We start from the raw sequence: 71,651 nt of genomic DNA on the forward strand, positions 1-71,651 counted from the left end.
GAATAAGAGGAGTGCGAGGAATGATACGCCCACCCCACCCAAGGCCTACGGAGCGACAACAGCCTATTTCCCTCCAAGTGGGTTTCGCTTAAACAAATGATATCCGGGCCATATTTCTTGATCATTTTAAATACTAAGGATCGCTTAACTTTGTTGTTGATGCCCCGGACATTCCACGCCAGCATTTTTAAGGGAGGCATGTCGGCCAAGTTATCAACAGGGGCACAACACTCCTAGCAACCGCCCGTCCACCCAGCGCTCCGCTCACGTAATCATGTCGTCCGCAGGCCCCGGACCCCAAGCCGAACCCCAGAAAACAGTGCAACCCCACCACACCCTCTGAATAACAAGTATATAGGCTTCGTACATTCAAAACACATAACAGAAAAACTGCTGAGAGGCCAACAGCGGCCCCCAAACATCCCCCCACCCCGTATACCTCCCCGAACTGTGGCATACCCATATCCCTAACCAAACTTTAGCCCTGGAGATCCCAAAGCCTACGGCAACACTGTACCAGGCGTACAGATCAAAACAACCCCAATACCAAAACCTTTATGCGTTTATATGTTTATAACACTTCTCAGCAAAGTCCAGAACCACTAAACGAGAGGAAGCTCCCTGGACTTATACTTGCGGAATGTGGGCCCATAGAGGAGGGCGACCCGATGTCAGTCTGGAGCCAGCTGGCGGACCCCCGGAGCATATCTGTCCAACCAGGAAGCCGCCTCCCTGGGCGAGCTGAAGAATTTGGTCTCCCCGTCCGCCACCACACGCAACCTGGAGGGAAACAGCATCGAGTAGGATAGATTCAGGTCACGAAGGCGTCGCTTAATGGGAAGAAACTGGGCCCGGTCTTTTTGAACGTCCGCTGCAAAGTCCGGAAATGCCGACACCCAGATTCCATTCCGGATCAGGGGGCCCTTCACGCGTCCCAGGCGCAGGACAGAGTCCCGGTCCTTGTAGTGCAGGAATTTTGCTATAAAAGTTCGTGGTGGGGCGCCTGGGGGTAAAGGCCGGAAGGGCACGCGGTGAGCCCGCTCCACTGCAAACTGAGAGGTAAAGGATTCAGCACCGTATACCTCTTTTAGCCAGGACTCCAAGAAATCTTCGTGGTGTGCCCCCTCTTCCTTTTCGGGGAGGCCAACGAACCTCACGTTATTTCTGCGGAGTCTGCCCTCCATGTCCAGGAGTTTGGTTTGCATTGTTGTGACTTGTTGTGTAACTGCAGACACCGATCGTTGCAAAGGGCCGCTGAGGTCTTCCAAGTTGGAGACCCTTGTCTCCGTTTCGCCCACCCTCTCCCGCACTCGTTGGACGTCCTGTCGCAGCAGTGACGAATCACACTGCACCCTCTCCATCTTGTCTGACAGACGCTGTTCACTGGCCGCTATGGCCTCCAGGACCTGCTGGATGGAAGGAGCAGATGGCTGTGTATTCGCCCCTGAGTCGGCCCCGGCCGAGGGATCCATTCTGGCGGGGGGAGAGCTTAGGAGATGACTGCGTCGACTGGGTTGCAGGCTGTCGAGCAAACTTCTCCAGTTTAGCCGCGGCCGCACTCTGGCCGCCCCTCACCATCGTATCAAGGCCTAGCAATACTCAGAGTCCCGATATTCAGTGTCAAGATGTATAGCAGTGGGTGGTAAATGCAGTATCCGCAGCACGCCAGGCACTGGGATAGCCAGCTGTTATATTGAAGGGAGAAGGGGGATCAGAGGAGTCCAGTGGTATAAATAAATATGTCCAGTGTAAGGTATTCTAACAGCATAAGCAATAGGCAGGGCAGCTGGGACCAGTACTAATCCTCCAGCCCAGTACAATCTTCTCCCAACCTGCACTCTGCTGTGAGGAGAGACACAGGGAGCTGTAAGTGAAATAAAATGGCCGCCCAGCACACAGACTTCCCCTTCTTCCCTCCCTGCACCAGCCTTCAGGGGAGCAGGATCATTTATGTGTGGAGCCCTGGGGGTGCAGAAGTGGGGTGCCGCGTTCCTCCGGTGCCACTGGCCGCTGTGGCCGCCTCGGGTGCGCGATCGTGTGCGCGCGCGCACGCGCCCGGCGGAGCTCCAAAATTGAGGCCGGGGACTGAATTGTGACCTAGGCCCGGAGTCCGGGCGGCCGCTGGCGCGAGCCGGGGACACTCACACGGGTCCACAACGGTGCCTGCCGCCTCCCCAGTGTCGCCAGACAGGAGAGGAGTCCAGAGAAGACCACAAAAAGGAGCCCCAGGATCGATACAGGATTAATATCCAGGGAGCTCCTCGATCCTGCTGCCTAGTCCCTTGCCGCCGTGGCCACGCCCCCAAGAAAGAGGGTTTAAGTGCGGTTTCTTCCGCATTAAGCTTACCTGGGTTTGGTATTCAGGATTGTCATTGCCATTTCACCGGAGTGATGGCAGTATGATGGTTTTCCTTCAATAGTAAGAGCCATTATTATTCTGTACTGGGACGCTCTCCTGACTACGGCGAGGTCAAGAAACAAGTGGTACAAATCGTTGTTTTCTCTCTGACAGTTCTTCAACACAGTGGTTGGCTCCTGAACTTGCCAGAATCACTGTGGATCCCAATGACACGGATGTCGGAGTTGGGAATAAGGTTAGGTACAGAACTGTTGAGAGTTTGGTTTTTCCAGTGGAACGAGATCTGAGGATCCAGAGTCGGATCAAATTTGCAACAGTGTAAATCCATCAATACGTTGATGAAGAAGTTTGTTACAGCCTACGAGGCCATTCGGTGAGCAGGTTAAATGCCAGAGTGGTTTTAGCGGGACCAGTTGGACATGTGGTCCGGGTCTAACCTGCACATGCACCGGAAAGTAATCCTATGTTCCAGAACCAGAATATCTCTCCTGTGGTGGCTGCACAGTTCTCACCTCCTAGAGGGACGAAGGTTCGGGATCCAGGATTAGATCCTGGTGTCCATGGATACAAGTCTCCGAGGCTGGGGAGCAGTCTTTCCAGGGGAAGAATTTTCCAGGGAAAAAGGTCAAGCCGGGAAGCTTGTCTGCAATAAGCATTCTGGAATTAAGGGCTATTTACAATGGCTGTCTGCAAGCGGAACAGCTTCTTCGCGATCTGCCCGTCTTAATTCAGTCGGACAACTTAGCAGCGGCGTAAGTAAACCGCTAGGGCGGAACGAAGAACAAAGCAGCAATGGCAGAAGCAACAAGAGTTTTCCGCTGGGCGGAAAGGCATGTACGCGATCTACTAACGGTCTTAATTCCGGGTGTAGACAACTGGGAATCAGACTTCCTCAGCAGACACGATCTCCATCCAGGAGAGTGGGGTCTTCATCAAGTGGTTTTCACAAAAGTGACAAGTCTTTGGGGAATTCCTCAAATAGACATGATGGCGTCTCGCCTCAACAAGAAGCTTCAGAGATATGGTCCCAGGTCATGGGACCCTCAAGCAATAGCAATGGACGCCCTGGTGACACCGTGGGTGTTTTCAGTCGGTCTATGTGTTCCCTCCATTTCCACTGTTTCCGAAGGGATAAAGATCATAAGAAGAACAAAGGTTCAGGCGATCTTCATTGTTCCGGAGGGGCCAAGGAGGGCTTGCTATCCAGATCTTCAAGAATTACTCATCGAAGATCCCTGGCCTCTTCCTCTACGAGAGGACCTGTTACAGCAAGGGCCGTGCGTGTATCAAGACTTACCGCGGCTGCGTTTGACGGCATGGCGATTGAATGCCATATCCTAGCCCGAAAGGGTTTTCCCAGTGGAGTCATTCCCACACTGCTTCAGGCTAAAAAAGAAGTAACGGCGATGCTTTCCCACCGTATTTGGAGGAAATATATGTGTTGGTGTGAATCCAGGATAGCTCCAACGAAAATATTTCAGATGGGGCGGTTGCGCCTGCGCCATTTTTTGCAAGCAGGTGTGGATGCGGATCTAAAGTTTGGCTCCATTAGTGTACATATTTCGGCCTTATTTCTTTTCTTTCAGAAAGAACTGGCCTCCCTTCCAGAAGTTCAGACCTTCGTGAAGGGCGTGCTGCACATCCAACCTCCCTTTGTGCCCCCTGTGGCACCGTGAGATCTTACGTGTTGTTGCAATTCCTTCAATCTCATTGGTTTGAACCATTGTGTAAGGTTAAGTGAAATTCCTTACTTGGAAAAGTGGTCATGCTGTTGGCCTTGGCATCTGCAAGGCGGGTGTCTGAATTGGTGGCTTTGTCTCACAAAAGCCCCTATTTAACCTTCCATGCAGATAGAGCGGAGTTGAGAACTCGTCAGCAATTTCTGCCAAAAGTGGTTTCTTCGTTTCACGTAAACCAGCCTATTGTGGTGCCAGTGGCTACTGACGCCTTGGCGGAATCGAAGTTTCTCGATGTGGTCAGAGCTTTGACAATCTATGTCGCCAAAACGGCTCAGGTTAGGAAAACAGAGGCTCTGTTGTCCTGTGGGCTCCCAACAAGATTGGGGCTCCTGCTTCCAAGTAGACTATTGCACGCTGGATCTGTAATATGATTCAGCAGGCTCATTCTACGGCGGGATTGCCGTTACCGATATCGGTGAAAGCCCATTCTACCAGAAAGGTGGGCTCATCCTGGGCGGCTGCCGAGGGGTCTCGGCTTTACAGTTTTGCCGAGCTGCTATTTGGTCGGGATCAAAAACCTTCGCGAAGTTTACAAGTTTGATACCCTGGCTGAGGAGGACCTCTTGTTTGGTCAATCGGTGCTGCAGAGTCATCCGCACTCTCCCGCCCGTTCTAGAGCTTTGGTATAAACCCCATGGTTCTTGAGGCATCCCCAGCATCCTCTAGGACGTATGAGAAAATAGGATTTTGATACCTACCAATAAATCCTTTTTTCTTAGTCCGTAGAGGATGCTAGGCGCCCGTCCCAGTGCGTACTGTATCTGCAGTCATTTGGTATGTTTACACACATGGTGTGTTGTGTTTAAGTCAGCCCGTTGCTGACGATATTCAGGCCATATCATGCGTTATGCTGTTACTGGTTGTGTTTACACACATAGGTTGTGTTACGTTTTATGTCAGCGTATTGCTGCATATTATTCATGCCGTCGGCTGGTATTCTATTGAATGCCACGTTCTGCGGCATACTGGAGGTGTGAGCTGGTAAAATGCTCACCGTGGTTTAACAATAAATTCTTTCCTCGAAATGTCCGTCTCCCTGGGCACAGTTCCTATAACTGGAGTCTGGAGGAGGGCATAGAGGGAGGAGCCAGTTCACACCCCTTTTAAAGTCTTAAAGTGCCCATGTCTCCTGCGGATCCCGTCTATACCCCATGGTTCTTGAAGCATCCCCAGCATCCTGTACGGACTAAGAGAAAAGGATTTACCGGTAGGTATCAAAATCCTATTTTCTTACCTTTTTGTTCCATTCCTGCGACACTTTATACCGACATCACTCTTCATGTTACCCCTCTGTTCTCCCAGGTCCCACCCTCGGGGATTCCGTGTTTCAGTTACCGGACGTCTGTTATCGGTCACATCACTTGTCCAGATCCGGAGCAAAACGTTCTTTTCCTTCAACCTTCAAGATACAAAAAAGTCTGTTCCCGTCATCGTTCAGGTGAGTGTGTCACCCTGCAGGGGAAAGGACCGGCTTGTAGGCCCCTTCTGTCTGGATCACCCTGCAGGGGGAGGGGCAGGCTCATAGCCCAATTCTGTCTGTGTAACTGTGTCACCCTGCAGGGGGAGGGACAGACATTCATCTCTTTCCAATGCGTGTCGCTGTTTTAATTATTACATTTTCGCAGGTTCCATCTAAGCTCTCATGGTACCACGCTCTCCATGTTGGTGACACGTACGAAGTGACCTCTCTCTCTGTGTCCTCTCTGCATGGCTCCTCTCAGCACATTTTCGCTGTGACCTCCTCTTCCCACCTTCTTTTTCGTTCTCCACTTTCCTCACCTGCCTCTGACCCAACGAGTGAGGGGTCAGAAGACCTGACGGCTCCCAGTGAGGAATACGTGGACTTCAGACTACCCCAGGAGACAGACAGACAGAGACACCACAAGGAGTCCAAGACTTTAACCTACCAGGTGAGGAGACCGGGTGATCGCTATCATTGTCCACAGTAAGGGGAGCCAGGCAACATCTCCGTAACACCTAGTGCAGATCTCGGGACACTATACAGATTACGTGGGCAGGCTTGACGGGAGAGAACAGCAGGTAGGGGCACCACGACAAAGACTAGTAGGTAGGTATGTGACGGGACTACCTAGCAGATAAGTGCATTGTGGGACAGACTAGCAGGTAGGTGCATAAGACCGACAGTACAAACACGTTCTCCAGTCGTGTCCTGGTCAGATAACTTCCACCATGCTCGCTGTCCTTCTTCTCCCCTAGGGGGTGATAACGCGCCTCCGGGACGCTCATGCCGGTCTCTATGAGCTGGATGGGGCAGTGGTCCTGTGCACAGCGTACACACAGCTACGGAACGGTGGGAGAGGAATGAGGACGGGAGCCAGAGTGGAGGTGAGAGCTGGGGTCCCAGGGTTACGTTCCCGCCTGCTGTCCTTTCATGGGGACTTGGCACCGCTCACTTTCTATCTCTCGCAGGTATTTGATGCTCACCTTCAGCAGTCTCCCAGCCCTCTCTTTCCCACGCTTGTGGTCTCATGCTGTCTGAGAAGTAGGGTCACGATCCGCCACTTCTCACGTCTCAGCACTCCATGTTCTTCTGTTTCTGGAACCAGTAATGTTCATCTCCACCTTCTCTTCCACTACCGGCTGAGGCTTCCGGAGTATCTGTGGGTGTGCGATACCGTGGAGAAGGTTCATGAGAAGTAAGCTCCGGTGGTGGTGGTGGTGTGTGGGGAGAGGGGACGTTCTGGATTGGGGGGATAATATCAGGAAGGATACATATGAGGGATCCTATAAAGGTGGAGAAGGTTCTCTTGGATAGAGCACGGGAAAGGCAAAGGGGGAGGTGTATCAAACCTTCAAGAGGGATAAAGTACCGGCCAATCAGCTCCTATCTACCATGCCACTGGCTGTGGTTAAAAAATGACAGAAACTGATTGGCTGGTACTTTATCTCTCTCCAAGGCTTAGTAAATAGACTCCTTAGTGTGGATGGTGTAGACCGCTATACGTGTAGTAGTCAGTATGGAGGTGCCAAAACATGTTACAGACCTATTTTTACTGGTCCTTTAGGCTGTGTCCTCGTCTCGTCAGACGGCGCTGTCTTGGACAGTCCCTAGGTTCTGGTGCTCAGGGCCTCACAGAGAATCTCTTGCACCCTACGCTCTCCTCCTTTACAAATGGGAGGCGTGAGAGGGACCTGCAGGAAGAGATGCTAGCAGACACTCATGACTGTCCTCTGCGGGAGGTAAGAGACCTGGGGGGGGGGGGTAATGGGTAACGTGTGGTGTCCATGATCTAATGACGATGTCACTTTTTTCCTCCTCTTCCTCAGTACTCTCCCCTCTCTCCTCCCTGGTGTCTCCCTCATCTCTGTCATATCCCCTCTCTAGTCTCTACCTCACAGTATCTCCAGAGCGAGGAATCTAATCACAGTCTCCACTGGTCCCATTACTCTCTGCGGTCTGAAGACCTGTCCTCCCCTCATGTGAGTCCCGGCGTATTAACCCTGGTGTTATTTGAGTGGGGTCCTGTGTAACGTTGTCCGTCTTCTGGACATATGTTGGTTTCTAAAGCTCTTTCTATAGCGCGCAGCTTCCATGTCGCTACTGGCCCTTCAGTAGTAGGTGATCATTGGCCTGTAGTTATAGATACTGACCAGCACTGTACTGCCTGCAGTAGCACACGCAAAGGTGAAGGAGGAACGTGTTGTCTATATGTAACATGTCTCTGCCACAGGTCCTCCTTGGTGTGCTTCATGTTTCCTCCTCAGGATCACTCCAATTAAAGGACCAGTTGTCTACTCTGACCTGCCTGATCCTGCCATGCCCACCTATCGCCTGGTTAGGTGAGTTACTATTCACTACTGTTCAGGATTCATTATCAATGGTAATGAGCAGCCATCCCTCCTGTTCCCCCCGGGTAATGAGCAGCCAGCCCTCCTGTTCCCCCCGGGTAATGAGCAGCCAGCCCTCCTGTTCCCCCCAGGTAATGAGCAGCCAGCCCTCCTGTTCCCCCCGGGTAATGAGCAGCCAGCCCTCCTGTTCCCCCCTGGTAATAAGCAGCCAGCCCTCCTGTTCCCCCCGGGTAATGAGCGTCCAGCCCTCCTGTTCCCCCCTGGTAATGAGCAGCCAGCCCTCCTGTTCCCCCCTGGTAATAAGCAGCCAGCCCTCCTGTTCCCCCCCGGGTAATGAGCGACCAGCCCTCCTGTTCCCCCCTGGTAATAAGCAGCCAGCCCTCCTGTTCTCCCCTGGTAATGAGCAGCCAACCCTCCTGTTCCCCCCTGGTAATAAGCAGCCAGCCCTCCTGTTCCCCCCTGGTAATGAGCAGCCAGCCCTCCTGTTCCCCCCTGGTAATGAGCAGCCAGCCCTCCTGTTCCCCCCTGGTAATGAGCAGCCAGCCCTCCTGTTCCCCCCCTGGTAATGAGCAGCCAGCCCTCCCGTTCCCCCTTGTAATGAGCAGCCAGCTCTCCTGTTCCCCTCTGGTAATGAGCAACCAGCCCTCCTGGTCCCCTCTGGTAATGAGCAACCAGCCCTCCTGTTCCCCCCCTGGTAATGAGCAGCCAGCCCTCCTGGTCCCCTTGGTAATGAGCAGCCAGCCCTCCTGTTCCCTCTCCCCCCCTGGTAATGAGCTACCAGCCCTCCTGGTCCCCTTCGTATTGAGTAGCCAGCCCTCCTATCCCCCCCCCACCTCCGGGTGCCCGCGCTGTACTGGTTGATAATTTAGCTCCCCTAGAAACAATCCTTCCTAATATTTCTCTCCTAGGCTGCGTCCTAGAGGTGCGCCAGTATCAGCTGGTGACGGAAAGCATCCGGAACAAGGAGACCAGAGAGGATCCTCACAGCAAGTAACTGCCTCTCCTCTCTCTAGAACTCCCTTCTCTCTGTACTGCCACTCATACTCATCCGCCCTCTCTTCTCCTGTCTCTCCACCAGGACTTACGCTGTATTTCTCACCCGGGATGCCCGAGTTCTTCACTCGTCTAATAGCTGCCCCTCCTGCCCTGTCCCGGGGTCCAACCTGCCCACGCCTAGTAAGGTGCCACGGTTGGAAGAGTCTTGGGCACAGCGCCACCTACTGATTGACAGTCTGGAGGGCAGGCTGATCGTTCCTGGACATGACAAGGGGATACAGTTCCAGGCTAGGGCGTCATGGGTGGATCTCCAGGAGCTTTCCACAGAGGAAGGGGAGAGCGAGCCAGGGAGGGCGGCTGAAAGTAAGGGAGGTGAACAGGTTTCTAAGGTACGGACGTGGGTCCCTTAGTCCTGATTACACTCTCGGTGGCTGTGTGCATCCTACTCTGTATTCCTCCATCTACAGGTTGTCCTGCAGTTCCCTTCTTCCTCTGTGCGGTGGTTTCATTTCCTCCAACCCAACAGGATGTATCGTATCACTGCGACGGGAGAGCCGGTGAGACCCCACTGCCCATCACTGGAATTACTGTACTCAGTCTCCTGCCTACTTACACCCTACAGGGGGAGGGACAGGCTCATAGCTCCCTTCTGTCTGTGTCACCCTGCAGGGGGAGGGGCAGGCTCATAGCTCCCTTCTGTCTGTGTCACCCTGCAGGGGGAGGGGCAGGCTCATAGCTCCCTTCTGTCTGTGTCACCCTGCAGGGGGAGGGACAGGCTCATAGCTCCCTTCTGTCTGTGTCACCCTGCAGGGGGAAGGACAGGCTCATAGCTCCCTTCTGTCTGTGTCACCCTGCGGGGGGAGGGACAGGCTCATAGCTCCCTTCTGTCTGTGTCACCCTGCAGGGGGAGGGACAGGCTCATAGCTCCCTTCTGTCTGTGTCACCCTGCAGGAGGAGGGACCGGCTCATAGCTCCCTTCTGTCTGTGTCACCCTGCAGGGGGAGGGACAGGCTCATAGCTCCCTTCTGTCTGTGTCACCCTGCGGGGGGAGGGACAGGCTCATAGCTCCCTTCTGTCTGTGTCACTGTGTCACCCTGCAGGGGGAGGGACAGGCTCATAGCTCCCTTCTGTCTGTGTCACTGTGTTTCCCTGCAGGGGGAGGGACCGGCTCATAGCTCCCTTCTGTCTGTGTCACTGTGTCACCCTGCAGGGGGAGGGACAGGCTCATAGCTCCCTTCTGTCTGTGTCACCCTGCAGGGGGAGGGACAGGCTCATAGCTCCCTTCTGTCTGTGTCACTGTGTCACCCTGCAGGGGGAGGGACCGGCTCATAGCTCCCTTCTGTCTGTGTCACCCTGCAGGGGGAGGGACAGGCTCATAGCTCCCTTCTGTCTGTGTCACCCTGCAGGGGGAGGGACAGGCTCATAGCTCCCTTCTGTCTGTGTCACTGTGTCACCCTGCAGGGGGAGGGACAGGCTCATAGCTCCCTTCTGTCTGTGTCACCCTGCAGGGGGAGGGACAGGCTCATAGCTCCCTTCTGTCTGTGTCACTATGTCACCCTGCAGGGGGAGGGACAGGCTCATAGCTCCCTTCTGTCTGTGTCACCCTGCAGGGGGAGGGGCAGGCTCATATCTCCCTTCTGTCTGTGTCACTATGTCACCCTGCAGGGGGAGGGACAGGCTCATAGCTCCCTTCTGTCTGTGTCACTATGTCACCCTGCAGGGGGAGGGGCAGGCTCATAGCTCCCTTCTGTCTGTGTCACTGTGTCACCCTGCAGGGGGAGGGGCAGGCTCATACCTCCCTTCTGTGTCACCCTGCAGGGGGATGGGCAAGCTCATGGCTCCCTTCTGTCTGTGTCACCCTGCAGGGGGAGGGACAGGCTCATCACTCCCTTCTGACTGTGTCACCCTGCAGGGGGAGGAGCAGGCTCATAGCTCCCTTCTGTCTGTGTCACTATGTCACCCTGCAGGGGGAGGGGCAGGCTCATAGCTCCCTTCTGTCTGTGTCACCCTGCAGGGAAATGGACAGGCTCATACCTCCCTTCTGTCAGTGTCAACCTGCAGGTGGAGGGGCAGGCTCATAGCTCCCTTCTGTATGTGTCACTGTGTCACCCTGCAGGGAGAGGGACAGGCTCATAACACCCTTTTGTCTGTGTCACCCTGCAGGCGGAGGGACAGGCTCATAGCTCCCTTCTGTACGTGTCACTGTCACCCTGCAGGGGGAGGGGCAGGCTCATAGCTCCCTTTGACAACATCCATAATATAGAATTTATATATTTTAGGACTCTGGGATTTTTGATCTCTGCTCCCCGGAAATGCCGCCCGGTCCTCGCTGCCTTAAAGTCCGCAGTGCCTGGACACTAGAAGATGTGGAGGTAACGAATTAGTTGTATTATTAACAAGCTGAGCCTTCTGCATTGTATGTACACTCTGATCTATCCATCGTGTCTGTTCAGGCCCCCAAGCATCTACGGTGCCAAGCCGAAGGTCTCTCTATAGGAGACGCGTTGAAGGGCAGGTCAGTGACCCCGACGTCAGTGTAACTGCCACAAGACATCCTGAAATGACTGGCGTGTCACTCACAAGTATTGTGTTTTTCCCCAGCTCCTGTGGCTCCCTGTTGTCTGTGACTGGAGTTGTATCCAGTCGCTGCATGTGCCACACACAGAGCACACGTGTACAGCCATCCAGAACGCGCGCTCCTGGTAAGCACAGCGCCTCTTCTCACTCCGTATTCCCAGGAAGACCCTGACGCCCTGTGTTCCTCCTCAGATAGCTTCCTGCCACACGGCGTCTCCCTCAAAGTCAACCTGACGCAGCCAGACAGCCAATCATCTGCATCTGTTTACCTGGATCTGTTCCGGGGGCCCTACCCTCTGGGGCTGCTACCAGGGGCCACCGTATTCATGCATGGACTCGAGAGGAGAGTGTCCAGGTATTCTCTCCAGTTTCCTAGGTTCTGGGACCTGGTGCCATTAGACATCTGGCTTGTGGTCCCTGAAGGGCAGTAGCGAGGCTGTTCCCTGCAAGGATGGTGGCAGCTGGGGCTGGACAGTAATGGGGAAGCTGCTGACCTTTTCATACACATTTATTCTTCTATCTCCTCAAGGTCTGGCCGGGCCTATCTCCGAAGCGTGCCCACCACCTATGTGAGCGTCCTGAGCTCCCCGGCGTTGGACAGGTGAGTGAGCGGTATTCGCAGTCCACTCTTTTACTCTGGTTACTAATGCTGTGTCCATCCTCCTCTGTTCCTCCTGTGATCAGTGAGAATATTTCCGTGCCCCCACACGTCCTGTTCAGGAACCTGCCCGGTCCACCGACCCCACAACGTGCGGTCTGCTCGGTGACCTGCGTCTTCAGTTTGGCTCTGTGCTGGGATTGCTCCATGTGCGGGAGCACCTTCCTACAGGTAGTTGTGCAGTTCTGGGGCTCCTGAAGTTTCCTGCGGTCACCCGGCTAAGTCTCCTCTCCCATCTCTAGGCTGCCTGCGACCGCTCCCCCTCTTGCACCTCTTCATCCGGGGTCTTCAGAGCCAAAGCCTGGTGAGTAGCCAGCTGTAGACACGTGAGGCATTGTAATAGGGCACACCCTGCCATCCTTGCTGCATCGAAACGTGTACCCCATGACCCCCACCAGGTGGCCGTTGTGCAGCAAACCAGGTGCACAGCACGAAACACTAGGCGACAGTCGACTCCTTTGTGTCTTTGTCCGGGATGTAATGAAGTCCGAGGTGAGGTTTCGGCGATGTAGCCGCTTCATTTAAAGCAGAAATTTGTTTTAAGGCAAAACAAACCTGGTTTTGCTTTTAAAATAAACACACTGCTTTAAATACAGCGGCTACATTCCCAAAATCTCACCTCTGCTCATATCTTGCAAGGTTACTACATTAGGGCCAATACAGTTTCACTCAAGTTGGGTGTAAGATCCGCTTTGAAGGTGCTGGGTCTCTTGATTTCACTTCTCCGTGTGTAGGTGACTGGTGTATTCTCACCTGTTAAGACTTATCTAATTGATTTAGGGGGAGATGTATCAAACCTTCGAGAGATAGCGAAGTTGCCTGTAGCAACCAGTTTCTAGCTGTCATCTATCTAGAACAGTCTATGAAATGACCAAAGATGATTATTTCTCAAGTGGAACCTTGGTACCTAGTGCCTGCTGCAGAGATTTATACAGGGAAGCGATAAGGTGGAGGACCAGGAGTACAAGGGCTGAGATAATGCTTATTCTTCTCATCTGTCATTGCCTCAGTGTGAAAGCGGAGGATGGATCAGGGGAAGTCCAGGTCTACCTCCAGGACGAGGCAGTCTTGCTCATGCTTGGCGTTTCTCATGACCTCTGGGAAGCATTGCAGGCGCGGGTTCTCTCCCGGGGGAAGGTGACAGTCAAGATCCGGGGGAGAAGTGAGATGCCGGTAAGTGCACCCCGGGGCTTCTTTTGGGCAATCATAAAGAGCGCAGCAAGAAGTTAGTCTGATAACACCAGCGCGCTTTCCACCACAGAGTGAAGAGAAAAGTGAAGACCCTCTCGTAGACTATCTGACGTTCCTAATGTCCCGGCCAGGAGTCTCTCGACCCTTAATTCTGACATTCAGAACGCATGCGGGAGATCGCCCCTCAGGTGATATTTAAGAAGAAAATAATACCAGTTAAATGATTGACCAAATCCCACTTCTGGCACCAATGTAATTTTTATTACTCAGCACCTACCTCTCATACCAGCTGGTGTTAATACAGTAGCTAAAATCTACAGTCTATATTACCTTCTACAACTCTTTTCAAGTCTAGTAAGTTGTAAATTTCTGCATTGAATGTGTATATACTCGTACCTATGTATTTGTGGTGACTTGCATAGTACATTAACCATATACAAAGGAACTATTTATTGTTTCAAAGACCTTGCATATTATGAAATTAGTTTCTATCCCCCAGAAGTGCTAACAATTTAACATTCTGATCTGTTTTCCTGTAATGTGACTTGCCTGATTATGGCTATCTTAAGATATTGTTTAATATTACACCAGTGGTTTCCAAACTTTTTTGAATCACGGCACCCTAGAGTATCAGAATTTTTTTCACGGCACCCCTAGGCCAAAAATTTCTTATTGAGAAATTTAGAAACAAATATTAAATTAAGTAGATTGTGTTTATATGTCATCTTTAGGCTCAACTGTGTGGTGAGGGACAAGATTTGCTACTGTTTGTCCCCATATTTTATGACTGACAGCTACTAGCACTAGTTTTGCCTATTATATTGACCATAAATAATTTGAATTGGTCCTGGACCACCAATCCAAGGCACCCCTGCAAGTGTCCCGAGGCACCCCAGGGAGCCACGGCACACAGTTTGGGAACCACTGTATTACACCCTGTTCTTTACTCCTATAGATATTAACACTTTGTCTCCTCCTACCAGCATCGCCACAGCTAACGCACTTCAGACGGGGCGAGCGAGATTATGTCACACACGTTCCTTCGTCCCCTATGGTTACCTGTATACAGCTGCAGGAGGTGGAACCTCGTGTACTATGTCACATGTTCAGAGACCGCAGTCAATCAAATCTCGGTTAAATTATGGTGTAATCATTTTATTAAGTTTCATATATTGACATTAAAACAGTTTTTGTTAATATTTGGCCGTGCCTCTTCATCTCTAAACAAAGTGCAGATAATTGATTTAGGGGAGGAGTAACGGTATTGTTACCTTTTGTAAAAGTTGCTCACTTCCACCTACCATATTTATGTCAACAAGTAAGTGGACTGATGTGTAAACAAAGCAGGTTCAACAACCACTGGTGTTGGTATGAGCAAGAGCAAACTGTCCAGTTAGAAATTAATCTGCAAGATGACCACTTGCGTGGTGCATCTTTCATATAGGGTACATCTGGCTGGGTCTGCAGGTAGACCTGTATATGGAAGAACTACGACCACTGCTCAGATTTGCACAAATGGGAATAAACTGAGATTCCACTCTCTTGGAGGGAAGGGTAAATACCGCCGGCTTACTCTGAGACCTGTTCATGTTGCCATTCACTGAGTAACTGCTGCACCAGTCTGCTGCATTTACAGGCCTGGGGATCGAACTAGGCACTATTCTGGCAATATCTGTCTAATTGTCTGATACAGTGGCAAGTATCGCAGCTAGTTCGGCGTGAACACCAAAACTAGCAATAGTAGCAGCGTCTGCTTTTTTTTTTCTGGTCCACTGGGGTCAGCATATGACTAATAGGCCCGTCACACTGGGTGATTTGTGTGATTTGGACGATGATCGATATGAACGTTGTATGATATTGTCCAAATTGGCTTGCTATGTTTAACGATGAAAAACCAATGAAGAACGACCGCGGGTACGCGCATCGTTCATCGCTGGTGCCGCCACACTAAATGATATGAACGATATATCGTTTATTTCTAAACGAGATCGTTCATAAATATCGCCCAGTGTGTAGGGCCTATTAGATAATTGCAACAGACCTTAATCTGTACAGATGGTCTTACAAAGGCCAAGCGAGTTCTTCTGTGACCATAGCCCAGGGGGGGTACAATTTCTCATTCCCAGTGGATCTCAAAACACATGTTTTGGGTGGAGATGGCTTCCATGTTTGGATGCACCCTGAATCGTAAATGTCTGGCTGACTCTAACCTTCAGTGATTTGGGTATGGAAGGTTCATAAATCCAGTTACCACCAGTAGGAGAATTACTCGCGCTCTTATGGAATAAAAAAAAAAACAACAACAGGAGATCTTTATTTATAAAACCATACAAACAGCGGACAACTCTCACAGTTGACCCACACTCCCCAACGTATGTAACCTGACCCTCCCCAACCTTCACACAGCGATGATAAATAACAGTTTACAAAAATATATATAAAGAGAAAATAAACATCCATCAGGTATATCGACTGTGTCCCTTTCATCCTTCAAAATGGCAGGTACATTTAGCAGCTATGTTTTTGTAGCACACGATGATGACGCTAGACTGAGTAAAGAGTTCTAGAAGATCTACATCAGTTCCCCGAGTTCATCCCTTGACTTAGAACATGAGGAGGTGAAACGCGTCAGCAGTACAGCCCCCCCTCTACCCCACACACACACACACTACCTCAAAGCAGTACTACGTGGGCGCTTCAGTCATTCCGTCAAATGAGTCATTGTGGAAAGATTATGAATAAGGCAGCTTGGGATTGTCAATGATGAGCCAAAGATTGGGTAAATTTCAGCTACATCCAACTGCCCCTCTGGCCTCCTCGCCCCCCACTGTACATTCCCCCCCCTCTTCCATCATTATCGACAAATCCAGGTCTGCGTCGTAGTTGGTTGCATCTGGCGAGCAGCCTGTGCAGGACTGGAGACGACAACAAAAGAAAATGTTAGAAACCGTACCTAGTGACAAGACAGCAGCATCATCTCTGAAATACATTTTACCCAAGCGACATGAAATCTTGGGTTAATCAATACAACTGTATGGTGTTTGCCTTATAATTTATAATACAGTGCAGTGTCAGCTTACTGCCTATAGGGGTTGCTATTGACCATGAAGACAGACCCAGTCACAGACTTTTAATACGTTTAAACAGATAAAAAAAAAAAGAAAGAAATAGAAGTCAGAGTTAGGAAATGACGGAGACGGAGCTGCTCCGCATTCAAATAAGCAGGTATATACTCACGGCAATATTGATGACATTGGGTATTTGACCTCTCCTGACCCACTGATGCACCTCCCCCAACTCCTTCATCTGCTCCTCACTGAACCTGGGCTGGTTCCTCTGTAGTTGTCGGAGCTTCTCCCGGTCCTCCTGAAGGACACTCTCCATGTTTCTGTGAGGACCAGTCAGATGAGCCTTAAATAAGATGGAACTACACGGATGCCCCATATACAAAAACATTTAAGACCTAGTGGTCTAACCTTGAAGGGATTTGGTAGGACATCATGACATCGTGGTCAGCGTTGGCCATCAGCAACCAAAGTGGGTCCTGCATGACGTATCTGATCACCTCCCTCTCTGCCTTCTTGACCCTTAAGTCTGTCTCCGAAGAATCAATGCTCCCAAAATATTTGCTGGTGTTGCTGCTCTCGCTGCTCCCTAGAGGGGATTGGAATGGATATTATTTTAGTGATGTTCTTGAAAGTGTTAAATTGTTGACCTTTTGCCAATTTCTGCATTTTTATGGAATGAAAATGAATTTATTCAAGAATTCTTACCACTGATCTATACAAAAATAATAAACCACATTCCCAGGTTACAGAGATACTTTGATTGAAATGCTCTTTGATCTTCATGATGAAGCTTATTTATAAATGCATTAACCAACTGTGGCCCACTGTGCAGATAGGTGTATCGATCATGAAATTAATTAAAACACCTTCAATTATTATCACATCAGCAGCTAAACTGCGGGATATACTCCAGCTCGTAACTGTGCTCAACATAATATACTCACTAGTGCCACAAGCAGAAGTGCTGCCTCCGTTGGAGCCCATGGACCCGGAAGCAGCAGATCCGGTGCCAGAACAGGAGTCTTCATGAAGCAGAAGATCGAGAAGATCACTGGAGCTGGAGAGAGCATCGTTGTGTGACGATGACTCCTGCTGATCACCCTGAGATGCGAAAAGAGAGGTCATTGGTCAGGAGAGATGGACTTTAAGCAAAGAAAGTGGTGGGGTAAATTTACCAGGCAGGAGGACAGATAAAGCAATGGAGATTTGAGGTAAGCAGAGATTATACTCACCATGCAGTTGTCAGGCTGTCTGTCTTCTTCTCCACTCCCTGGTCCGGCATTAGGTCCTCCAACAGTAACATTTCCTAGGGTCACTCCGTTTCCTCCCTTTACCTCTTCTTCCAAGTCCCATTCCCCTCCTTCTCCTCCTCCTCCTGGTGCGACACCGGGCTGCGGTAACTCCTCAAGCTGCAGCAAGTCTAATTGTAGGGGGGAGCTACACCTTGATGGGAAGAGGCGTTGGGGAGGGGAGGATGATCGGGAAGGTGGAGGACAAGTCGTGATGGGTGCGGGAGATGCAGGAGTTGGAGCCTTTGTGACAGGAGATGGAGCTTCAGCAGTAGAAGAGAAGGAGGGAAAGCCAGATACTCCAGGATAAAAAGGTGGTGCCACTGTGGGAGGTTGGAAGAGATAGTTGGGGAGCACCAATGCCACTATGGGCGTGACGAGAGGATATCTAGAGAGTGAAGGGGTAGCTTCTGCACCAGGAGCCTGGGGTGGCTGGGGAGGAAACATAGGGAGAGGATAACCAGGCATGGCTGTCGGAGGAGGGGGAAGGAGAGGAGCCTCAGGATGGTGAGATGTCGGCATGGAGCTGGGCGGTAGAGGTTTGCCTTGCTTTGGGCGCTTAGCTTTTGATTTTCGACTTTTTCCTCGTCGTCCCCCTATATTTGAACCTTCCCTGGATGAGGACAGGAGGTTGCTAGCAGTAGTATGATGGTATTGGTGGGAGGGTGAGGACTTACCACCTGCCAGGGAAGAAATAGAGGAAACAATTAGGAAGAAAAAGTGAGCAGACATCTAAAAGTTCCAACAAACACATCAACGGAAGAAAAGCAAATGCATCAAAATCACAACAAAGTAACAAAGAGCTGACCTCTGAGGCCTCGCAGTTTCTGCTCTTCCCATACACCGGCAGGTAGAGGGTCAAAAACCCTGAGCTGGCTGAGATTGTGCACTCGGGTGAGAAAGGCCTGCTCCTCTCGCTGAGTGTGGGCCGACAGAACCTCTTTGGTGAGACCCAGCGGACATAATGGTGGTGTGGGTGCGGCCGGGCACGGCATCTCCTCCAGAGGCACCATTTCAGCTGCAATCAATCAGAGGGGATAAAAGGAAAAATGGTGATATGTTAGTTCAAAAAAATCAAAGCAAAAAGGTGCAACAAATCAAGTAAGACACAACAGCTAAAAATCTATTTGGAGACATAGAAGATTACAAATAGAAGCTTCACTAATGTCCATATCTGTTTAACGATATAGTCACCCTAAGTATTTACCCGACTCTGGTGGCTTTTTGTCTCCGACGTGGACTATAGTGCTGCTGAAGCTTCCTTGGCTGGTGATGGAGACTACACTCTCGGCCTTGCTGAGCGGTAGAGGCGGCAGAGGGGCGAGAGTAGAGGAGCCCACCGTAGCGGGCATGGGAGGCGGAGGTATGTGCTGCTGCTGGGATAAACCGCTTGCGGGACCTGTGAAGAGATATAATCTGTAAGGCCAACCCTTTGAGACCTTCCTCGATTCCTATTATCCATATCCACTATATGTCCAATGTGCCTTCCGAGACTCACCTTCCTTGTTACTTTCCTCTGTCCTCTGCTTCTCCTCCTCGGAGGTGGATGAGGTGTAGGAAGAGGAGCCGTACTTCCTTTTCACAGTGCTGGGAATGTTGCAACTTTCCAGGTATCTGGAGAGGAGACCAAGGGAGCGAGTGTGTGAGGGAGAGAGGAAAAGACATTCGGCATAGATAAAAAGGAGGTGACTAAAGGTAAGAAGAGAGGAATCGGGGATCGGCTGGAGGCCACCTCTCACCGGATGATGCTGTCCAGGCAGTTGATCTGCTGGTAAGAATAGTTTGAGTTCTCTTTTCGTGCCAGCTCCTCCGGGGCACAGGGAGTACGGGGGGTCACAGTATCAGGAAGAGTGTTGCATACAGCAGCCGAAGGAGCCGACCGGGGAGGAGCAAGGGCTGCAAGGAGAGGTCACATCAGATTACACCCTGCACCAAGACAAACGTTTCTATGTCTCGGGGCGAGGAGGTGACATACCTTGAAGATGTCCTCTTTTATGCTGACGTATCACCCTGGACCCCAGGAACTGCTGCTGGCCCTGATTCTTTACCATATTCACATTCTGGCAGAACTCCTGAAATGTCATCTGCTGGAATGGGACAGATATTTATTACCTTTCTCTGTGTGACCCAGCAGGAGAGGGGAGGGACAGTCTTATAGCTCCCTACCGTCTGTCTCACTGTGTCACCCTGCGGGGGGAGGGACAGGCTCATAGCTCCCTACCGTCTGTCTCACTGTGTCACCCTCCAGGGGGAGGGGCAGGCTCATAGCTCCCTTCTGTCTGTGTCACTGTGTCACCCTGCAGAGGGAGGGGCAGGCTCATAGCTCCCTTCTGTCTGTGGCACCCTACAGGGGCGTGGGGGGGGGGGGGGCAGGCTCATAGCTCCCTTCTGTCTGTGTCACCCTGCAGGGGGAGGGACAGGCTCATAGCTCTCTTCTGACTGTGTCACCCTGCAGGGGGAGGGACAGGCTCATAGCTCCCTTCTGTCTGTGTCACTGTGTCACCCTGCAGAGGGAGGGGCAGGCTCATAGCTCCCTTCTGTCTGTGGCACCCTACAGGGGCGTGGGGGGGCAGGCTCATAGCTCCCTTCTGTCTGTGTCACCCTGCAGGGGGAGGGACAGGCTCATAGCTCTCTTCTGACTGTGTCACCCTGCAGGGGGAGGGACAGGCTCATAGCTCCCTTCTGTCTGTGTCACCCTGCAGGGGGAGGGACAGGCTCATAGCTCCCTTCTGTCTGTGTCACCCTGCAGGAGGAGGGACCGGCTCATAGCTCCCTTCTGTCTGTGTCACCCTGCAGGGGGAGGGACAGGCTCATAGCTCCCTTCTGTCTGTGTCACCCTGCGGGGGGAGGGACAGGCTCATAGCTCCCTTCTGTCTGTGTCACTGTGTCACCCTGCAGGGGGAGGGACAGGCTCATAGCTCCCTTCTGTCTGTGTCACTGTGTTTCCCTGCAGGGGGAGGGACCGGCTCATAGCTCCCTTCTGTCTGTGTCACTGTGTCACCCTGCAGGGGGAGGGACAGGCTCATAGCTCCCTTCTGTCTGTGTCACCCTGCAGGGGGAGGGGCAGGCTCATATCTCCCTTCTGTCTGTGTCACTATGTCACCCTGCAGGGGGAGGGACAGGCTCATAGCTCCCTTCTGTCTGTGTCACTATGTCACCCTGCAGGGGGAGGGGCAGGCTCATAGCTCCCTTCTGTCTGTGTCACTGTGTCACCCTGCAGAGGGAGGGGCAGGCTCATAGCTCCCTTCTGTCTGTGGCACCCTACAGGGGCGTGGGGGGGGGGGGCAGGCTCATAGCTCCCTTCTGTCTGTGTCACCCTGCAGGGGGAGGGACAGGCTCATAGCTCTCTTCTGACTGTGTCACCCTGCAGGGGGAGGGACAGGCTCATAGCTCCCTTCTGTCTGTGTCACTGTGTCACCCTGCAGAGGGAGGGGCAGGCTCATAGCTCCCTTCTGTCTGTGGCACCCTACAGGGGCGTGGGGGGGCAGGCTCATAGCTCCCTTCTGTCTGTGTCACCCTGCAGGGGGAGGGACAGGCTCATAGCTCTCTTCTGACTGTGTCACCCTGCAGGGGGAGGGACAGGCTCATAGCTCTCTTCTGACTGTGTCACCCTGCAGGGGGAGGGACAGGCTCATAGCTCCTCCTCTGTCTGTACAGTGACACAAATAGAAGGGGAACCATAAGTCTCTCCCCAGTCATAGACACGGGGTGGGAGGGTCAGGATAGTCTAATTGGTCCTACTTACAGGTTTGGGATCTGCCGCCTCCTCGGTGATCATGGCGTTGCTGTCGCTAGATGACGCGTTGCAGTGGAACGGCTCCTGTGATATGTTGCTACAGCCGCTGCCGTTGCCCCCGGAGGCTGTGCTGTGTACCGGCTGTAAGATACAGGTGGAATGAGAGAACAGAAACAACCGGCTACTCGCTGGGCACACAGTAACACGGGTCTATGGCCGGGGGCGGACACAGAGGCACAGACCAGTCCGTACCTGCATCAGGATCCGATGAATCTGCTCCGACAGCTCCTGAATGTCGGGGTCCAGAGTTTTAAGCTCCGCTCCTTTCGGGGCCGTAAACACATCTTCATTACGAGGACTTCTGTGGAACAGAGCAATCGTAAGACATTACCCTAAGATGGGCCAATCTCTAAATCTCACTTACATGAAGGGGGGGAGGGGGGTGACTTACGTGCGGACTTTGTGTCGCCCGAGTATGAAGGACACCTTTCTACTCCACGGATTCACAAAACTGCTCCAGCTGGTATCGATGGTCACATACGCCCCGGAGCGGGTGCACAGGCGGATGGGAGAGTGGTCAAACGGTTGGCCAGCCTGCTGGAGAACTGAGGAGGGGGAAGAACGACGACACATTACAAAATTGATGACTGAGGAGGGGAAGAACGACGACACATTACAACATTGCCGGTAGATAAGGTCCAATGCATTCACCCAGTGAATGATATTTTTATTTATAGATGACACTCATATTGCATCATTCACAGCAGCCCCTGCCCCGTTGGATCTAACAGTCTGAATTCCCTACCAGACACACACACACACACACACGCAGACACAGCGCTTAGTACCCTTGATGGAGGCATCTGGTTGGCTGCGAGTGGCACAGACGGAATCCATTGACAACCCTTATAGAACGTTATTATATTTACTGTTATTGTACTGGCAGCCATCACACAGGACCCGGAATACCCAGTATTTACCTTTCTTGTGTATTGCCAGCATTAGCGGCCGGTCCTCGGGATGGATGAAGAAGAGGACGGGCATTCCGATGAGATCCTGCGGCAGGTACCCGAGTAGGGGAACAGCTCTGCAGGAGAAGAGGAAATGTGTGAGAGGTATCGGAACATTTGTCCTTACAGTGACAGGCAGACGGAAGGACAGATGGACGGACGGACATACAGCGGACTCACCTGTCATCCACCTCTTGGAACATACAGCTCGGAGTATGCTTGGTAGTGAAAATCCTCTTATCTGGGGGGATTCGAGGTGCTGATGAAAAAGGAGGGGTCACCTGTCAGACAGATAGACGATACAAAGCCACCGCCACCTCCCCCTGTCAGAGGTGAATTCCCCTTACACCATAGGCAAATGCCTGTACTGGCTATCCGGCAACACAGACCACAATAATAACCCTCTACTGCTTACCGTAACCCCCCTCCCCCACACTATCTCTCCCATGTGATATTATCACACGGTGCCGAATTCCCCTTACACCCTAGGCAGATGCCCGTTCTGCCTATCCGACAACACATACCACTGCAATAACCCTCTACTGCTTACCGTACCCCACACAGACACACACACACACACACACACACACACACACTCACACTCTCTCTCTCTCTCTATCTCTCTCCCATGTGATAATATTACACGGTGCCGGATTCCCCTTACACCCTAGGCAGATGCCCGTTCTGCCTATCCGGCAACACGGACCACAATAATAACCCTCTATTGCTTACCGTACCCCCCACACACACACACACACACTATTTCTCCCATGTGATATCACACGGTGCCGAATTCCCCTTGCACCCTAGGCAGATGCCCGTTCTGCCTATCCGGCAACACGGACCACAATAATAACCCTCTATTACTTACCGTACCCCCACACACACACACACTCTATCTCTCTCCCATGTGATAATATTACACGGTGCCGGATTCCCCTTACACCCTAGGCAGATGCCCGTTCTGCCTGTCCGGCTACACAGACCACTGCAATAACCCTCTACTGCTTACCGTACAGTCCCACCACCATCTATTACCCCAGCCTCCATTTTTTATTCTCTTACCCTCGTATCCAGAGTGTATTTTCTCTGCAATAAGCAGACAGCACGGCTGCCCCTCTGCGTTGTCCGAATCTCGCACCTTCATCAGGTACGGGGTGAGGCGGAACGGGTGATAGTGCAGATTCGTATCCCGCTCTCGGCCCCCACTGAAAACACACACCTGCAATAAGACCAGAGCCGGGGAGACACAGCAACAAAAGGGGGCAACACGGGGCGTAGCTAGGAAGGAGAGGTGTGGGGGAGTACTGGTGGAGAAGTGTGGAGTGCAGGAGGGGGTGGGGGGGGGGGATTGTGTGATGACAAACCGGGGACATTGGGGTATTGGAGAGAATTCTGTCACGTGTTTTCGCCAGGACTGGGCGCTGTGTAACTCCAATCTGCAGAGAGCCGTGTGCACATTCAGTGGCATGACATGTCTGTTAACATATACACGCATGGCAGTGATCGTGTGCCTTGGGGGCTGAGGGTGGCAATCAAACAGTCCAGGTTTTAAGGATATCCATACTTTAGCATACACGGTTTAATCACAGTAACTGAGACACTAATTAAGTCACCTATTCTCAAGTATAGCTATTCTTAAAACCTGCGGCGGGCTGTAATGGAGTCCGAGACCGCCGTAGGTGCGGGATGTCGGCTGAACGCGGGCGTTTTTTTAAAGGGGGAAACACATAATAAGGCAAAACCATGCCTTGCAAGCGATTGACGCTTTAAAAAAACATCTGCGTTCATCCGGCATCCCGCGCGCTAAGCGAACTCGGACTCGTTTACATTCCGCCTCTGGACTGTTAGTGCGCCTTAAGGACCTCAAGAATCCAACTGAATCTGCCCACACTTACATACTCTACCCTTCACACATCTCATCTCTAAACGCTCTCCCTCTCTCACCCCCGCTTCCCTCGACCTCTGACCTGAGTCTCGTCTCTCATGACCACCTCTCTCACCCATCTACAAGGCTTCTCCTCCGCTGAAGCCCACTTGTGAAATTCCCTACCACGCCCACTAAGGCTCTCCCAAACCCTTCACGTTACTAAACACTCCCTGGAGACCAGGGACGGATCTAGACTTTTCTTTAGCGGGGGCGGTTTACTGTTTAATCTTGACTCCTCCCTCTACAGTCCAACTCCTCCCATCTGCAATCCTAACTCCTCCTCCTCTCAATTCTGACTGAACTTTTTGAGTGAGACTGAGATAGAGCTTTGTGATTGTTCTATGTACATGTGACTGTGCTATGGGGTAATTGTATTTATTAGCCCTAGTACCCACACACCAGCAAGTGAGGGGCAAATGCTCTGTAACCCTTGCTCTCCTGGCTCCTCTGTGCTGCTGTGGTATAAGCTGCAGCACATCGTTCTGCCTCAGGCTCTCCCCAGAGAGCTCTCTTCTGCTCAAAAGTGGGCGTAGCTATGACTGTGTTAGGGGGGGCCGTCGCCCCCTTCGCCCCCCCCCCCCCCTAGATCCGGCCCTGCTGGAGACCCATCTCTCTATTACAGCCCACACTAGGGTGACCCCATAGCTGTTTTATTATCCACTGTGAGTCACTCTCGCTCCTGGTGCCACCTGAGTCCTCTTCCAATCAGCTGTCTCATAACCATTGTCCCCACTACCCGATGTTTTCATGCCTGCATTTAAGGGTCTATTCATGAAGCAGTGATAAGAGCGGAGAAGTGAGCCAGTGGAGAGGTTGCCCATGGCAACCAATCAGCATTGAAGTAACATTTATAATTTGCATACTATAAAATTATACAAAGCAGCTGATTGGTTGCCATGGGCAACTTGTCCACTTTTTTCACTGCTTCATGAATAGACCCCTTACTGTGTTGGGCAGATGTAGTAACCCTGGAGAAGTGATAAGTGCAAGGTGATAACGCATCAGCCAATCAGCTCCTAACTGTCATTTTTCAAACCCATAATGATTGGCTGGTGCGTTCTCACCTTCCACTTATCACTGCTTTATCACTTCTCCAGGCTTAATACATCTGCACCTGAGTGCTCATTCTGCAGCGTGAGTACACCATGCACGTAGAGGGAACACATGTAATTAACGCCAGCCATGCGGAAAGCCTGCCAGAGAAAGGGTTACACACAGCGAATCTGCAGAGTGGGGGTGTTGTGTGGGTGACTGACGCAAGACGTGTCAGTATGCTAATTAAAGGGGGCTTTGTGTTACAGCTGTGTGAGCAGAGAATTAATGAGGGAGGTGAGAGGACAAGGACTTCCGAAATTTGGGATTAGCCCCCTCCCTCATTCAGTGTGTGTAATCCAGGCCCTGCTATCTCTGTACATGTGTTACATAACGCAGTCAGGGGTAGAAAATCCACCCTATATAACTCAGTCTGTCCTCTCTGTGTGTGTATATACAGTGTGATAGATCGGTCTGTCCTCTCTGTGTGTATATACAGTGTGATAGATAGATCTGTCCTCTCTGTATGTATATACACAGTGTGATAGATCAGTCTGTCCTCTCTGTGTGTGTATATACAGTGTGATAGATCGGTCTGTCCTCTCTGTGTGTATATACAGTGTGATAGATCAGTCTGTCCTCTCTGTGTATACACACAGTGTGATAGATCGGTCTGTCCCCTCTGTGTGTGTATATACAGTGTGATAGATCGGTCTGTCCCCTCTGTGTGTGTATATACAGTGTGATAGATCGGTCTGTCCTCTCTGTGTGTGTATATACAGTGTGATAGATCGGTCTGTCCCCTCTGTGTGTGTATATACAGTGTGATAGATCGGTCTGTCCTCTCTGTGTGTGTGTATATACAGTGTGATAGATCGGTCTGTCCTCTCTGTGTGTATATACAGTGTGATAGATCGGTCTGTCCTCTCTGTGTGTATATACAGTGTGATAGATCGGTCTGTCCTCTCTGTGTGTATATACAGTGTGATAGATCGGTCTGTGCTCTCTGTGTGTATATATATATATACAGTGTGATAGATCAGTCTGTCGTGTGTGTGTGTGTGTGTGTGTGTGTGTGTGTGTGTGTGTGTGTGTGTGTGTGTGTGTGATAGATCAGTCTGTCCTCTTGGTGTGTATATACAGTGTGATAGATCGGTCTGTCCTCTCTGTGTGTGTGTATACAGTGTGATAGATCGGTCTGTCCCCTCTGTGTGTGTATATACAGTGTGATAGATCGGTCTGTCCTCTCTGTGTGTGTATATACAGTGTGATAGATCGGTCTGTCCTCTCTGTGTGTGTATATACAGTGTGATAGATCGGTCTGTCGTGTGTGTGTGTGTGTGTGTGTGTGTGTGTGTGTGTGTGTGTGTGTGTGTATATACAGTGTGATAGATCAGTCTGTCCTCTCTGTGTGTGTGTATACAGTGTGATAGATCGGTCTGTCCTCTCTGTGTGTATACAGTGTGATAGATCGGTCTGTCCTGTGTGTGTGTGTGTGTGTGTGTGTGTGTGTGTGTGTGTGTGTGTGTGCGCGCGCGTGTGTGTGTGTGTGTGTGTGTGTGTGTGTGTGTATATACAGTGTGATAGATCAGTCTGTCCTCTTGGTGTGTATATACAGTGTGATAGATCGGTCTGTCCTCTCTATATAAAGGAGGCAGTACATCTCTCCTGTATGTATGAAATAATAATAGATTATTTTTACCTGCCCCTACTTTACAATACCCACCTGATCCGGCAGAAAACAGATTTCTCCTGAGTGTAGTCCATTGATGCGTTATCTGTAGGGAGAAAAAAACACAAGAGTGTAAAGTGGAGGGACAGGCTCATAGCTCCCTTCACTGTGTCACCCTGCAGGGGGAGGGACAGGCTCATACCTCCCTTCTGTGTCACCCTGCAGGGGGAGGGGCAGGCTCATAGCTCCCTTCTGTCTGTGTCACTGTGTCACCCTGCAGGGGGAGGGACAGACTGATAGCTCCCTTCTGTCTGTGTCACTGTGTCACCCTGCAGAGGGAGGGACAGACTCATAGCTCCCTTCTGTCTGTGTCACTGTGTCACCCTACAGGGGGAGGGGCAGGCTCATCACTCCCTTCTGTCTGTGTCACCCTACAGGGGGAGGGGCAGGCTCATAGCTCCCTTATGTCTGTGTCACCCTGCAGGGGGAGGGACAGGATTATAGCTCCCTTCTGTCTGTGTTACTGTGTCACCCTGCACTTCTGTGAACTCACTTCTGTACATGTCTCCCTGAATGGGGGTTATAGCTGCTTTCGTCTGTCTTACCTCCAGAGGTGCAGCTGCTCCAAGATGGGAGATGATAAGGAGCTGTAGAACCATAGAAGACACTGACATCTTGTGGGGCCAGAAACTCTGCAAAGGTTGCACCCTTGAAGACATCCCTTTTGCAATGAAGGATGTGAGAGGCCTGGTCGGAGATGTACACAATGCGGCCGGTGATGAAAGAGACAGCCACGGAGAAGGTGTCCTAGAGACAGAAAAGCTTTGGTTACAGGAGCTGGAATACAATTCACATAACTCTCAGAAGTGTACCAGAACGTTTATCAGTCACTTGACAACCACCGAGCATCACAACCAATGAGACTGGACTTCGTAGTGATGTCACTTACAGGGTTCTTCAGGGTGTACTCCGAAGTGACGCTCTCCACCTCGTCGATGGTGAAGCTGGACATGTCCAAACTGCACGGCTGGGACTCATCAATAGTCCATTGCTGGTAGTATTCCTGGTTGGCTGAGAGTACGTGATAAAGTGTCAGTAAGAGGGAGATAACCGGGCACACGAAATGAAAGAACTGCTACTTGTGTATGCCCAACGTCAGTAAGCTGCTAGCAAGCCTTGCAAAAACATCATCCACAGTGTTCTATGGCAGGGCCCGCTATCTCCCACTCACAACCATAGCCAGTGCTCACCTCGGACTTGTTTGACACAGGAGAGCGCGTACTGGAGGGTGGCCAGGGTCCCCGATTTGCCTTTCCCTCTCTTCTGCGACGGGAGACGTATTTTCAGCTCTTTCAGGGCCTTCATCAGCTCTTTCTGATTCTTCTCCCGGGCAGACTGTTCACTGCTACAGGAGGAAGGGCAGAAAGCAGACTGTGAGAGGGGCGGACAGAGAGATAGGGGGTGGCGAGTGAAGTTCAAACCGGAGAGGTGCAAGATGGCGTTTGTAAGGGGGGGGGGGGGGGGGTGGAACAGGGCTGAGGATGGATGGATATATATCATTATAGACTTACCTGCAGCCGCTGGTGGAAGGGTTGTCCTGCTCGGAACTGGCGCTCAGGAGACTATACGCAATGGAACTGCTGGGAGGGGACGGACTGTGAGAGTTTGTGCTGTGGGTAGAGAGAAAACTTTGTAAGTATTATTTTGCGCTATTACCGTGCCCCCGTAGGCTGTCCTCGTCTCACCAACTCACCTTTTGCTGCTCTCAGTGGTTTCCAACATGGCCGAATCCTTCCCGTTGCCGCTTGTGCTGCTGTGCGAACTCCGGCTCTGCCGCGACTCGTTCCCATTGGATTCATTGCCGCTAGACCCGTGGCTGTTGGTGTCCGTCTCATCCTGCTGGGTTCCCTCCATCTCCCGAGAGGCCCGGTTTCTCCTCACCCTCTCCCCGAGAGGGGGAGGAGGCTCGCAGGGCCCGGTCATCCCCTCCATCTCGGCCAGTCAGTGGCGTGAAGGACCAGAGAACAGATGTAGAATGGAGACGGCCTGGAGTCAAATGAGAAGAAGACGAAAATAGTGACTAAAAGGAGGAAACATCAGAAAAGAGCGAGAAAAGGGACATTATGCAATTCTATCCTATTAACTTACTGCTGTCATTGGCATGAACTGGAGAGTCGGAGGCCAAATGCCTGGGGGGTAGCTACATGGGACTGAGCGGGATCAAGCTAACACTGCGGGTGGCATTGCCCCCCTTGGTTTAGCACTGCGGTTTGACAGCTGCCAATATACTGTAGCCAATTTACTGCTGTCATTGGCATGAACTGGAGAGTCGGAGGCCAAATGCCTGGGGAGTAGCTACCTACAGATACATGGGACTGAGCGGGATTAAGCTAACACTGCGGGTAACATTGCCCCCCTTGGTTTAGTAGTGTAGTTTGACAGCTGCCAATATACTGTAGCCAGAGCTGGATTAATGAATGATTAATATGCAGCTGCAGACCAACTTGCAAAGAAAGGACTTTCAATCGGGGAAAATAAGTAAAAAATGTCAACAAGAAAATATTTCTGTCAGAAAGTACCAGCCAATCAGCTCCTAACTGCCATGTCTCAGACTGGGTTTGAAAAATGAGAGATAGGAGCTGATTGGCTGATATGTTATCTCCGTCCACTTTATCTCTTTCCAAAGCTTATTACATAAACCACCTATTTCAGGCATCTTGCCCAGACTTGCCCAGCTGCTCTGAAGAGAGGTCATGGGTCACAGATACTGGGGTGCCTCACAGTCCCCTATAAAAAATTAAGGTTTTGAACTAGAAAAATAACACCTACAACATATTTCATTAAAATGTCAGTGACCCTACTCCTTTAAAAAAACGATTGCAAGCTCTTATGTCGTAAAGTTTTTTTTCAAGGGATACTGCTGTAAACTGCAATGTTTTCTATGAAGCAGGGGGCGGTTATGTCACACGGGAAATGAAGCGGATGGTTCAAGTTATTCAATACTGCCTAATAATATGTATGTTATGCATCAAACGCAGACAAGAACTTGGCGTGAATGTAGACCCGGTCGTTGCGCTGCGGGACATTATGCTCCGGCATGCAGCAACAGCTATGGCTGTGGTTCCCAGGCTTCCAGGCTTCCACTCTAAAGGCATCATGGTTGGTGTCTTGAGGGAGCGGACCCAGAGGTAATTAATGCCTGGCCCTGTAGGGAACCATTAGGAAAATAGCCAGCGTTACTGTGTGCTTAGGGCATAGGTTCTCAAACTCGGTCCTCAGGACCCCACACAATGCATGTTTTGCAGGTCTCCTCACAGAATCACAAGTGAAATAATTAGCTCCACCTTTGGACCATTTAAAATGTGTCAGTGAGTAATTAATACACCTGTGCACCTGCTGGGTTACCTGCAAAACATGCACTGTGTGCGCCCCCGAGGACCGAGTTTGAGAACCTCTGGCTTAGGGCCTAATTCAGACCTGATCACTGATGTGCGTTTTCGCATTCCAGAGATGCTACCGGTATCTCAGCCCAGCGATCAACTCTGCCCGATTGACAGGCAGGGGCGGGAGGGGGCGGGATGGTGGCATTTGCCCACCGTTTTGGGGGCGCGGTCCGGGCAACACAGGCGTGCCCGGACCGTGCGAAGGTGGGGGCTGCGACGGCTGAGTGACGTCACACGCAGCCGCTGCGACCCTGACAACGATGGGTAGCTCCCTGCCAGCGCAGGAGCTGCGCTGGCAGGGAGCTACTCCTTAGGTACAAAAGCATCGCCGTACAGACTGTACAGAACATTTCCTCAGCAAAAAAATGGACAGCTGTTAAAATAGTGATGATAATAATAATAATAAAAAAGCATAAATAAAATAAATGTAAAAAATAAAATAAAATAGTCCCATAGTTCTCTCAGCCGCGGATAATGTCAGCTTTATGACAGGATACTGAATATAGGGTAGCTGGCATGGAGGCTCGCCTGGTACAGTATGTACTTATTAGTAATGAGAGGCAGAATGTCACACCAGGGTGAGTAATAGTCCCGGCACAGCGTTAGGAGAGGGTCAGGCCACTTCCTCGTGTCCTGGATTCACTCATGTTCCCAAGAGGACCACATGAACCAGTTTAATAATAGGAATAACACATTCATCATGTACTAATCACCAGACACAGAGCGCTGTCTCTCTCTGTGGGAATGGGGAGCGCTTGTTACCACTACAGTACTGTGGAAGCCATCATCTGATTTACATGGGGCATACAAACATCTATTAGTCTCCAACAGCCAATCAGCCGCCAGTAAGTCACCAACAGCGTGTCACCAGCCGGCCGGCCACCAATAGCGTGTCACCAGCCAGCCGGCCACCAATAGCGTGCCACTAGCCAGCCGATCATCAATAGCGTGCCACCAGCCAGCCGATCATCAATAGCGTGCCACCACCCACCCACCAATGGCATGTCACCAGCCAGCCGGCCGGCCACCAATAGCACGCCAACAGCCTGACAATTCTCTACAGCATGCCACCAACGGCCGGTCATCAATAGCGTGCCAACAGCCAGCCATCTACCTCATAGCATGTCACCAGCCTGATGGTCCCCAACAGCATCCCACCGAGTCACCAATAGCATGCCACCTGCCACCTAGTCACCAATAGCATGCCACCGGCCAGCCACCAATAGCATGCATCCAACCTGACGGTCCCTTACAGCATGCCACCTGCCAGCCAGTCACTAATAGCATGCCACCAGCCTTCCATTCACCAATAGCATGCCACCTGCCTGATGGTCCCTGACAGCATACCGCCTGCCAGTCTGAAGGTCCACAGTAGCCACTCTCTAGCCCAAATTGCTGTGTACTAAATATATAAAGTGATTAGATTGAATGAATGAATGAATGAATGAATGAATGAATGAATGAATGAATGAATGTTGGAAATCAGTTGTATGGCTACATTATGTGAAGCTATGATCTGAGTGCCACATAGGATGCACAGTAATCTCTCACCATCAGCCTATACACCATCAGCCTATAGGATGCACAGTAATCTCTCACCATCAGCCTATAGGATACACAGTAATCTCTCACCATCACTTTATAGCAAGCAAATTAATCCCTCTACATCATCCTATAGGATGCACCGGAATCTTTTTTTCTCATCATCAACCAATAGGATGCACAGTAATCTCTCTCCATCAGCCTACAGAATGCACATAAATCAGTTTATAGCATGCAAATGAATCCCTCTCCATTAGTCTATAGGGTGCACAGTAATCTCTTTCTCTTCATCAACCTATAGGAAGTGCAGTAATCTCTCCATCAACCTATAGGATGCACAGTAATCTCTCTCTCCATCAACCAGGCTATAATATGATAATATGCACAGTAATCTCTCTTCATCAGCCTATAGAATGCACAGTAATCTCTCCAACAGACTATAGGATGTATAGTAATCTCTCCATCATCCTATAGGATGCACAGTAATCTCTATCTTCATCTCCTTTCTCTCATCATCAACCAATAAGATTATCAGTAATCTCTCTCCATCAATCTACAGGATGCACAGTAATCTCTCTCCATCAGTCTATAGGATACACCATAATTTCTCTCCATCAGCCTATAGGATGCACAGTAATCTCTCTCCATCAGCCTCTAGGATGCACAGTAATCTCTCTCCAACAACCTATAGGATGTACAGTAATCTCTCCATCAGCCTATAGGATGCACAGTAATCTCTCTCCATCAGCATCTAGGATGCACAGTAATTTCTCTCCATCAGCCTAAAGGATGCACAGTAATTTCTTTCTCTCATCATCAACCTATAGGATACACAGTAATCTCTCTCCATCATCCTATAGGTTGCACAGTAATTTTTTCTCCATCAGCCTAAAGGATGCACAGTAATCTCTCTCCATCAGTCTATAGGATGCACAGTAATCTCTCTCCATCAGTCTATAGGATGCACAGTAATCTCTCTCCATCAGTCTATAGGTTGCACAGTAATTTTTTCTCCATCAGCCTAAAGGATGCACAGTAATCTCTCTCCATCAGTCTATAGGATGCACAGTAATCTCTCTCCATCAGTCTATAGGATGCACAGTAATCTCTCTCCATCAGTCTATAGGTTGCACAGTAATATTTTCTCCATCAGCCTAAAGGATGCACAGTAATCTCTCTCCATCAGTCTATAGGATGCACAGTAATCTCTCTCTATCAGTCTATAGGATGCACAGTAATCTCTCTCCATCAGTCTATAGGATGCACAGTAATCTCTCTCCATCAGTCTATAGGATGCGCCGTCATTTCTCTCCATCAGCCTATAGGATGCACAGTAATCTCTCTCTCCATCAGCCTATAATATGATAATATGCACAGTAATCTCTCTTCATCAGCCTATAGGATGCACAGTAATCTCTCCATCAACCAATAGAATGCACAGTAATCTCTCCAACAGACTATAGGATGCATAGTAATCTCTCCATCAACCTATAGGATGCACAGTAATCTCTATCTTCATTTCCTTTCTCTCATCATCAACCAATAAAATGAACAGTAATCTCTCTCCATCAATCTACAGGATGCACAGTAATCTCTCTCCATCGTCCTATAGGATGCATATTAATCTCTCCATCAGTCTAAAGGATGCACAGTAATTTCTCTCTCTCATCATCAACCTATAGGATGCACAGTAATCTCTCTCCATCATCCTATAGGTTGCACAGTAATCTCTCTCCATCATCCTATAGGTTGCACAGTAATTTTTTTCTCCATCAGCCTAAAGGATGCACAGTAATCTCTCTCCATCAGTCTATAGGATGCACAGTAATCTCTCTCATCATCATCCGATAGGATGCACAGTAATCTCTCTCCATCAGTCTATAGGATGCACAGTAATCTCTCTCATCATCATCCGATAGGATGCACAGTAATCTCTCTCCATCATCCTATAGGATGCACAGAAATGTCTCTCCATCAGCCTAAAGGATGAACAGTCCTCTCTGTCTCTCCGTCAACCTATAGGATGCACAGTAATCTCCTCCATCAGCCTATAGGATGCACAGTAATCTCTGTGTGTACATTTATAGGATGCACAGTTCTGTTTGTAGATGACAAAAACCAAAATTTACCCCATAAAGCAAGCACAAAGGGTCTGAGTCGCACAATAGAATCCACCTTGGTGATGTCAGGCATTTTGACTTCCACCAAAGTGCATTGGTTTGATATATAGGATGGGTTTTTCCTGGAGTACCAGCCAGTAGGAGGAGCTGTAGAATGTAAGTGGTGCGAAGTCTCCATTTCATTCTGCAGAGAAAGGGTTTTATAACACACCTATACACAGATATCCCCTCTGTACAGCACAGGAGGAGGTACAGGTCTGTCTCTGAGGCACATATACACAGATATCCCCTGTACAGCACAGGAGGAGGCACAGGTCTGTCTCTGAGGCACATATACACAGATATCCCCTCTGTACAGCACAGGAGGAGGTACAGGTCTGTCTCTGAGGCACCTATACACAGAAATCCCCTCTGTACAGCACAGGAGGAGGCACAGGTCTGTCTCTGAGGCACCTATACACAGATAGCCCCTCTGTACAGCACAGGAGGAGGCACAGGTCTGTCTCCGAGGCACCTATACACAGATAGCCCCTCTGTACAGCACAGGAGGAGGCACAGGTCTGTCTCTGAGGCACCTATACACAGATATCCCCTCTGTACAGCACAGGAGGAGGTACAGGTCTGTCTCTGAGGCACCTATACACAGATAGCCCCTCTGTACAGCACAGGAGGAGACACAGGTCTGTCTCTGAGGCACCTATACACAGATATCCCCTCTGTACAGCACAGGAGGAGGTACAGGTCTGTCTCTGAGGCACCTATACACAGATATCCCCTCTGTACAGCACAGGAGGAGGTACAGGTCTGTCTCTGAGGCACCTATACACAGATAGCCCCTCTGTACAGCACAGGAGGAGGCACAGGTCTGTCTCTGAGGCACCTATACACAGATATCCCCTCTGTACAGCACAGGAGGAGGTACAGGTCTGTCTCTGAGGCACCTATACACAGATAGCCCCTCTGTACAGCACAGGAGGAGGCACAGGTCTGTCTCTGAGGCACCTATACACAGATATCCCCTCTGTACAGCACAGGAGGAGGCACAGGTCTGTCTCTGAGGCACCTATACACAGATATCCCCACTGTACAGCACAGGAGGAGGCACAAGTCTGTCTCTGAGGCACCTATACACAGATAGCCCCTCTGTACAGCACAGGAGGAGGTACAGGTCTGTCTCTGAGGCACCTATACACAGATATCCCCTCTGTACAGCACAGGAGGAGGCACAAGTCTGTCTCTGAGGCACCTATACACAGATATCCCCTCTGTACAGCACAGGAGGAGGCACAAGTCTGTCTCTGAGGCACCTATACACAGATATCCCCTCTGTACAGCACAGGAAGAGGCACAAGTCTGTCTCTGAGGCAACTATACACAGATATCCCCTCTGTACAGCACAGGAGGAGGCACAGGTCTCTCAGTCTCTGGGGCACCTATACACATATACCCCCCTCTATACAGCACAGGGGGGGGGGCACAGGTCTCTCAGTCTCTGAGAGCACCTATACACAGATATCCCCTCTGAACAGCACAGTTGGAGGCACACGTCTGTCTCTGGGGCACCTATACACATATACCCCCCTCTGTACAGCTCATGGGGAGGCACAAGTCTCTCAGTCTCTGGGGCACCAATACACAGATACCTCCTCTGTACAGCACAGGAGGAGGCATAGGTCTCTCAGTCTTTGGGGCACTTCTACACAGATACCCCCCTCTGTAACAGCACAGGTCTCTCTCAGTCTCTGGCGCACCTATACATATACTCCTTCTGTACAGCACAGTTGGAGGCACAGGTTTGTCTCTGGGGCACCTATACACATATACTCCCTCTGTACAGCACAGGAGGAGGCACAGGTCTCTCAGTCTCTGGGGCACCTATACACATATACACCCCTCTGTACAGAACAGGAGGAGGCACAGGTCTCTTACTCTCTGTGTCACCTATACACAGATACCTCCTCTGTACAGCACAGGAGGAGGCACAGGTCTCTCTCAGTCTCTGGGGCACCTATACACATATACACCCCTCTGTACAGAACAGGAGGAGGCACAGGTCTCTTACTCTCTGTTTCACCTATACACAGATACCTCCTCTGTACAGCACAGGAGGAGGCACAGGTCTCTCAGTCTCTGGGGCACCTATACACATATACACCCCTCTGTACAGCACAAGAGGAGGCACAGGTCTCTCTCACTCTCTGGGGCACCTACACACAGATACCTCCTCTGTACAGCTCAGGTGGAGGCACAGGTCTCTCTCAGTCCTCCTGCTGCAGTAGTTGCTATAGGACCACCAGTAGAATGTCCTCTGTCTCCACCTGTTGCCCAGCTCTCCTGTACCCTCTCCCATCTCTTGCACAGTTCCTGGGTTTCCTGGGCTGGCACCAATGCCCCTCTCCCATGCACCACATGTGGCCACATCACCTTCCAGTCCATGCATTTCCCCCAGGCAGGTCCTAGGAGCAAAGTGGTCTCTCCCGGCCAGTGGGGGGTGCACACAGAGTCCCCCCCTCTCATCCCCCAGTCTCATCACTCCAGTGGGGGTAGGCAGCACTCTGTTCCTCACCTTCTCTGTCTCATCCTCTGCTGTATCTCCTTCCTTCTCTTAAGTCGTCTCCTTGTCTACTGCACACACCACCCTCAGCTATCCCAGCTCTATCCTCCTGCTGCCCCCTCCCATGCCGCGCTCCCATAGGCCGCCTGCCTTGCGATGTCACCGCCCCCACCCCGTGTGGTAATCACCCCACACGTGGATGGCAGTGCTGCTCGCCCCCCTCCTCGCTGCTGCGATTGGAGGCGGCGATGGGCCAATCGCAGAGCCGCTCCTGCATAATATGTAAATAGGGAGCGTGTTCCTGCCACAGATTAACCCTTCCTCTGCCGGAGAGACGCAACCTGTCAGCCAGCCTGCCCATCCTCCACCGGCCCCCCCACAGGTGCGCCACAATCCAGGAGCACAGCACCGGTCCCCTCTCAAGATGCAAAACATCCTACACTATCAATCCAGACCAATGCCCCACTTTGCTGGGGAAGGGTCAAGGGCCTATTGCACCTGTGTGGGGCAACCCAATAGCCAGAGGCCTGCGCAGAATGCAGAGCGTTGCTCCTTTTATTTATATTGCCACGGCCTGACTGGCAGCACCTGCAGGGCATTGCACTAACTCCTGCTTCTCTTCCCAGCAGGAGATACAGAGCATTGCATCTTTAACCCTTCCAGCCGCAGAGAGAGAGAGAGCACACACAGCTCACACAAGAGACATACCCAACGAGACAGACATAGCCGGCTATTGTGCCAAGGACATTGTGTTCTAGGGAAAGCACATGGGAGGGTGTGTGAGAGACAGCAATAGAGAGAGGAGGAGGAGGAGATAGTCAAGGGGAGATGCATCAAGCCTTGGAGAGAGAGATAAAGTGGTTTGTGTGGGCAGTGAGCACCTGGAGGTGGCGGGGGAGGAGAGCCGGGGGTATCCCCCAGGTGATGTAACCTGTGCTGCAGATAGCTGCGCTCTATCAGGTTACCACTCCTTACATAAAGGAATTCCGGGGAGGGGGGGCAGGGCCCGCGGAGCAATGATAGGGGCTTATATAAAGTGACATTATGTAAAGTGTGCAGGACAGTGGCCGGGGAGATAATGTGAGGACTATCTGTATCAGCTGTAAGCATCGCAGCAGAGCCCTCTCTTGTTACCGGCTGTGCACAGGTTCTGTGTCTCTGTGTCAGTCTGGCGGGTTATGTAATACAGGTGCACCCAACACGGGAACCCAGCATCTTTCTGTAACCGCCACAGGTACCAAGCCTCCCTATGTGCCCGTCACAGGTACCAAGCCTCTCTATGTGCCCGTCACAGGTACCAAGCCTCTCTATGTGCCCATCACATGTACCAAGCCTCCCTATGTGCCCGTCACAGGTACCAAGCCTCCCTATGTGCCCGTCACAGGTACCAAGCCTCTCTATGTGCCCGTCACAGGTACCAAGCCTCTCTATGTGCCCGTCACAGGTACCAAGCAACTGTAGGTGCCCGTCACAGGTACCAAGCCTCTCTATGTGCCCGTCACAGGTACCAAGCAACTGTAGGTGCCCGTCACAGGTACCAAGCCTCTCTATGTGCCCGTCACAGGTACCAAGCCTCTCTATGTGCCCATCACATGTACCAAGCCTCTCTATGTGCCCGTCACATGTACCAAGCATACCTATGTGCCCGTCACAGGTACCAAGCCTCTCTATGTGCCCGTCACAGGTACCAAGCAACTGTATGTGCCCGTCACAGGTACCAAGCAACTGTATGTGCCCGTCACAGGTACCAAGCCTCCCTATGTGCCCGTCACAGGTACCAAGCCTTTCTATGTGCCCATCACAGGTACCAAGCAACTGTAGGTGCCCATCACAGGTACCAAGCCTCCCTATGTGCCCGTCACAGATACCAAGCCTCTCTATGTGCCCGTCACAGGTAACAAGCCTCTCTATGTGCCCAGCACAGGTAACAAGCCTCTCTATGTGCCCGTCACTGGTACCAAGCCTCTCTATGTGCCCATCACATGTACCAAGCCTCTCTATGTGCCAGTCACATGTACCAAGCCTCTCTATGTGCCCGTCACAGGTACCAAGCCTCTCTATGTGCCCGTCACAGGTACCAAGCCTCTCTATGTGCCCGTCACAGGTACCAAGCCTCCCTATGTGCCCATCACAGGTAACAAGCCTCTCTATGTAACCGTCACAGGTACCAAGCCTCTCTATGTGCCCATCACAGGTAACAAGCCTCTCTATGTAACCGTCACAGGTACCAAGCCTCTCTATGTGCCCAGCACAGGTAACAAGTCTCCCTATGTGCCCAGCACAGGTAACAACCCTCCCCATGTGCCCGTCACAGGTAACAAGCCTCTCTATGTGCCCATCACATGTACCAAGCCTCCCCATGTGCCCGTCACAGGTAACAACCCTCCCCATGTGCCCGTCACAGGTAACAACCCTCCCCATGTGCCCAGCACAGGTAACAAGCCTCCCCATGTGCCCAGCACAGGTAACAAGCCTCCCCATGTGCCCGTCACAGGTAACAACCCTCCCCATGTGCCCGTCACAGGTAACAAGCCTCTCTATGTGCCCATCACATGTACCAAGCCTCCCCATGTGCCCGTCACAGGTAACAACCCTCCCCATGTGCCCGTCACAGGTAACAACCCTCCCCATGTGCCCAGCACAGGTAACAACCCTCCCCATGTGCCCAGCACAGGTAACAACCCTCCCCATGTGCCCGTCACAGGTAACAAGCCTCTCTATGTGCCCATCACATGTACCAAGCCTCCCCATGTGCCCGTCACAGGTAACAACCCTCCCCATGTGCCCGTCACAGGTAACAACCCTCCCCATGTGCCCAGCACAGGTAACAAGCCTCCCCATGTGCCCAGCACAGGTAACAACCCTCCCCATGTGCCCGTCACAGGTAACAAGCCTCTCTATGTGCCCAGCACAGGTAACAACCCTCCCCATGTGCCCGTCACAGGTAACAAGCCTCCCCATGTGCCCAGCACAGGTAACAAGCCTCCCCATGTGCCCAGCACAGGTAACAACCCTCCCCATGTGCCCGTCACAGGTAACAAGCCTCTCTATGTGCCCATCACATGTACCAAGCCTCCCCATGTGCCCGTCACAGGTTACAACCCTCCCCATGTGCCCGTCGCAGGTAACAAGCCTCTCTATGTGCCCATTACATGTACCAAGCCTCCCCATGTGCCCGTCACAGGTTACAACCCTCCCCATGTGCCCAGCACAGGTAACAAGCCTGCTAATGCACCCTGGAAATCAGCATCTCAGTACACTTAGGACTATAAATGAGCAGCAGCCAATCCCTCACACTACACGTCTTCACACACAAGACCGCTCACTGGTGCTGGATACCTGGTTAGTGTCTAGTTTCCCTTCATGGAGAGGACCTTTGCTGTGCGGTGCGCGATGACGTCATCGCGCACCTCACAACAAAGGTCCTCTCCATGAAGGGAAACTAGACGCTACGCGTTTGGTTCCCTTCAAAGCGGGGGGCACTGCGGGGGGCACAGTGTCGGATCTTGCCATGGTGCGCGCCCTCCGGACGGCGCCAGCGCCCTCTGGAAGGCGGCGCCCCAGGCAAAAGTCCTGCTTGCCCGTGGCAAGATCCGCCACTGTTTCCCACCACGATTCTTCCAATCGCAACAGCCCCTTTTGCACGGAAAATGAGGCCCCCATCCACTAGGGAGTTTTATCTCAGCCATGAGTTGGAGCAATTTTTCCTGCAATCTGGCCGGCAGCTTCCCGGGAGCCCTGCGATTGCGATTTGCTACTTGAGTATATTTTTTACATTATAAATATCATGGTCAGCCGGTGTGATCTGCGACTGCGGCGCAAGGCACATGGGAACGCGCCTTGCATGAAAAGGACATGCGATGAAACACTTTTCATGCAATCCGTCTCAGCAATTCGTCTCAATCGCATAAATAGAGCCCATATCGCACTAGTGGATGGGGGCCTTAACAGTGGCACTATTGCCCCTTCACAGCCGCTCACGTCTTAGGGGGTCATTCAGACCTGATCACATGCTAGTTTTTTTCGCTGCGCTGTGATCAGGTCAGAACTGCACATGCACCGCAATGCGCAGGCGCGTCGTACAGGTACAAAGCGGATCGTTGCTGTGCGATGTGTTTTACGAAGAATCCATTCGCACAGCCGATCGCAAGGAGATTGACAAGAAGAGGGCGTTTGTGGGTGGCAACTGACCGTTTTCAGGGAGTGGTTGGAAAAACGCAGGCGTGTCCAAGCGTTTGCAGGGTGGGAGTCTGTCGTCAGTTCCGGTCCCGGACAGGCTGAAGTGATCGCAGCGGCTGAGTAAGTTCTGGGCTACTCAGAAACTAAACAAATCTTTTTTGTACCGCCCGTCTGCACATGCGTTCACACACACTTGTAAAGCAAAAAAAAACCCTCTATGGGCGGCGACTATCTGATCGCAGCGCTTCAAAAAAAAACCCTAGCGAGTGATCAGGTCTGAATTAGGCCCATAATGTATACTGCTTAATATTTCACAATGATTAAGTTCTACTTCAGCATTCGGAGGCTCTGGACGCTGTAAACGTGGGTGGTATATAAATCCAGTCATCTTTTAAAGACCTAATTTAGGGGTAGATTTATAAAATTTTGGAGAGAGATAAAATGGAGAGAGGTAAGGTACCAGCCAATCAGCTCCTAGCTGTCATTTTTCAAACACAACCTGTAACATAGCAGTTATGAGCTGATTGGTTGGTACTTTATCTCTCTGTAACTGTCTCTCCAAGATTTGATAAATCTCGCCCTTTCTTTCTCTCCAAGATTTGATAAATCTCCTCCTTAAATAATCTGAAGCGGTGGGAGGGGTTGTCTGTTCCATTACTTGGCAGCAAACTTTTTATCTAGCAATTATACTTGGCACAGGGATCGATGTTCTTACCCTGTGCACCCAACAGATGGGTTTTAGTTCTCCCAGTAAATGGGTAACCTATAAAGCAGTCTGCCGCCGCGTACGCCAAGTCTTTACAAAAGAAAACTTTTTTTTTTTTTTTACAAGACTACAAACAGTTCATAAGTCCTGTTATTACCACACAGGAGAGAGGACCTATGCTGCGACACGGGCCTGGAGCTGCACCAAACCCCTTAGGTTACACATAGCAGGACAGAGCATAGAGCCTGATTGCATGCAATATCTATGTTGTGCACTGTGTAGCAATTTTTTGCACCTGCGTGTAAACTGCTCTGCGCGTGTGCCGCGAGGGTCTTGTGGCGGGGGTCGCGGTGAGGATTTAGGAAGTGACTGACAGTCAGGGAGCATTGATGGGAGGTAACGGGGGAGTGTCTGAAACGCAGGTGTGTCACGACCGTTTCGGGGCCGTGTCACAGCTTGCGAATCCCGTACGCAGTTGCAATGGCTCCGGCGTCTTAGTTGCTGCGGTCATACTGCGCGACCGGTTAGTCTGAAAGCCGATTATGGGCCGACGTGCGTCTCCGTACACAGGCGGCGGATCTGACGCTTCCATTTGGCGCCTCAATACAAATCCCGGCGCCTACGACATTTGCCTATTTTCACACACTAAGTGGCAGCTGCGTCGGCACATGCGTCCATCTCCGAATCTTACCCCCGGCCCATAATAACTGCGGTCAGACCCTAGGCGCAGGAGCGGGCGCCGCACGTGTGGGCGTCAGTGGGTGAGATGACTCATTGCACGTATTCCCAGAGCGACGCGGCTGTCTCACGTACTATCCGATGTACAGAAGCTAAGCAGAGATGACGATTCCTTTCCAGGCGACGTATTCGGCCTCATTATCTCGCACCCTTTGTGTAACACACTCTCACAGCACAAACGCAGGAGTGACCCCTCCAATTCTACTGCGCGATCCATAGAGTTTATGACACACAATGAATGCAGCAATCATGTAACACATCACCACAAAAGAGAGTTATATTAAACTCAGGCAGGCGTCACTATGAGCGAGACCATAGACGATGCGGCAGACATCTCCTGATTGGCCGATTTGACCGCCAGGGGTGGAAGCGCACGCTCAGAGACACGAGCCTGAGCTATGTTCCTGGCAAACCTCTCTCTCTCTCTCCTGCTCGCTGCACCCTCTCTCTGCCCCCTCTCTCTGCCCCCAGGGGAAGAAGCTGGGTTATTGGGGCAGCTAGTAACATCGCAATCACACACACGCATAATAAAACACGGCCTACACATGCATGCATGTATGGGGACAGGCGCCGCGCGGCTGGTCTTCCGCGTGTCGTCCAAAAAGTCTGTCGTTCAGTAGGTCGGAAGATGACTAGCATGAATACATGGAGGGGGGGTGGTGGAGAGAGAGACAGAAAGCACACACAAGGGTGACATTTACTAAGCAGTGATAAGATCGGAGAAGTGAGCCAGTGGAGAAGTGGCCCATGGCAACCAATCAGCTCTGAAGTAACATCTATAATTTGCATACTATAAAATGATATAGAGCTGCTGATTGGTTGATGGGGCAATATCTCCACTGGCTCACTTCTCCGATCACTGCTTAGTAAATGTCCAGCCAGGTGTGAAATAAACAGAATATCATGATACAATAAAAGACTGTGGTGGTTCTGAGAGATAAGGGCGACCGAAACCAAGTACGCGGGCAATGGGTCGCTCATGGAGCAGGGGGCAGAATCAACCCAACCCCCCCCCCCCCCCCTCCTGCTCCTATTTTGATATACAGGTGCAACATCGATTATCTGGCATCTGATAGTCCAGAACCTCCTTTAATCCAGACACATCAGGTGCTGGGGGAGGAGAGATAGGCTGTGCGGGGGGGATCTAGGCTGCGGGAGGGCTCAGGCTGCAGGCGGAGTTAGGCTGTGGGGCGAGTTGGGCTGCGGAGGGGAGTGGTCTAATCAGGAAGCAGTGAAAAGAGTGGAGAAGTGAGCCATGGCAACCAATCAGCTGCTTCGTATCATTTTATAGAAAGCATTTGATAAATGTTACTTAAAAGCTGATTGGTTGTCATGGGCAACTTCTCCACTGGCTCACTTCTTCACTCCTTTCACTGTTTCATAAATGGACCTCTTTCTTAGGCTGCAGGAAGGCTCAGTTAGGCTGCGTGGGGGGGGGGGGGGGGGGGGGGGGTTAGGCTGCAGGGCAAGTTAGGATATGGGAGGGCTCAGGCTGCGGGGTAGAGTTAGGCTGCGGGGGAAGTCAGGATGCGGGGGGGGGAGTTAGGCTGCGGGCGGGAGTTAGGATGCGGGAGGGGAAAGTTAGGCTGCTGGGGGGGGGGGGGTGAGTCAGGCTGCTCGGGGGAGGGGAGGGGGCTCAATTAGGCCACAGAGTAGAGTAAGACTACGGGGGGGAGTTAGGTTGCAGGAGGGCTCGGTTAGGCTGTGGGACGGAGTCAGGCCGCAGGAGGTTAAGGAATAGGCGCTAGGGGGAGGAAGGGTAAGCCGTTGGGATGCCGCTGTACGTACCACCAGTAATCCGGTATATATATATATATATATATATATATATATAGGTGACCATGTTATCCCTTTTACCTGGGACGCTCATGGATTACAGATTCATATATGAGTCCAAGGTTGAAAATGAAGCTCATATTTTATATTATATCAAAACTATTATTTAAGGCTTGGGGTCGTGGTAAATTTTTCAGCTGTTGTCGATGGCCGGATGCAGAAAGTAAATCACATTTCTGTCAGAATATTACCTCAGAATACAGGAGAATGTGTGTGAGGATGCTCAGTACACACAGGGACAGGGATGCTGTGTTATCCCAGAGACAAAAATTTGTTATATAACAGGTGGCAGCGTGACATAATGAGAGTGAAGGAGGTGGGGGGGGGGGGGGGGGGGGGGTACATTACAGGAGAGAGGAGGTGATGGGAGATTGGAGAATACTAATAACTGCAGCATAGTGAGGTGAGGGGGGCGGCGGGGGGAAGGGGTCAGAGAAGGTGAAAGGTGGCGAGATTTAAAGGTAAGAAGAATACCAATAAACACCCAGCACCCAGGGCGGCCAGATCCCCAAATATTGGTGTCATGGAAGAACGGGCCCTTTACAATTACAATATACTGACCTGTTGTCTAATATGGAAAAGAGGAATCTTGAAAATCCCATTGTATACTGTTCATACGGGTGTGGTTCATCAAATCGACAGTGTCTAGGTCGACAATGTTTAGGTCGACCACTATAGGTCGGCAGTCACTAGGTCGACATGGATGGAAGGTCGACAGGGTTTCTAGGTCGACATGTGCTAGGTCGACAGGTCTAAAGGTCGACATGATGATTTATTTATTTTTTGGTGTCGTTTTCTTCGTAGAGTGACCGGGATCCGAAATTAGTGCACTGCGTCCCCTCGCATGGCTCGCTTCGCTCGTCATGCTTCGGGCATGGTGCCTTCGCTCCGCTACCGCTTCGCTCGGCACACTTTACCGTTCCAATCGTAGTCCACGTGGATCGTTAAGTATGAAAAAATTCAAAAAAAGAAAAAAATGTGAAAAACTCATGTCGACCTTTAGACCTGTCGACCTAGAAACCCTGTCGACCTTCCATCCATGTCGACCTAGTGACTGTCGACCTATAGTGGTCGACCTAAACATTGTCGACCTAGACACTGTTGATCTTCAGACCGGATCCCGTTCATACACCATCACCAAGCTATCATGTGCCAGATACTCATGTGCCAGAGAGAGAGAGAGAGAGAGAGAGTGTATCTAACCCCTTAACTCTCCTATGGCACTTAGATATGGACACGAGAGCGTATACGACTAACAGTATACATCGCCCCCCTATATATATATATATATATATATAAAAGCACAGAGAACCCAGGCCGATGTATTGAAGCACATTAGGCGACTAGCGGCTTTGGCGGCACCAAGGGTTATTTTTCTTCTTCGTGATGGGAAATTACTATTGACTTAATGTACCATTAGTGGCAGCTGAGTGATACATCCCAAACTTATCGCCCTGGAGCCTCGCCCTACTGAGGAAGCGCTAGGGCCACAACACTTGTTGAGATACAGATTATATATATATATATATATATATATATATATATTTATTTATTTATATATATATATATTGTAGCATTTGTATAGATGTCAGTGCTTGGAGGGAATGGGAGGGAGGGGGGAGCTGTGAATCTAATACAGAATCAATAGAGTGGGTGCGGAGATATAATACGCTGCAGGAAAATCCATATCTGCCCACATGCGGTAATAATGGGGGGTAGGTGGTATTTGGGGGCAGGGTAAATAGAAAGGACACATTTAGAAAAAATGTTTCCTTTTAACAGGGAAGATATGGTCTGTAACATGAGAAAGTGACGACCTGTACATGGAGGCTATCAGTATACAGGGACCGGCTATCAGTATACGGGGACCCTAATCTTACATAACTGGTGGCATGTTATCAGATGCTGTACTGAGAGATTAACCCTGCCAGCACCACAACACCTGTACGATATAGCAGAACCACTTACTGTGTTCGGCTCACCGGCAGTCCAGGCGCAGGTGGGATTCTTGGCTGCTGTGTGCGCTGTATACAGGAGACCACCGTACCTACAGGTGGGTCGGGTCACACCGCTACTTACAGTATAGACCTCTTCCCCTATTCATCCGCCCGGCTTTCACTGCACCACTCTCCCTGTAATACTGATTCTATACAGCTCAATGTTCTGATTGGACTAGCCCAAGGTCCCTACTAGACAGGTGATACCCGGGTATAGGTTCCTGAGCGCTAGGACTCTCACTTCCAGGACCCCCAGCACTTGTCCCTGTGTCTGTCACCTCAGGACCCCCAGCACCGTCCTTGTATCTGTCACCTCAGGACCCCAGCACTGTCCCTGTGTCTATCACCTCAGGACCCCCAGCACTGTGCCTGTGTCTCTCTCTCCAGGACCCCCAGCACTGACCCTGTCACCTCAGGACCCCCAGCACTGTGCCTGTGTCTCTCTCTCCAGGACCCCCAGCACTGACCCTGTCACTTCAGGACCCCCAGCACCGTCCCTGTGTCTGTCACCTCAGGACCCCCTGCACTGTCCTTGTCCCCTTAGGACCCTCTACTTTGTTGTCCCTGTGTCTGTCACCTCAAAACCCCCAGCACTGCTCGTCACCCCAGGACCCCCAGCACTGTCCCTGTGTCTCTCTCCCCAGGACCCCCAGCACTGACCCTGTCACCTCAGAACCCCCAGCACTGTCCCTGTGTCTATCTCCCCAGGACCCCCAGCACTGACCTTGTCACTTCAGTACTCCCAGCACTGTCCCTGTGTCTATCTCCCCAGGACCCCCAGCACTGACCCTGTCACTTCAGTACTCCCAGCACTGTCCCTGTGTCTATCTCCCCAGGACCCCCAGCACTGACCTTGTCACTTCAGTACTCCCAGCACTGTCCCTGTGTCTATCTCCCCAGGACCCCCAGCACTGACCCTGTCACTTCAGTACTCCCAGCACTGTCCCTGTGTCTATCTCCCCAGGACCCCCAGCACTGACCCTGTCACTTCAGGACCCCCAGCACTGTCCCTGTGTCTCTCTCCCCAGGACCCCCAGCACTGACCCTGTCACCTCAGTACTCCCAGCACTGTCCCTGTGTCTATCTCCCCAGGACCCCCAGCACTGACCCTGTCACTTCAGTACTCCCAGCACTGTCCCTGTGTCTATCTCACCAGGACCCCCAGCACTGACCCTGTCACTTCAGTACTCCCAGCACTGTCCCTGTGTCTATCTCCCCAGGACCCCCAGCACTGACCCTGTCACTTCAGTACTCCCAGCACTGTCCCTGCGTCTCTCTCCCCAGGACCCCCAGCACTGTCCCTGTCACTTCAGTACTCCCAGCACTGTCCCTGTGTCTATCTCCCCAAGACCCCCAGCACTGACCCTGTCACTTCAGTACTCCCAGCACTGTCCCTGTGTCTATCTCCCCAGGACCCCCAGCACTGACCCTGTCACTTCAGTACTCCCAGCACTGTCCCTGTGTCTATCTCCCCAGGACCCCCAGCACTGACCCTGTCACTTCAGGACCCCCAGCACTGTCCCTGTGTCTATCTCCCCAGGACCCCCAGCACTGACCCTGTCACTTCAGGACCCCCAGCACTGTCCCTGTGTCTATCTCCCCAGGACCCCCAGCTCGGTCTGTCTCCCCAGACCCAGGCCCGGCCTGTCTCCCCAGTAACCCTCCTTGGACTGCTGTGTACAGTCAGGTTTCAGTCCCTGCCATTCCCAGCTCCACGTGAGAGTGTTGCTGTGAGTCACACGCCCCTGCACGCTGACTGGCTGCCCCAGTTGCCGGTACACACCCCCCGCGCTCTGAGTGGCTGGGGGGAAAGCCGGCTCACAGAGATGTGCGCAAACACGTGTGATACACAGTGACAGGAGAACACAATGACAGCACATGGTGTGACACAGGTATGCAGCCCGCCACTGTTACAGCTACACATCTCCAGCACTGTGTTACACAACTAGACAACCTAGCACTGTGTTACACAACTATACACAACCATGCACTTACACAAGTGCACATGTCCAGCACTGTGATACACAACTATACACAACCAAGCACTGTGTTACACAATTGCACATGTCCAGCACTGTGCTACACAACTAGACAACCAAACACTGTGTTACACAACTATACACAACCAAGCACTGTGGTACATAACTATACACAACTATGCACTGTTACACAAATACACATGTCCAGCACTGTGTTACACAACTATACACAACCAAGCACTGTTACACAACCAAGAACTGTGTTATACAATTGCACATCTCTAGCACTGTGTTGCATACCTACACAACCCACCACTGTGTTACACAACTACTCAACCCAGCATTGTGTTATGCAGCTATACAATCCAGCATTGTCACACATTTATACAACCAAGCACTGTGTTAAACAACTACACATCCCCAGCACTGTTACCAACAATGTGTCACACAGCTATGCAAACCTCTTCTTGGTGACACAGCTATACATACTTCCACTGTGTTACACAACTATACAAACCTGCACTTTGTGACACAACACATCTCCAATACTGTGACACTGCTACACTACCTGCTACTGTCTGATATAGCTATACAACCTGGCCCTGTGTGAGAAAGCTACACGTCTCCAACACAGAGACACAACTACCTACACCAGCAATGTGTGACACAGCTATACATACCAGCATTGTGTGACGCAATTAGACATTCAAAACACTCTGTGGCACAACTACATACTGTCAGCACTATGTGACATAACTACATGCCCATAGTCCTGTGTGACACAACTACACCCCCCGGCACTGTGTGACACAATTACACCCCCCCAGTCAGGGGCGAGGGGCGTAGCCAGAACTTTGTGGGCCCCATAGCAACATTTTGAAGGGGCCCCGTCCCAATGCTTCTATAGAGACACTTCTCTGCAGCAGTTGTTAATTTTATGCCCTATAACATACCTCCCAACTGTCCCGATTTTCGCGGGACAGTCCCGTTTTTTGGGGACTGTCCCGCTGTCCCACCCGCGGGCCGCAGTGTCAAGCGGTGTGGGGGGGGGCAGTTGGGAGGCTCTGTCTCTCGCTGCCCTGCTTAGCAGAGCAGCGGTGAATAGACGCTGTGCGCATGCGCACAGCATCTATTCACTGAAGCCAGAGGGAGAGGGGGCATGCCAGCGGCTCACAGAGCGCTGGGCATGCCCCCACAGTGACGAAAACGGGGGCGTGGCTCGCGATTGTGGGTCCTCCCACGAATCCACACCCCTTTTATTCGGTCACACCCCTTTTATTAGGTCACGCACCTTTTTCTGGAGCGAGCGCGGCTTTGCCGCGCGTGTGTCCCTCCTTATAGGATTCAAAAGTTGGGAGGTATGCCTATAATAGTGCCCTAGTTCATTTTCTGAACCATAGCAGAGCCTTATTTAATGTTATGCCCCATAGTAGTGCCCTAGTTTCTTTTATGAATCTCAGTAGTGCTTAAGTTCACCCTATGTCACATTTCAGAGCTGCCAGTACACATTATGCCGCACAGTACCCCCAATTCACATTATATATAGTGCTCCCCGTTCATATTGTGCCTCATCACAGTGCCCCGGGTCATATTACGTAATATTAAAATGCCCTCCAGTTCATTTTATACCACACTACAATGAGCAGGTCCAGGGTCATACCTAGATATATTGCAGGCCCCAAGGAAAAAGTTTGAAAGGACCCCTACGTACCACTCAATGGCGAAAAATGTATATAACACATGTAACTGTGACAGGGAAGGTGGGCCCTCTCAGCTCTGGGCCCCATAGCAGCTGCACTGCCTGCACCTATGGTAGCTATGCCCTTATATATAACACATGTAACTGTGACAGGGAAGGTGGCTCCTCTCAGCTCTGGGCCCCATAGCAGCTGCACTCCCTGCACCTATGGTAGCTACACCCTGTATATAACACATGTAACTGTTACAGGGAAGGTGGCCCCTCTCAGCTCTGGGCCCCATCGCAGCTGCACTCCCTGCACCTATGGTAGCTACACACTGTATATAACACATGTCACTGTGACAGGGAAGGTGGCCCCTCTCAGCTCTGGGCCCCATAGCAGCTGTACTCCCTGCACCTATGGTAGCTACATCCCTGTATATAACACAAGTAACTGTGACAGGGTAGGTGGCCCCTCTCAGCTCTGGGTCCCATAGCAGCTGCACTCCCTGCACCTATGGTAGCTACATCCCTGTATATAACACATGTAACTGTGACAGGGAAGGTGGCCCCTCTCAGCTCTGGGCCACATAGCAGCTGCACTCCCTGCACCTATGGTAGCTACACCCTGTATATAACACATGTCACTGTGACAGGGAAGGTGGCCCCTCTCAGCTCTGGGCCCTATAGCAGCTGCACTCCCTGCACCTATGGTAGATACACCCTGTATATAACACATGTCACTGTGACAGGGAAGGTGGCCCCTCTCAGCTCAGGGGCCCATAGCAGATGCACTCCCTGCACCTATGGTAGCTACACCCTGTATATAACACATGTAACTGTGACAGGGAAGGTGGCCCCTCTCAGCTCTGGGCCACATAGCAGCTGCACTCCCTGCACCTATGGTAGCTACACCCTGTATATAACACATGTAACTGTGACAGGGAAGGTGGCCCCTCTCAGCTCTGGGCCCTATAGCAGCTGCACTCCCTGCACCTATGGTAGATACACCCTGTATATAACACATGTCACTGTGACAGGGAAGGTGGCCCCTCTCAGCTCTGGGCCCTATAGCAGCTGCACTCCCTGCACCTATGGTAGATACACCCTGTATATAACACATGTAACTGTGACAGGGAAGGTGGCCCCTCTCAGCTCAGGGGCCCATAGCAGATGCACTCCCTGCACCTATGGTAGCTACACCCTGTATATAACACATCACTGTGACAGGGAAGGTGGCCCCTCTCAGCTCAGGGGCCCATAGCAGATGCACTCCCTGCACCTATGGTAGCTACACCCTGTATATAACACATGTAACTGTGGTAGGAAAGGTGGCCCCTCTCAATTCTGGGGCCCATAGCAGCTGCACTCCCTTAACCTATGGTAGCTACGCCCTTGCCCCCAGTACTGTATGACTTAACTACAAACCTGGCGCTGTTACACTACTACACATGCTCAGCACTGTGCGGCATAACTACTCTCCTTTTCTTCTTCAGGATCCATAGGGGTCCACAGGGATACCTTGGGGATGTCCCAAAGCAGTTCAAGGAGGGGATGCTCCTGAGCTGAGAGAAGAATCCGGCATCCAAATGAAGCATCCTGAGAGGCAAATGTATCAAAGTCATAAAGCCTGAGAAAGGTGTGGACAGAAGACCACATGGCCGCCTTACACAGTTGTTCGGCAGATGCGCCACGGCTGGCTGCCCACGAAGGACCAACAGAGCGAGTAGAATGAGTAGAGACTGTATCCGGCACAGGGAGATCAGCCTGCGTGTAAGCCTGTGAGATAGTCATACGAAGCCATCCAGCCAGAGTCTGTTTGCCAGTAGGCCTGCCCCTTTTGTGGAATTCACAGTGTACAAAGAGGGAATCCGATTTCCTGATGGAACTAGTGCAATCCACGTAGCTCCGAAGGGCATGGAACGCGTCCAAGGAAGCCTCCCCTGCCGAGAGGTCTGAGGATTGGAAGGCCAGTACCACGATTTCCTCGTTAAGGTAAAAATGGGACAGCACATTGAGAAGGTAGCCAGGATAAGTTTTAAAGAACAGCTCAGTCCCAATGAAAGATCAGAAAGGGAGAGCGACAGGAGAGAACCCTAAATCTGACACCTTTCAGGCCAATGCAATAGCCAGAAGAAAGAGTCATTGCTGTTAGCTATTTGAGATCCACTGATTCCAGGGGTTCAAACAGAGGCTCCTGAAATGCAGGAAGAACCACTGACAAATCCTACGGAGCCATCAGAGGGAGGTTGAATACGCAGGACACCCTGACGAAAGGTGAGAACATCTTGCAGTGGAGCAATTCTGTGCTTGAACCATATTGACAGAGCAGAGACGTGAACTTTCAGGGAGTCCAGGCGGACTCAGAGATCCAATCCAGCTTGGAGAAAAGCCAGAAAAACTAGAGTGTCATAGCGTCTTGCAGCACACCACTGGAAGTATGTATGCTACACCCAGTAATCAATGTGGACGGAGGCCGGCTTCCGTGCTCGGAGAATGATATGGACCACAGAGTGAGAGAAAGTTTTGGACCTTAGGAGGGATGACTCAAGAGCCATGTTGTCAGAGACAGATGGGCTAATTCTGGGTGTAGACTGGGACCCTGAGACAACAGTTCTGGTCGTAGTGGAAGTGGAAAGGGAGTGTCTATGGAGAGACTCTGAACATTGGAGAACCAATGGCATCTGGGCTAGACAGGAGCTAGCAACAGGACGGTGCCTCCTTCTTGCTTGAATTTGTAAAGGAAGGAAGGAAGAAGGGAGACTGGAGGGAAGAGGTATGCAAGATGGAAGGGTTCCCTTCACTGTTAGGGTGTCTGCGAAGGCTGCTTCAGGATCTCTTGTTCTGGATCACATAAGGTCCACATCTGGCAGGCCGCCCTTGTCCACTAGAAGCTGTAAGACCTCTGGGTGTAGAGCCCATTGCCAGAGTGCCCATCGTGATGGCTGAGGAAGTCCACCTCCCAATTGAGGATCCCTAGGATGAACACCACCAAGATAGACGTGAGATAGTGTCCGGCCCATCTGAGAATGTGAGTCACCTCCTGCATTGCCAACCGACTGCGAGTGCCTCCCTGATAGCTGAGGTAGGCCACTGCAGTGGTGTTGTCAGACTGGACCTGGACCGTTCTCCCTGGAAAATGGTCCGAGCCAGAGAGAATGCTCTGTTGACAGCTCATAGTTCCAGAACAATGATTGGTAAGCAACTCTCGGTGGGAGTCCAACGGCCCTGACAGGAGTGTTGACTAGTTGCTGCCCCCCATCCGCGGAGAATGGCGTTCATGGTAAGGAGTACCCAATCCAGGATCCAGAATGGTCGACCCTTGTCCAAGTGAGACGCCTGGAGCCACAAGGCTAGGCACAGTAAAACTTCCACAGAGAGGACCATCATCTGGGATCTGATCAGATGTGGCTGTCTATTCCATCTGGACAGGATCAGGTGTTGCATGGGTCTGGAGTGAAATTGGGCATAGTCCACAATGCCAAAGGTGGAGATCATGGACCCCAGCACCTGCATGTCTGAGTGGATTGACACTCTGCAACTGTGAAGGAACTTGCGCACACATAGCTGTAGTGCGGAAATCTTGTCCTCTGGAAAAGTCTTTGTACATGAGAAGAGCTCCCAGATGTAACATCCTTTGAAAAGGCGTAAGGGATTACTTTTTCCAGTTGATTAGCCAGCTGTGTGTTTGCAGCAATGCAATGGTCAGCTGCAGATGGTGGTGAAGGACCTCGTGAGAGTGTGCAAGGATCATCAGGTAGTCGCAGTTGTGCCGCCATAACAGCCATGATTTTGGTAAAGACCATGCGAGCAGTAGAAAGACCAAAGGGCAGTGCCAAAAATTGGAAATCTTGCTGGTGGATAGTAAACCATAGGAAGTGATGAGAGGGTGCTATAGGTACACGCAGGTAAGAGTCCTGAATGTCCAGAGACACCATAAAGTCTCCAGAATCCATAGCTAGGACATTACAGAGAAGGGTTTCCACAAGAAACTTGGATACTTTGATAAACCTATTGAGGGATTTGAGATTTAGAAAAGCTTTCCATGAGTGTAGCCAGAGGATGCGGCAGGCTACTACCGAAGTAGCAGACACCATGGGAGCCAAGAGACCATTATCCAGAACCGCTTCACCTAGGTAGGAGGCTGCATCTATGATGTGGGACATAAGTTCCTGATAAATGTCAGAGGGAAGGTCTTCCTCAAGAGCCTCAGCCCAGCCGTCAATGTCTTTAGCCACCCAGGCAGCAGCCATAGCTGTCCAAGTAATAGCTCCTGTCAAGGAATAGACAGATTTGAGAAAGGCTTCAATTTTCCTATCCGTAGTCTCATTTAAGGAAGATGTTGTAGGGATAGGTAAGGTAGAGGCAGTGGTGCAAGTGGGCGGGTACGGGTGGGTACGGCGTACCCGTAAGAATTTAGCCGTGGGTACGCCGTACCCATACCGACGGGCCGCCGCTCCTCTTCCTTCCCTCCCTCCCCCACGCCGCACACGCCGCTGATGTGAGGGCAGGAGAGGCAGGAGAGTGCAGCCTGCGCCTCTCGTTCCCCTCAGTCTCCGGTGGGTGTTTCAGTTTACTTCAGCGCCGATCCGTGAGCCAATCAGAGCTCGCACCCGCGAGCTCTGATTGGCTCACGGATCGGCGCTGAATTAAACTGAGACACCCGCCGGAGACTGAGGGGAACGAGAGGTGCAGGCTGCACTCTCCTTCCCTCACATGACAGACAGGAGGACAGCGACGGCAGCGGCAGCGGTGAGTAGGGGAGGGGGGCATGTTATACCTGGCACTGGGGGGGCATGTATACCTGGCACTGGGGGATATCTGGCACTGGGGGGGCATGTTATACCTGGCACTGGGGGATATCTGGCACTGGGGGCATATCTGGCACAGGGGGGGTATATATACCTGGCACTGGGGGATATCTGGCACAGGGGGGCATGTATACCTGGCACTGGGGGATATCTGGCACTGGGGGCATATCTGGCACTGTAGGGGCATTTCTGTATCTGGCACGGGGGGCAATGTATATCTGACACAGTGGGGGCATTTGTGTATCTAGCACTGTGGGGCAATGTGTATCTGACACTGTGAGGCAATGTATGGCACTCTGGGGGCATTTCTGTATCTGGCACTGTGGGGCAATGTGTATCTGGCACTCTGGGGACATTTGTGTATCTGGCACTGTGGGGCAATGTGCATCTGGCACTGTGGGGCAATGTGTATCTGGCACTCTGGGGACATTTGTGTATCTGGCACTGTGGGGCAATGTGCATCTGGCACTGTGGGGCAATGTGTATCTGGCACTGTGGGGCAATGTGTATCTGGCACTCTGGGGACATTTGTGTATCTGGCACTGTGGGGCAATGTGCATCTGGCACTGTGGGGCAATGTGTATCTGGCACTGTGAGGCAATGTTTATCTAACACTCTGGGGACATTTGTGTGTCTGGCACTCTGGGGACATTTGTGTATCTGGCACTGTGGGGCAATGTGTATCTGGCACTGTGGGGTTATATGTATCTGGCACTGTGGGGCAATGTATATCTAGCACTGTGGGGCAACGTGTATCTGACACTATTGGGGTCATACGTGTATCTGCCCCTCCCCCATATGTGTACCATGCCCCCATTTTCATTGGCCACACCCATTTTTTGCGCGCGCGCCTTCGGCGCGCGCACACAGTACCCGTAAGACATTTTTTCTACTTGCACCACTGGGTAGAGGTTTTAACCAGACATGCCACACGGTAATCCACAGTTGGGGGAACCTCCCACTTAGCACTATCAGCCACTGGAATAGGGCAAAAACGAAGACAGTCGCTAAGGTAGCTGGTACTTTTTACACAGGGTATTCCATGCTTCTTGCATGAGTTCAGTAAGTTGTCCAGACTGAGGAAATTCCGCCTTAACTACTTTCTGACACTTAAAAAGTGTGGCTTGTTGTTTAGGAACAGGTTCTTCCTCCTTTATTTGAAGACTGGATTTGACGGACCTTACTAGCGTAGATACATGTAAGGTAGACTGACGCTCCCCCTCCCCTGAGGGGGACTCAGTGAGGGAGACATCTGCCTCCTCTGCCTCTACAGATAATGCCTCAGAATCTCAAAGCTGTGTAGGCTGTGAGGATGGCTTAGTGGTTTTAGAGGGCAAGGGTCTTTCACCCTGTAACATCTGCTGAAAAGCAGTAGAGGTAGTAGCAAGACTATGTACTGAGGCAGAGAGCACATCCACCCAGGGAGAGAGCGTAGCCATGACCGGTATAGCAGGATGCACTTGCTGGGAGAATCCCATAGGGGAACCACCATGAAGGTTGCTAGACGGTCAGCTATCTGTGGCAGTATCTGTGAAAAGGAAGCCCAGGGGGGATCCTGCACAGGAGCTGGTAGGGCTGGCTGGTTAGGGGGGAAATAGCAAGATGCACACAAACCATCCTGTGCAATGTCCTGAGGGGATAAACCCGCTGAACAGTACCTGCGGGAGACCAGCACAGAACCAGCAGCTTCCTTGTCATCCTTGCCATTGCTAGACATAACTGAAAGAACAGTATAACATAATATGGCACTAGGCAGTGAGCAACAATAATAGTACTGTGACAATCTTCACAAACACTGGTAGCTGTGAAGTATGTCAAACCCTTATACACCTTAGGGTTTTCAGAAACAAAAGGGAAAGGTATAAACTGACAGTAGGAAAATCAAACACAGAGCTAGCACAAGTTACAGACAATGTAAAATACCATATAAAGAACTGCAATTGGCACATTGGGGGTCATTCCGAGTTGTTCGCTCGCTAGCTGATTTTAGCAGCATTGCACACGCTAGGCCGCCGCCCTCTGGGAGTGAATCTTAGCTTAGCAGAATAGCGAACGAAAGATTAGCAGAATTGCTACTAAATAATTCTTAGCAGTTTCTGAGTAGCTCCGGACCTACTCACAGATCAGGCTTGCCTACCCTCCCGCATTCAGCGGGAGGCTCCCGATTTTTACATGAGCCTCCCGCTGCCCCGCACACCTAGACAGCCCTCCCGGATTTTGAGGGTCCTAACTTGAAATTCTGGACTGCGCATGCGCAAGTCCGGAGATCGGGGGGGCGGGGCCGGCACGGGAGACTTCAGAGCCGGCTACCGCAGGGTTGTGTGCAGCGATCTCCCCCCTGCCGTGTACACAGAGAGCGAGGCAGTCTGAAGCTGGGCTTTGCTTCCTGGTTGCTGGCCCCTCCCACCACACTGAGTCAGATGGCAGCGTGTAGCAGCACATTCCCTCCTCCTACTCCTGCATAGGATGCCTTCCCACAGACCCACACTGTCCTGGGGCCAGCCCACGAGGCTGAAGTTAGCTTCTTATTCGGCCAGCTTCTTATTCACTTCTTATTCGAACTCCAGCTTCTTATTCACTTCTTATTCGAACTCCAGCTTCTTATTCAGATCATTCAGTTTCGCAAGGGTTAATAAGTCTTCTGTCACAAATTTGACACCTGAAATCAACAGAGTAGGGTCCCTTGCATGTGACCCACTTGTATTTTGCCTGGCCCAACACTGTTTTGGGCATGAAATACACTGGCAAAGCGGGCACACACACCATATTTTCCATTTTGAATAAGTAGCTGTAGTTTTGCAAGGGTTAATTAGTCTTGGGCCACAAATTTGACCCCTGAAATCAACAAAGCGTAGTCACTTACATATGACCCACTTGTATTTTGCTTGGCCCAACGCTGTTTTGGGCATGAAATACACTGGCATAGTGGGCACACACACCATATTTTACCATTTTGAATAAGTAGCTGTAGTTTTGCAAGGGTTAACCAGTCTTGGGCCACAAATTTGACACCTGAAATCAACAGAGGGTGGTCAGTTACATATGACCCACTTGTATTTTGTTTGGCCCAACACTGTTTTGGGCATGAAATACACTGGCAAAGCGGGCACACACACCATATTTTCCATTTTGAATAAGTAGCTGTAGTTTTGCAAGGGTTAACCAGTCTTGGGCCACAAATTTGACACCTGAAATCAACAGAGGGTGGTCAGTTACATATGACCCACTTGTATTTTGTTTGGCCCAACACTGTTTTGGGCATGAAATACACTGGCAAAGCGGGCACACACACCATATTTTCCATTTTGAATAAGTAGCTGTAGTTTTGCAAGGGTTAACCAGTCTTGGGCCACAAATTTGACACCTGAAATCAACAAAGGGTGGTCAGTTACATATGACCCACTTGTATTTTGCTTGGCCCAACGCTGTTTTTGGCATGAAATACACTGGCAAAGTGGGCACAAACACCATTTTATAAATTGCCATTTTGAATAAGTAGCTGTAGTTTTGCAAGGGTTAACTAGTCTTGGGCCACAAATTTGACCCCTGAAATCAACAGAGAGTGGTCACTTGCATGTGACCCACTTGTATTTTGCTTGGCCCAACGCTGTTTTGGGCATGAAATACACTGGCATAGTGGGCACACACACCATATTTTACCATTTTGAATAAGTAGCTGTAGTTTTGCAAGGGTTAACCAGTCTTGGGCCACAAATTTGACACCTGAAATCAACAGAGGGTGGTCAGTTACATATGACCCACTTGTATTTTGTTTGGCCCAACACTGTTTTGGGCATGAAATACACTGGCAAAGCGGGCACACACACCATATTTTCCATTTTGAATAAGTAGCTGTAGTTTTGCAAGGGTTAACCAGTCTTGGGCCACAAATTTGACACCTGAAATCAACAGAGGGTGGTCACTTGCATGTGACCCACTTGTATTTTGCCTGGCCCAATGCTGTTTTGGGCATGAAATACACTGGCAAAGTGGGCACACACACCATGTTTTGCTATTTTGAATAAGTAGCTGTAGTTTTGCAAGGGTTAACTAGTCTTGGGCCACAAATTTGACCCCTGAAATCAACAGAGAGTGGTCACTTGCATGTGACCCACTTGTATTTTGCCTGGCCCAACGCTGTTTTGGGCATGAAATACACTGGCAAAGTGGGCACACACACCATATTTTCCATTTTGAATAAGTAGCTGTAGTTTTGCAAGGGTTAACTAGTCTTGGGCCACAAATTTGACTCCTGAAATCAACAGAGAGTGGTCACTTGCATGTGACCCACTTGTATTTTGCCTGGCCCAATGCTGTTTTGGGCATGAAATACACTGGCAAAGTGGGCACACACACCATGTTTTGCTATTTTGAATAAGTAGCTGTAGTTTTGCAAGGGTTAACTAGTCTTGGGCCACAAATTTGACCCCTGAAATCAACAGAGAGTGGTCACTTGCATGTGACCCACTTGTATTTTGCCTGGCCCAACGCTGTTTTGGGCATGAAATACACTGGCAAAGTGGGCACACACACCATATTTTCCATTTTGAATAAGTAGCTGTAGTTTTGCAAGGGTTAACTAATCTTGGGCCACAAATTTGACCCCTGAAATCAACAGAGAGTGGTCACTTGCATGTGATCCACTTGTATTTTGCCTGGCCCAACGCTGTTTTGGGCATGAAATACACTGGCAAAGTGGGCACACACACCATATTTTCCATTTTGAATAAGTAGCTGTAGTTTTGCAAGGGTTAACCAGTCTTGGGCCACAAATTTGACACCTGAAATCAACAGAGGGTGGTCAGTTACATATGACCCACTTGTATTTTGCTTGGCCTAATGCTGTTTTGGGCATGAAATACACTGGCAAAGTGGGCACACACACCATGTTTTGCTATTTTGAATAAGTAGCTGTAGTTTTGCAAGGGTTAACTAGTCTTGGGCCACAAATTTGACCCCTGAAATCAACAGAGAGTGGTCACTTGCATGTGACCCACTTGTATTTTGCCTGGCCCAACGCTGTTTTGGGCATGAAATACACTGGCATAGTGGGCACACACACCATATTTTCCATTTTGAATAAGTAGCTGTAGTTTTGCAAGGGTTAATCAGTCTTGGGCCACAAATTTGACACCTGAAATCAACAGAGGGTGGTCAGTTACATATGACCCACTTGTATTTTGCTTGGCCCAATGCGGTTTTGGGCATGAAATACACTGGCAAAGTGGGCACAAACACCATTTTATAAATTGCCATTTTGAATAAGTAGCTGTAGTTTTGCAAGGGTTAATTAGTCTTGGGCCACAAATTTGACCCCTGACATCAACAGAGAGTGGTCACTTGCATGTGACCCACTTGTATTTTGCCTGGCCCAACGCTGTTTTGGGCATGAAATACACTGGCATAGTGGGCACACACACCATATTTTCCATTTTGAATAAGTAGCTGTAGTTTTGCAAGGGTTAACCAGTCTTGGGCCACAAATTTGACACCTGAAATCAACAGAGGGTGGTCAGTTACATATGACCCACTTGTATTTTGCTTGGCCCAATGCGGTTTTGGGCATGAAATACACTGGCAAAGTGAGCACAAACACCATTTTATAAATTGCCATTTTGAATAAGTAGCTGTAGTTTTGCAAGGGTTAATTAGTCTTGGGCCACAAATTTGACCCCTGAAATCAACAGAGAGTGGTCACTTGCATGTGACCCACTTGTATTTTGCCTGGCCCAACGCTGTTTTGGGCATGAAATACACTGGCATAGTGGGCACACACACCATATTTTCCATTTTGAATAAGTAGCTGTAGTTTTGCAAGGGTTAACCAGTCTTGGGCCACAAATTTGACACCTGAAATCAACAGAGGGTGGTCACTTACATATGACCCACTTGTATTTTGCTTGGCCCAATGCGGTTTTGGGCATGAAATACACTGGCAAAGTGGGCACAAACACCATTTTATAAATTGCCATTTTGAATAAGTAGCTGTAGTTTTGCAAGGGTTAATTAGTCTTGGGCCACAAATTTGACCCCTGAAATCAACAGAGAGTGGTCACTTGCATGTGACCCACTTGTATTTTGCCTGGCCCAACGCTGTTTTGGGCATGAAATACACTGGCATAGTGGGCACACACACCATATTTTCCATTTTGAATAAGTAGCTGTAGTTTTGCAAGGGTTAACCAGTCTTGGGCCACAAATTTGACACCTGAAATCAACAGAGGGTGGTCAGTTACATATGACCCACTTGTATTTTGTTTGGCCCAACACTGTTTTGGGCATGAAATACACTGGCAAAGCGGGCACACACACCCTATTTTCCATTTTGAATAAGTAGCTGTAGTTTTGCAAGGGTTAACCAGTCTTGGGCCACAAATTTGACCCCTGAAATCAACAGAGAGTGGTCACTTGCATGTGACCCACTTGTATTTTGCCTGGCCCAACGCTGTTTTGGGCATGAAATACACTGGCATAGTGGGCACACACACCATATTTTCCATTTTGAATAAGTAGCTGTAGTTTTGCAAGGGTTAACCAGTCTTGGGCCACAAATTTGACACCTGAAATCAACAGAGGGTGGTCAGTTACATATGACCCACTTGTATTTTGCTTGGCCCAATGCGGTTTTGGGCATGAAATACACTGGCAAAGTGAGCACAAACACCATTTTATAAATTGCCATTTTGAATAAGTAGCTGTAGTTTTGCAAGGGTTAATTAGTCTTGGGCCACAAATTTGACCCCTGAAATCAACAGAGAGTGGTCACTTGCATGTGACCCACTTGTATTTTGCCTGGCCCAACGCTGTTTTGGGCATGAAATACACTGGCATAGTGGGCACACACACCATATTTTCCATTTTGAATAAGTAGCTGTAGTTTTGCAAGGGTTAACCAGTCTTGGGCCACAAATTTGACACCTGAAATCAACAGAGGGTGGTCAGTTACATATGACCCACTTGTATTTTGCTTGGCCCAATGCGGTTTTGGGCATGAAATACACTGGCAAAGTGGGCACAAACACCATTTTATAAATTGCCATTTTGAATAAGTAGCTGTAGTTTTGCAAGGGTTAATTAGTCTTGGGCCACAAATTTGACCCCTGAAATCAACAGAGAGTGGTCACTTGCATGTGACCCACTTGTATTTTGCCTGGCCCAACGCTGTTTTGGGCATGAAATACACTGGCATAGTGGGCACACACACCATATTTTCCATTTTGAATAAGTAGCTGTAGTTTTGCAAGGGTTAACTAGTCTTGGGCCACAAATTTGACACCTGAAATCAACAGAGGGTGGTCAGTTACATATGACCCACTTGTATTTTGTTTGGCCCAACACTGTTTTGGGCATGAAATACACTGGCAAAGCGTGCACACACACCCTATTTTCCATTTTGAATAAGTAGCTGTAGTTTTGCAAGGGTTAACCAGTCTTGGGACACAAATTTGACCCCTGAAATCAACAGAGAGTGGTCACTTGCATGTGACCCACTTGTATTTTGCCTGGCCCAACGCTGTTTTGGGCATGAAATACACTGGCATAGTGGGCACACACACCATATTTTCCATTTTGAATAAGTAGCTGTAGTTTTGCAAGGGTTAACCAGTCTTGGGCCACAAATTTGACACCTGAAATCAACAGAGGGTGGTCAGTTACATATGACCCACTTGTATTTTGCTTGGCCCAATGCGGTTTTGGGCATGAAATACACTGGCAAAGTGGGCACAAACACCATTTTATAAATTGCCATTTTGAATAAGTAGCTGTAGTTTTGCAAGGGTTAATTAGTCTTGGGCCACAAATTTGACCCCTGAAATCAACAGAGAGTGGTCACTTGCATGTGACCCACTTGTATTTTGCCTGGCCCAACGCTGTTTTGGGCATGAAATACACTGGCATAGTGGGCACACACACCATATTTTCCATTTTGAATAAGTAGCTGTAGTTTTGCAAGGGTTAACCAGTCTTGGGCCACAAATTTGACACCTGAAATCAACAGAGAGTGGTCACTTGCATGTGACTCACTTGTATTTTGCCTGGCCCAACGCTGTTTTGGGCATGAAATACACTGGCATAGTGGGCACACACACCATATTTTCCATTTTGAATAAGTAGCTGTAGTTTTGCAAGGGTTAACCAGTCTTGGGCCACAAATTTGACACCTGAAATCAACAGAGGGTGGTCAGTTACATATGACCCACTTGTATTTTGCTTGGCCCAATGCGGTTTTGGGCATGAAATACACTGGCAAAGTGGGCACAAACACCATTTTATAAATTGCCATTTTGAATAAGTAGCTGTAGTTTTGCAAGGGTTAATTAGTCTTGGGCCACAAATTTGACCCCTGAAATCAACAGAGAGTGGTCACTTGCATGTGACCCACTTGTATTTTGCCTGGCCCAACGCTGTTTTGGGCATGAAATACACTGGCATAGTGGGCACACACACCATATTTTCCATTTTGAATAAGTAGCTGTAGTTTTGCAAGGGTTAACCAGTCTTGGGCCACAAATTTGACACCTGAAATCAACAGAGGGTGGTCACTTACATATGACCCACTTGTATTTTGCTTGGCCCAATGCGGTTTTGGGCATGAAATACACTGGCAAAGTGGGCACAAACACCATTTTATAAATTGCCATTTTGAATAAGTAGCTGTAGTTTTGCAAGGGTTAATTAGTCTTGGGCCACAAATTTGACCCCTGAAATCAACAGAGAGTGGTCACTTGCATGTGACCCACTTGTATTTTGCCTGGCCCAACGCTGTTTTGGGCATGAAATACACTGGCATAGTGGGCACACACACCATATTTTCCATTTTGAATAAGTAGCTGTAGTTTTGCAAGGGTTAACCAGTCTTGGGCCACAAATTTGACACCTGAAATCAACAGAGGGTGGTCAGTTACATATGACCCACTTGTATTTTGTTTGGCCCAACACTGTTTTGGGCATGAAATACACTGGCAAAGCGGGCACACACACCCTATTTTCCATTTTGAATAAGTAGCTGTAGTTTTGCAAGGGTTAACCAGTCTTGGGCCACAAATTTGACCCCTGAAATCAACAGAGAGTGGTCACTTGCATGTGACCCACTTGTATTTTGCCTGGCCCAACGCTGTTTTGGGCATGAAATACACTGGCATAGTGGGCACACACACCATATTTTCCATTTTGAATAAGTAGCTGTAGTTTTGCAAGGGTTAACCAGTCTTGGGCCACAAATTTGACACCTGAAATCAACAGAGGGTGGTCAGTTACATATGACCCACTTGTATTTTCCTTGGCCCAATGCGGTTTTGGGCATGAAATACACTGGCAAAGTGAGCACAAACACCATTTTATAAATTGCCATTTTGAATAAGTAGCTGTAGTTTTGCAAGGGTTAATTAGTCTTGGGCCACAAATTTGACCCCTGAAATCAACAGAGAGTGGTCACTTGCATGTGACCCACTTGTATTTTGCCTGGCCCAACGCTGTTTTGGGCATGAAATACACTGGCGTAGTGGGCACACACACCATATTTTCCATTTTGAATAAGTAGCTGTAGTTTTGCAAGGGTTAACCAGTCTTGGGCCACAAATTTGACACCTGAAATCAACAGAGGGTGGTCACTTACATATGACCCACTTGTATTTTGCTTGGCCCAATGCGGTTTTGGGCATGAAATACACTGGCAAAGTGGGCACAAACACCATTTTATAAATTGCCATTTTGAATAAGTAGCTGTAGTTTTGCAAGGGTTAATTAGTCTTGGGCCACAAATTTGACCCCTGAAATCAACAGAGAGTGGTCACTTGCATGTGACCCACTTGTATTTTGCCTGGCCCAACGCTGTTTTGGGCATGAAATACACTGGCATAGTGGGCACACACACCATATTTTCCATTTTGAATAAGTAGCTGTAGTTTTGCAAGGGTTAACTAGTCTTGGGCCACAAATTTGACACCTGAAATCAACAGAGGGTGGTCAGTTACATATGACCCACTTGTATTTTGTTTGGCCCAACACTGTTTTGGGCATGAAATACACTGGCAAAGCGTGCACACACACCCTATTTTCCATTTTGAATAAGTAGCTGTAGTTTTGCAAGGGTTAACCAGTCTTGGGACACAAATTTGACCCCTGAAATCAACAGAGAGTGGTCACTTGCATGTGACCCACTTGTATTTTGCCTGGCCCAACGCTGTTTTGGGCATGAAATACACTGGCATAGTGGGCACACACACCATATTTTCCATTTTGAATAAGTAGCTGTAGTTTTGCAAGGGTTAACCAGTCTTGGGCCACAAATTTGACACCTGAAATCAACAGAGGGTGGTCAGTTACATATGACCCACTTGTATTTTGCTTGGCCCAATGCGGTTTTGGGCATGAAATACACTGGCAAAGTGGGCACAAACACCATTTTATAAATTGCCATTTTGAATAAGTAGCTGTAGTTTTGCAAGGGTTAATTAGTCTTGGGCCACAAATTTGACCCCTGAAATCAACAGAGAGTGGTCACTTGCATGTGACCCACTTGTATTTTGCCTGGCCCAACGCTGTTTTGGGCATGAAATACACTGGCATAGTGGGCACACACACCATATTTTCCATTTTGAATAAGTAGCTGTAGTTTTACAAGGGTTAACCAGTCTTGGGCCACAAATTTGACACCTGAAATCAACAGAGGGTGGTCAGTTACATATGACCCACTTGTATTTTGCTTGGCCCAATGCGGTTTTGGGCATGAAGTACACTGGCAAAGTGGGCACAAACACCATTTTATAAATTGCCATTTTGAATAAGTAGCTGTAGTTTTGCAAGGGTTAATTAGTCTTGGGCCACAAATTTGACACCTGAAATCAACAAAGCGTAGTCACTTACATATGACCCACTTGTATTTTGCTTGGCCCAACGCTGTTTTGGGCATGAAATACACTGGCAAAGTGTGCCCACACACCATATTTTACCATTTTGAATAAGTAGCTATAGTTTTGCAATAGTTAACTAGTCTTGGGACACAATTGTGAGACCTGCAATCAACAGAATGTGGTCACTTACATATCACCCACTTGTATTCTGCTTGGCCCAACATTGATTTGTGAATGAATTACGCTGGGAAAGTAGGCACAACCACCATATTATGATTTACCATTTTGAATATGTAGCTGTAGTTTTGCAAGGGTTAACTAGTCTTGGGCGACATATTTGATACCAGAAATCAAGGGTTAGATTAGCTCCTTATCGCACAGGGGAGTCATAGAGAGTCTATGTTGCGTTAAAGTTGTCTGAAGTCAGCTCTTATCCTTGCTTGAAGGAAGCTATACTCAGCAGGATTGGGGTGACGGGTCCCAGCAAAGCCCAAGAATATTATGAGTTGCAGCTGAACCCATCTGAGCCTCCAGTGGTCAAACTGGCATAATTGGCCAAACTGAGTAAAACCTGGTTACAGATAAAAACTCTTCTCAGTGGGTAGTGGAAGTGATGGCTCTAGACCAGGCTATACGGGTATCAGACCGTGGTGTAAAACACTGGGCCTTTGCAGGCTGACCCCAGACAATTGAGGAGCTAGCAGTGGTGATTGAGAGGTACCTGACCCTGGGAAATTTTAATAAAGCCAAGCAAGGGTTACAGCCAGTACATAAGCCCAATACCCAGATCCCCATTGTTAAACCAAACAGCCCGTCTCCAGTCATATGTTTTGAGTGCAGAGAGCCCAGTCATGCACAGCGGTACTTCCTAAAGCAGGGTGAGCTAGTGGATTGCAGCTCAGGGAAAACAGTACAACCTGTATTCAGTATGGCGCCTGGAATTATTTCCCCAGCTGAAACTACCATTTCATCTGATGGTACAGATTGAAGGCTGGGATATCTGGGCCTTGGTTGATACTGGCAATGAATTATCTATCATCTCTGCTAACCTGGTTCTTCCCGGGTCTGGCCAGGTTGTGCTTCTGGTAAAGATGCTATGTATACTTGGTGACATAGAAGAATGCCCATGAGTGCACCTGCCGGTGGTGATTAAAGTAAGACCAGTAAAAATGGTAGTCACAGTAGCTTCCAAACCTCTTTATCCACTAATCCTGGGCCAGGACTTCCCACTGTTGCAGGAGTTTGTTACCTGGCATGACATTGGCAGACAGACAAAGGTTAAGCTGTCGCAGGGGCCAAGATCTACTGGAAGCCAAGGTTGTATGACTGTAAACCCCTCTCTTGCCAGTGAGATTGAGACACATTAGTCCCCCATTTGCGAAAGAGTGTCTTTGCAGGACTTTAGGCGAGATCAACATAACGATGGCAACTTGTCTAATACTTTTTAAAATGTGGTAGTGGTAAATGGTAAGGTAAACTCTGCTTTACCACCTGGAGGTGTACCTTACTTTATGTGAAAAACATTTTTTTTTTACCTTGTAACTTATTTGCAAGGTAAAAGGGTAGACCAGTTGCTGATTCCCCGAAAACACGAGCAGCTGGTACTGAGGGCGGCTCACATGCATTTATGGGGTGGCCATTTAGGGGAGAGGAAAACTCTCCAGCTATGTTTCTCCTGGCCAGGCATTCATGCTGCAGTAAAAGAATATTGTCAGGAATGCCCAGTGTACTAAAAGAATGCACCCCAGACAGAATTTAGGGCGACCTTGGTTTTCCTGACTATAATTTCCATGCCTATTCAGCCAATTTTTATAGATCTGATAGGGCCAGTAGAAAAATCGGATCATGGGCATCAGTATATATTGGTGACGGTGGACTACTCCACCGGGTACCCGGAGGCCATACCACTATGTAACATGAAATCTAGCACTATTGTCCAGGAGTTCTTGATGCTGTATACCCGTCTAGGAATACCAATAGAGGTCCTGACCGACTAAGGTACCCCTTTTGTGTCTAAATTAATGAAATACCTGTGTCGCCTGTTAAAGGTGGATAGAATTACCATTTCGGTTTACCACCCGCAGACAGACGGCTTGGTTGAATGCTTTAACAGAACCCTTATGCAGATGATGAAAAGGGCAGTGTCACAGGAGAAGCGAGATTAGGACCTACTCTTACCTTAGCTAATGTTGGCAGTTTGAGAGGTACCCCAAGCCTCTTTTTATTATTATTATTATTATTATTATTATCCTTTATTTATATAGAGACTTTATATAGAGACTGTATGGGGTTTAGACCCTTCAAACTCCTCTATGGTAGACAACGCAGAGGGATACTAGATCTATTAAAAGATGGGTGGGAGCAGCAATTGTCCCAAGGGGATGCGGTTAAGATCCCGCCGGACGGAATCCCGGCGGTTGAAATACTGACGCCGGAACCCCGACCGGCACAATCCCGACATATTCTGCCTCCGTGGGTGTCCACGACACCCATAGAGGGAGAATATAAAAGTGTGCTGAGCATAGCAAAGCACCGTGCCTGCAGCGTGGCGAGCAAAGCGAGCCCACAATGGGCTGCGTTCTGCTCGCCACCCCTGTCGGGATTGTGTGGTCGAAATTCCGGCGTCAGTATTTCGACCGCCGGGATCCCATCCTGCGGGATTTAGTACTGATCCCGTCCCAAGAGCCTAACATCGTTCAGTTTGTGTCCCAATTATATGGCTGTCTAAGGCAAATTGCGCCACTTCTGACCAAGCATATGGCAAGAGCTCAACAGGATCAAAAACGCAGTCATGGCGTTACTGCTGTCAACCGGACTCTCAATAGGGGCAACAAGGTACTGATACTTGTGTCTAGGTACGGCAGGAAGGTAGAAGGAAAGAGGTAAAAGTCTACCATGTGAATTTGTTGAAGCCTTGGAAAGTGCCAGTCATCCCTCTTTAGTGGCCATGAAAACCCCAGAATGTCAGGTGCCTACTGAAGTAACTGAGTCCTAGCCAGAAACAAGAAGTGGTAAACTTAGTAGCACAGTACCAGGTTGTGTTCTCTGCCCTCCTGGGGAAAACTCAAATCATACAGCATGACAATGTTACTCCACCCAGGGGGGTGATAAAACAAAGGCAATATTGTATATCTGAGGCCCAACAGGCAGCAGTAAAACGGGAACTGGAAGTGATGCGGCGCTTGGGGGTCACAGAGTAGTCAAACAGTGAATGGAATAATCCCATTTTTTTTTAGAGCCCAAGCTTTTTGGAGCTTTGAGATTCTGTAATGACTTCAGAAAGTTAAATAAAGTTCCTCGGTTTGATTCCTATCCTATGCCCCGGGTTTATGAACTTAGCAATAAGCCTGTATCTAACTACGCTAGATTTACTGAAGGGGTACTGGCAAATTCCTCTGATGGAAGCTGCCAAAGCAACAACAGCCTTCTCTACCACAGTGGGTTTGTTCCAGTCGCACCTTCCAAAGGTGGATGCAGTGTTACAGTCTCTACAGGCACAAGGGTTCACAGCTAACCTGGAGAAGTGTGCCATAACAACTGTGGAGGCAAAGTATCTGGGGTATATTGTATGCCAAGGGTAAGTTAAACCTCAACCTGGCAAGGTGGAAGCAGTCTTCACATGGCCTAAGCTAAAATGTATGTCGCAACTCAGGATATTCTTTGGTCTGGTGGGCTATTATCGTAGGTTCAGGGGTGGAACTTGCAGCGGTGCAACCGGCAGGGCCCCTCCACGATGAAGGGGCCCACAGCCGGAGGCACTACAATGAGTGAGACTGACTCATTACATGCCACCTGCCGGCGCGCTGCAAGCCGCCGCTTCCCCTTAACAGAATGAGGCTGAGCTGCAGTCTGGCCAGAGGGGGAGGAGGATGCAGTGGAGGAGTCTGGAGAAGGAGAAGGGGCCATCTTCCCCTCTCATTCACGGGCAGCCCAGCTGTTTCTTTTTGCTACCGGAGCCGGAGCATCACGTGACCATGCGGCTAAACTGTAGAGTTAGTGCAGCAGCATTCCTTGTAAAGGCGGTAAGGCAGCTGTGTGTTTATTTATTTTTATTTTATTATACATTTTTCTAATTGTACATTTCATCCTGCAAACTCAGAATCGCGGACCTCGAAGAGGCGGAGCCTACATTGAGGGGGCGGAGATTGGGAGGTGGTGGTCTCTCTGCAAATAGTAATGGTGACTGTGCAGTGACATATAACATACAGCACAGCATAGAGTGACCCCACTAAGGCAGCCAGGCACAGGGTCATGTGTTGTCACCCAGGGTGCATGTGCTGCTGCTGGCTGCATGATGCATAGTGTGGACATCTGTCTCCATGGGCCTTGTGTATCCTTGTACAAAGGAATTGTCCCATTTTTATACAGTGAGAAGTCTTCTGAGTTTTTGTGGGAGTTGGATACAATTGGCCGACAGTTATCATATTGATATTCATTATGTCGACATAAAGAACTGTCAACAAACAGTCCCTTGTGATATAGCAGTTTCGTACTTTATACCGGTGACAGCAGTGCCTTTTTCTGGATCACATTGCATTGGCGATGTCTCAGCAGTGTTCTGGTGAGTATTTTCCCCATTATCCCTAATCCCTAAACCTTTCCCTAGTAGCTAACCTTAACCTTTACCCCTCCCCACAGCCTAACCCTAGCCACCACCCCAGTGCCTCCCCCCTCCCCCCCAGCAGCCTAACCCTAAAACTTTACCGTAGTGCCTACTATATTGGCGTTATGTGTAAAAGAAGCTCTACTGTGTGGCGTAATGTGTATAAGGAGCTCTACTGTGTGGCTTAACCTGTATAAGGGGTATTACTGTGTGGTGTAACGTCTATAAGAAGCACCACTGTGTGGCGTAACGTGTATAAGGAGCACTATTGTGTGGCGTAAAGTGTATAAGGACCATTACAGTGTGTTGTAACGTGTATAAGGAGCTCTACTGTGTTGCGTAACATGTATAAGGAACAGTACTGGGTGGAGTAACGTGTATCAGGAGCACTACTGTGTGGTATAACGTATATTAAGATACTACTGTGTGGTATAACGTATATTAAGATACTACTGTGTGGCGTAACATGTATAAGAGGCACTACTGTGTGTTGTAATGTGTATAAGAACTACTGTGTGGCGTAACGTGTAGAAGGAGCTCTACTATGTGGCGTAATGCGTATAAGAAGCAGTACTGTGTGGCATAACGTGTTTCAGGAGCACTACTGTGTGGCGTAACGTGTAGAAGGAGCTCTACTATGTGGCGTAATGCGTATAAGAAGCAATACTGTGTGGCATAACGTGTTTCAGGAGCAGTACTGTGTAGCGTAATGTATATAAGGAGTACTACTGTTCAGTGTAATGTAATGTAAATCAGTGTAATGTAATGAGGTTGCACTACTGTGTGGCATCATTTGAATTGGTGGTACTATTGTGTGCCCACACCCCTTTTCAATGAGACCATGCCCTATTTTTTGACACACGTTTTGGATCTTGGGCGGGCTGGGGCAACGCATTTTGTTGCACCTCGGCCCACCATGGTCTTGTTCCGCCACTGCGTAGGTGCATGCGCGAATTTGCCACAGGGCAGCATCATTCACTGAATGTCTGAGGAAACAGTCCCCAGACCAGATCTAATCACAGATGTGCTAAATGTAGCACATCTACAATCATGTACTCTGACATGCGGGTGGATGCCCAGCACAGGGCTGGTCCGCCCTGCATGACTGGCCCTAGCCCCCCCCCATCCCCCTCGCACAGGTACAAAACCATTGCACGGTGTCGATGATTTTGTACCTGATGAGTAACTCCCTGCAAACGAAGCTCCTGCACGCTGGCAGTCCGCTACTCGCCACATCCCGGGTCGCAGAGGCTGTGTGTAACACCACGCAGCTGCCTCGGGCCACCCCCCAACGGTCCAGACAGGCCTCCGTTGTCCGGACCGTGGTTCTAAAGCCGGTGGCATGCCCCTTCCCACCACATGACCGCCTCTGCCTGTCAATCAGGCAGAGGCGATCGAAGCCCTGAGATGCTGATAGAATCTCACTGGGCTCCCGGATTGCGCACTCCACAAAGTAATTCAGACTGCGATCGCTGCCGCTGCAGTGTTGCAGTCTGAATTACCCCCTAGGCCCGCAGAGACTACATTGCAGAATTTAAGAAAAGC

General features: G+C 50.0%; 2 protein-coding genes across 5 annotated transcripts; one reads left to right on the plus strand and one right to left on the minus strand.

The window, feature by feature from the left end:
* Positions 1-5,400: 5,400 nt before the first annotated feature.
* LOC135004599 (CST complex subunit CTC1-like) lies at positions 5,401-14,529 on the plus strand (the record flags this gene model as incomplete). Its single annotated transcript, XM_063951834.1, has 20 exons — positions 5,401-5,536; positions 5,724-6,008; positions 6,316-6,444; positions 6,529-6,755; positions 7,125-7,299; positions 7,387-7,539; positions 7,791-7,899; positions 8,817-8,898; positions 8,987-9,293; positions 9,372-9,461; positions 11,184-11,276; positions 11,358-11,419; positions 11,506-11,606; positions 11,674-11,836; positions 12,011-12,082; positions 12,166-12,310; positions 12,382-12,443; positions 13,150-13,312; positions 13,401-13,518; positions 14,314-14,529. Coding segments are annotated over 20 exons (2,827 nt in total), but the record flags the coding sequence as incomplete, so codon positions are not given.
* A 1,099-nt stretch (positions 14,530-15,628) lies between these two features.
* On the minus strand, positions 15,629-47,878 carry LOC135004600 (period circadian protein homolog 1-like). 4 transcript variants are annotated; one of them, XM_063951837.1, is made up of 23 exons: positions 46,154-47,878; positions 28,821-29,113; positions 28,639-28,737; positions 28,318-28,472; positions 28,017-28,138; positions 27,673-27,874; positions 27,122-27,173; positions 23,499-23,641; positions 22,614-22,692; positions 22,404-22,510; positions 21,875-22,028; positions 21,676-21,784; positions 21,433-21,564; positions 19,663-19,774; positions 19,427-19,583; positions 19,186-19,301; positions 18,895-19,086; positions 18,496-18,705; positions 17,631-18,367; positions 17,343-17,499; positions 16,807-16,984; positions 16,568-16,718; positions 15,629-16,245 (listed from the first exon to the last, which is right to left on the minus strand). In XM_063951837.1, the coding sequence occupies exons 2-23, from the start codon at positions 29,057-29,059 to the stop codon at positions 16,117-16,119; spliced, it is 3,732 nt and encodes a 1,243-aa protein (XP_063807907.1). In that variant the 5' UTR covers positions 29,060-29,113; positions 46,154-47,878; the 3' UTR covers positions 15,629-16,116. The 4 variants fall into 4 exon arrangements, with proteins under 4 accessions (XP_063807907.1, XP_063807909.1, XP_063807906.1 ...); XM_063951839.1 differs by lacking the exon at positions 46,154-47,878 and adding an exon at positions 36,739-36,827 and having other exon boundaries at positions 19,663-19,771; XM_063951836.1 differs by lacking the exon at positions 46,154-47,878 and adding an exon at positions 36,739-36,827.
* Positions 47,879-71,651: the final 23,773 nt, after the last annotated feature.

The sequence above is a fragment of the Pseudophryne corroboree genome, unplaced genomic scaffold (assembly GCF_028390025.1).
Source record: "Pseudophryne corroboree isolate aPseCor3 unplaced genomic scaffold, aPseCor3.hap2 scaffold_1940, whole genome shotgun sequence".
NCBI lineage: Eukaryota > Metazoa > Chordata > Amphibia > Anura > Myobatrachidae > Pseudophryne > Pseudophryne corroboree.

What these genes read in the sequence shown, in the direction of transcription:
- LOC135004600 (XM_063951837.1), bottom strand. Translation starts at nt 29,059, where the DNA reads ATGGAGGGGATGACCGGGCCCTGCGAGCCTCCTCCCCCTCTCGGGGAG. An exon ending in AGAGGAAAGTAACAAGGAAG is followed by an intron (nt 19,087 to 19,185) that starts GTGAGTCTCGGA and finishes ATCTCTTCACAG; the next exon opens with GTCCCGCAAGCGGTTTATCC. An exon ending in CAAAAAGCCACCAGAGTCGG is followed by an intron (nt 18,706 to 18,894) that starts GTAAATACTTAG and finishes GATTGATTGCAG; the next exon opens with CTGAAATGGTGCCTCTGGAG.